Source organism: Thalassophryne amazonica, chromosome 16, assembly GCF_902500255.1.
Source record: "Thalassophryne amazonica chromosome 16, fThaAma1.1, whole genome shotgun sequence".
Classification (NCBI taxonomy): Eukaryota; Metazoa; Chordata; class Actinopteri; order Batrachoidiformes; family Batrachoididae; genus Thalassophryne; species Thalassophryne amazonica.
Genome location: NC_047118.1, coordinates 31096376 through 31168464, shown reverse-complemented (window position 1 = coordinate 31168464; position 72089 = coordinate 31096376). Strand labels below are relative to the sequence as shown.

The window sequence follows — 72089 nt, the reverse complement described above, 5'->3', positions numbered from 1 at the left end:
ACGCAACTCCAGTGTTACCTGGAGAAACACACACAGCCACTGGTGTTCCAAAGAGGTCTCCAATCCAAGTACTAACCAGGTCCCGCACTGCTTATCTTATGAGATCTGCCGGGATCAGGCTTACATATTACTATACACATTATTTAACTCTTCATTATCTGTTCTGATAAGAACAAAATACAACCACTGTTATTTTTTTACCCCCCCCTCTCTCTCACACACACACACACACTCACTCAAGAAAGTATCATGGGAAAGAAAAAAAAAAACATTCAAAGTTGCTATACCTTAAGATGGTTTTCCACAAGAAATGTGTTTATCTCATTGTTTTTTTAAATGTTTTTTTTTCTGGTACTGAGATGTACAATCTTGTGTTGTTGTTAATAACGAAATTTCAATTGAATAAAAATTAAAGTGTATGTACATATAAAAAAAGGTTTTTGCATGTTGACATTTTGGTAAGTTGATAACCTACACAATTTTGTTACAAAATTGTTCAAAGTTTAAAAAACAGTCAGTGGTTTTAAAATAAAGAAATTCATCATAAACTGGAAATGCTACATGTAATTTGTTCTGACTTAAGTCAAATAAGTTGATAATACTCATAAAAGTAAGATGAAAAGTTGTAATGAAAATGTTAGAATCACTTAAATAATTTTATTACTTTGTACTATTAAAACGTTTTTATGAAGTTGTTTCAACTTAACCCTGTAGAGGACAGAGCACATCATGTGAACTCACTCACACACACACACACATCTTCAACCACTTATTCCAGTCAAGGGTCGCGGTGATCATGTGAAGTAAACTACTTAAATAAATGTCTTATGATGAAAAATCCCGTGACATTTCTCAGTGGCTGATTTGGAATTTCTCAAAAAGATACATGTAAATTGTTACCTTAACTTTTTAAGCTGAGCCACTGTATTCTTTTTTAGAATACTCCCCCCCCCCCCCCCCCCCCCCCCCCCCCCCCCCCCCCCCCCCCCCACACACACACACACTGTGTACCTACTCCCTTGCTTTCTTTTTTTGTCACAGCTATGCTGACTTGTGTGGATTTCAGAGGACATTGTTTGACACATCTATGTGATATTACATAGGAAAAGTGAAGGTTATTTATTTTTATGGAGCTGATTTACCAAAGTTCACCTCATTATGCGTCCTTTTAATCAGGTGAGTCACAAGATGATTTTGCGTTATCATGTTAGGAAATGGGACGGGGCTGCATTTTAGAGGATGCTGCTGTCTCAACAAGAAAAATTGATGTAACAATTTGCATCAATTTTTTAAAGTTATTTCAACTCAGTTATTTCAACTTTCAGCTGAGTTAATGCCACAAGACGTCTGTAGTTAAGTTGAAATAACTTTAAAAAAAAAATCTATTCAAATTGTTACATCGATTTTTCCCGATGTGACAGCGGTTCATTTCTTAGAGGGTACCTGCCTCCAATGCCTGGTCATTATATTCTTAATAATGTCAAGATTGGGATTTGAGTATTTAAAAATCATATATAGTGATTATGTTGTGTTAAACAGAATAAAGAAAGTGAGGCACATTTTTAACTCGAGTTGGTTTGGGTATTCCCTCGTGTGTTAAATAGTGCATGTGTGTGTGCGTCCACCTGCCTGGTTTGTTCTCAGTCGAGGTGCCCCACTAACGCTCACAGCTGATGTACAAACACATGGGTGCACCTGCTCAGGCGGTAAAAATAAGTGGCCTAGTTAGTCATACAAAGATCAATTACTGTAACCAGCAGAGAAACTGCACTGATCAGCTGGCACAAGAATAATTCTTTCTCCAGTGATACACTTCAGCTCCACTCACAGTAAAAAAAAAAAAAAACACCACATATGTGATGATGTTTGTTATCATATGTGACACCTGTGCACATGCTTTCATTCAACAAAGAATTCTGTAGGGAAATGGTAACCATGATTTGTGAAATTCACAAATCAGTTATGCAGCAAAAATAATGTCATGCTTATAAATGTTAAAGAATGAAAAAAGTTTGATTTGCCACCTGATTTGGAAGAAATGCTGCACTGAGGAAATTGCAATAGCTGAAAGAGCAATAATTTCCCATTTTGGCAAAGCTTCAGCGTGCCTCTTTATTTTCATTTTCACACAATTCACAGACAATTTATAACAACTCTTCCGTGCCTGTTAGCCTCACAGGAGTTCTGACAGGAAAAAAACACCACAGGGGCTCAAGACAGCTTCTCATATGCACAGCAGGAATACACATTGCCAATTACCTACGCAAGGGCCAAGACAGGAAATATCAATATGCGTACTTTGGCGTGTTAACACCTGCAGAACGGAGGACTCCGGTGGTGACACTGTGGTATGTGCTTTGCATATCTGGGTGTGTTACCATATATCAAACAGCAAGCACACTCTGTATGGTGAATTATGTCCATTACGTGTTGAACGTTTGCTACAGCACACACTTAGGTGGATTCCATAATTGCCTTGACAAAGACATCTAGATTTCAATCATTTGGGTTAAGGTCAAGGTCACTGGGGTCAAATGTCACACTACCCTTGCCCTAACTCTCACCTTACAGAAAAAAACATTATTATACTCAAAAAAGGGAAAACTAAATGAATTGTCCAGTTGGTTACACTCCAATTAATTAATTTTGTCTAAATTAACAAGTTGCAATGAATATTACTTATTAAGTTAATTTGGTTCAACCTAATTAATTTGAGTGTAACAAATTGAAGCTCTGTTTTAAGTTGTTCCAATAATTTAGTATTTTTTTTTAGTCTACTGCTGAGACATTTATGGAACTGTTTCATCTATTTAGAAAAGTGATGAAATATAGTAAACAATGCAGAATACAGCTGAACACATTTGTTGATACTTCACCCACGTTGACTGAACATCAGTAATATTAAAAGGGTAGCTGGAGTTTCATTCCCAGTGATCTCTGATCACCACCAGCAATACTAAGTCAAAACCAAATCTTGAACTGCAACTAAATTGGGTATAAGCTGCCCACACTGTCTTGTCAGTCAGGTTGTCATTGTATGCCTGTGGGGTGGTTAAGGTGGTGGGCTTGAGACCAGAGGATCCTTAGTTCAAATCTCCTTCAGACCAGAAATATCATTAACAACTATCTAACAACAATATCATTGGACAATCCGCTAAATTGTCCAATATCGCACCCTTCCAACAAGTTTCTTGAAAGTCAGATTTGTCATTTTTGGGGAATCTTGCAAACAGACAGACAAACAGCACTGAAAACATTGCCTCCATGGAGGTTGTGAAAACACTCAAAACAGCTTTTGTAAATTATGCAAAGCACAAGTTATTTTAATTGTCTTTTTTTCCCCCCAGAATGATGACTCACTTTGTGGCTCTTCATTAGAACAAGGAGTGGCTTTGCAGCAGTCCAAAAGATGAACCATGAGCTATGTTTTGAGTTGGAGGCACTAAAGAGCAGACTAGATGAAGCCAGAGAGGCTGAACTACGCTGGAGGCTTGATCTCTTAGCTCAGCAGGCACAGTTGCTGGTCACTGGTGACGCCAATGCACTTGCACAAGCCCGCCTAGAGCAAAACCAGAGGTATTTTCAGGAGCAGCAGGTGGAGTGGGAGCGCTGTGTGGCCTCCTTGAAGTCTCAGCTGAGCATCAGTGAGGAACAAAGGAAGGAGGCTGAGTCCCGTTTATCACAGCAACAGGAAATGCAGGACTACAAATGCCTCCAGCAGGAGGCTGATAGCTTGCGGAAAAAGCTCCAAGAGGTGACAAGTAAACTTTGTGCCAACGAGGAAGCGCAAGCACAGAAAGAGGCTCATCTGCAGAAACACCTGGTCCTTCTTCAAGCAAGTCAAGACAGAGAACGGAGGAGTATGGCGACTAGCCTAGCTCAGGCAGAACAACGCACACAGGAGCTTCAGGAAAGACTGGATAGGGCTGAACAGCAGGTGGAGAACCGAAATAAGAGTCAGTCATGGGCCCAAGGAATTAAGGAGGCTCAGCAGCAGCATCATGAGGAGCTTGTCCGTACCGTATCTGCTTTACAGAAGCTCCAGGAAGAGAGAGAGCAGCTGAACTGTCGCTGCCAGGAGTTGCAGAACCAGCTGTCTGAGGCAGATGTGCAAGTGAGCAGGATGCAGAACCGATTGGAAGCAGAGGAGACAAGCTACTACAATCTTGGGCACTCGTATGAGAGGGTGTGCGAGGAACTGCAAGTGGCCTTGGAGAAGGTGCAGCAAAGAGAGTCAGAAACACAGGATGTACGTGAAGACTATGAGAGACTTCTTGACATGAAGGAACAAGAACTAAGAGAGGTTTTGTTGAAGATGGAGATCTTGGGTAATAGTCTTGAGGAGACTGAATGTAAACTGCAGGAAGTGATGAAAGTTCAAGTGGAGTATGGGTCTTCAGGCTCTGAGCCTATAAATGACAATACCCCAAAAGCAGCTCTTGGTGACCAGTCGCCTAACAGCACAAATGTCATAGATGTTCGTGAAAATGAGAACCATGCAGAGCACAGAAGAGCCCAGGTGCAACCAAGTGATCCATCACACCAGCATGTTGGGACAGCGAATGATGACCCACAACATTTTCTGTCCGTAATCCAGTCACTTGAATCCAAACTGTACATGACAGAGGAGAAGCTAAGGGACATCTCACAGAAACTGGAGGAACAAAAGTGTCACTTCAGCTGTCAGGACCCACACATTTGCTCCCAGCTCACGAAGAGTCACGCTACCGCTCAGCGCTTGGGTCTGCTGCTTCACAATCAGGCGAAGCAGAGCCGGTGCTTCGCACAGGACACGGAGCGTTGCTGCAGGGAGCTGGCTGGTAGGTTTCAGGTTGCACTGAAAATTGTACAAGCCTGCAGGGAAACGCTTCAAGCCAGAGAATACAGTACCCCGAGTGACTGGACGGAGTTTGAGAAGCAACTCGCCACCGTTGCCACCTGCCTTCAGCAAGGAGAGAAAGACGCGAAGACCCAACAGGACGAGTCACAAAATGTCAGCAAAGGAGAGGATAGGATTCTCAAAGACGAGATGCTGGCTGGAGCTGAGAGCAATATCTGTGCCCAAGGTGGATTAAAAGATACAATACACTCAGAGGATGATGCAGATGCTGACAGAACATTAGTGAGAGAACTTTTAGTTGTTGAAAAAATGATATCTGTCCTTCAGAGTCGACACTGCGCTAATTGGCTACACTCAACGCCAACACAGGATGTGGAACAAACCTACAAAAAAATAATGTCCAGAAGAATTTCCTCAAAAATTGTGAAAGAAACATGTTTGGCAAGTGCAGAAAGTTACCGTGAGCAATCCTTAGAAAGCATCATCACTGGAGCCTGTGCTGATGCAGATCTCATTTATGCTGCTCTAAAAGTACAGGAGCAGTACGATGGCATCAGCAGTGATGAAGAGAAGAATCTCTGGGAAAGTTATGCTCAAAGGAAGATTCTGGCAGATATCAGTCCATCAGAGCTGCCTACTTATGAGGAGCAAGTAGAGGTAGAAAGTCCAAGTACAGAGGAGGTCTCAAAACCTCTTGACACAGGCTGGTCGAATGCCACAAAGGTAGAGAAAGAACCAAAGTGGCTCGAGAGATTCATATCCCGGCTGAAAAAAAGGGCTAAATTCTTACACCATCTCTGCCAGCAGATATCTGACAGCAGCAGGAAGGTCAGTGAGTGGGGGGGTGATTCTGCAGTCGACGTGAGTAGGATGCAGGAGCATGTGAAATTAATTTATTTGTCAGAACGGCTGCGGTCAGATTTTGAGCAGGAATTGCAACAAAAAGAGATGTTGCTCAATAAACTGCAAGTCAAGTGCAAAGAGCAGGATGCCACGTTAATACATGAGCAGGAAACATTTCATCATGCCTTAATTCAGCTCAGAGGACAACAGTGCCCTCAGAGAAGAACTAGAACATGCCGAGCAGAAGATAATGTCAGTTGAAAATGGAAACCAGCGACTACTGGACGAAATACAGGAAATGCAAGATTATCATGAGGAAAGGATGCAAAAACTGGAGACAGAGTTCCAGGAGAAGATAAAGGAACTGCAGCTGATCCATAAAGATGATGAAAGACATGCGTAGTTATTATACCCAGACTGCTTGCAATTCTGAAGAGAAAAACATAAAAACACCAAATTTTAGAGAAAGAACCCCCTACCCACCAGAGCAGAGCCTAAATCCTCCAGAAAGTGGAATTATAACAGAGAGAACAAACAGCCAAGTTACACCATCCTCCTCAGACTCAGACAAGAGGCAGTCCAAGGAGCTGGAGATGGAAACTGAAGAGGAACTTGGGAAACAAATGGTTGGAGAAGATCCAATGGATTACAAGAAAGCTCACGTAGAACTCAAGGTATCACAGACTTGATGTGATCAAGTGATCAAATTTGTCTTGTTTAATTATTCCACTAACGACCATGAAAAGAGAGAATTCAGATCTAAATCTTTCAGTAAAGTTGAAGATACAAAGAAAGAGGTAGTTTGTTAGAAATTTGATCATGTCTGGGAGCATGCACTGGTGCTGCGTGTTGCACCATCCAACACACAGTGGAATTGTCTTGGATCCTGGATGCCAACCACTCCATCCCCAACTCTCAAAAATATGTAATTATCTATCTGCTGCAGCCAGGTGAAGTATGAGTGTACCCTTGGGCTTCTCCAGTCACTGAGGTCCTCAGGCACCTGTGTGCTGGATCACGCACAGAGAAATTCACCACATGGCCAAAATGCCACAATGCAAGTGATACTCATCTTAGTCTACATACGTAATGGCTCATTTGACAGAAAGTCATTCCGGTGGTACCCAAGGATCCTCTGACGAGACCTACGTAGTACCAAAGACATCCACTCATTGTCTCAGGTGTCCAAGTCTCACAACCAGTACAACAGAGGTGGGACAAAGTCACCATCAAGTCACTCTCAAGTCATGAATCAGCAAGTCCCAAGTCAAGTCTCAAGTCATAATGACCACCAATTGTTTGCAAGCTGACTTGAGACTTGACTTGGGACTTGCAGATTGATGACTTGAGAATGACTTGACAGTGACTTCGTCCCACCTCTGCAATAAAATAATACAGGGAGTACCAGGACCCTAAAGTCCTGGACCTTTGTTCTCTTGCAAAAGTATCAGTATCACCAAAACCTCTGTCCAGCAACCTCACGACTCCATAAAGTCTTCTTGGGAGTCTCTTGATTTCAAAGGCCGAGGACTCAGATACATGAATGTCACTGGCGAGATGAATGTCACTACAAGCTTCACACTTTCACCACATACAGATTCCCGTCTGATGGCTGAGATCAGGAAGTCATTAAAAGCCTGGATCTTATTAGTCTTGAGCCAAGACAACTGTAAATCCAGACACTTAGATTCCCCACTTAGTTTCTCAGGTGCTGCAATCAAGGTATCCATTGATTCCACAAAGATCACAGCATCATCCGCGTATCACAGTCAGTAAACCTTTGCTTATGGGCAAAGACAGTGGAGTCACTGGTTTCCAGACTTCCACGATGATTTCCCTTTGAAACTTGATTTACAGTAAAACTCTTATCTCTTCATTGGCAATTGTACAGTAACTTAATTTAAATGTACTTCATTCACTTTTAATTGCTGGATCCTAATAAAATGTGGAAAATAGTTTGGCTGTAAAGAAAACAGGGAAGTTCTTTAAATATTTAACTGTAGTGCAGGAACATCTTTCAATATATTATTCATCTTTAGTCATCATTCATCCATATAGCTACTTATATGAGTAATTAATTTATACACTGTCTATGTACTACAATCCAGGATTTCTGTGAGAGGAGTGCCACTGCTGTAGAGGAAATGCACATGAAGATGATCAGTGATCTGCATCAACAGCAGCATCAGCAGGAGATGGCAGCACTTCTGGAGGACAATGATCAGCTGCTGCAGGATGAAACATCTGCCACAGTGGCAGGTAAACATCCTTCTGCATGTAGAGCTGACAAAAAAAATCTATTGTCAACCAGTTAAGAAAAGTTTGGCTTTTTTACAGTATGATATCTCCTACTTCGTGATGGGCACATTTTTACAGATTCTGTTGTACAGTGGAAACAGCCTTAAAATCAAATACTCATGTTACAGCATATATTAACAGCAATACTGATGCTCATTTATGGTGTAATAATCATCGCATATTATCATTAAAAAAGGCTTTCAAAAAAGTCCAAAATCAGACTTGGCAGATATTGTCTCTGGTGACAATATATGCCATAACACATGCATTTACAGTAAAAAATTGATACACTCGTTTATTTAAAAAAAAGATGAGATGATATACATATTAATAATCAAATCAAATCAATTTTATTTATATAGCGCCAAATCACAACAACAGTTGCCCCAAGACGCTTTATATTGTAAGGCAAAAGCCATACAATAATTACAGAAAAACTCCAACGGTCAAAATGACCCCCTATGAGCAAGCACTTGGCGACAGTGGGAAGGAAAAACTCCCTTTAACAGGAAGAAACCTCCAGCAGAACCAGGCTCAGGGAGGGGCAGTCTTCTGCTGGGACTGGTTGGGGCTGAGGGGAGAATCAGGAAAAAGACATGCTGTGGAAGAGAGCAGAGATCAATCACCAATGATTAAAAGCAGAGTGGTGCATACAGAGCAAAAAGAGGTGAATAAAAAGAAACACTGGGTGCATCATGGGAAACCCCCCCCAGCAGTCTAAGTCTATAGCAGCATAACTAAGGGATGGTTCAGGGTCACCTGATCCAGCCCTAACTATAAGCTTTTTCAAAAAGCTTATAATAATAAATGTGATTAGATAGATTCATGACTTTAAACTAAAAATGATCTGACAGATTTACACATTCATAATAAAAAATGACAGATTCACAGATTTACTGTATAATAAAAATGATCTGACAGATTCACACATTTGTGATAATTATGATCAGATAGATACCTTTATATTGAAAAAACATCAGATAGATATACACATTTATAATACAAAATACAATTGTAAAAGTAGAGTGCACACTTGCATGGATTTTAACAAATTTGTGAACAAACTTTTAGAGTAATAAACCTTTTGTGTGCAAAGTAGAAATCTTTTATTGTGTGTGTGTGTGTGTGTGTGTGTGTGTGTGTGTGTGTGTGTGTGTGTGTGTGTGTGTGTGTGTGTGTGTGCATCATTGCATGAAAAATGGTATTTCTGTCAAGCATATTTTATTAATGCTGATAAAAACAAATGGTTATATTGCATTGATTGTTATAATTCAAACTACACAAGTATCACATCAAAGACAAGGTTTTCTATTAGATTGTGAGGATTGGTTATGTTGTCCTATCTTGGGCTGTTTCAGCTCTTGCTGCAATGAGGAGAAGCCATGAAGAGAAGCTGGAGAAGAATAAACAGTCTCAGCACATCAGGGGGTGTGCAAACTTCACACAGCTGCACGTCGAATATGAGTGAGAGGACTACTCTTATTGCACAAATATTTAAGATAATAATGACACTTCCTGCAAATTCCGCAATCCGCTGTTGGTGTTGTGAGTGCTTCTGTTGTGGTGTTACTGCCTTCATTGTGTTGTGAAGCTTTGCAAAGCTTTTGTATTTTTGCTTTTGCTGGTGTTGTACTAGAGATATTAGAGATATGTTCAGATCATCATCATTGTGTTGTAAGATACTTCAGGTCAGGATTACTTACAAAAAATAGCAATTCAAAAATAAATAAATCAACAGTAACATATTTCATAGACTGGACAAATGCATGGTCATCCTGTTATCCACCTGGTCTTCTTCTGTAGGAAGGAGATCCAGTTATTGCACAAAGAGCTGGAGGTTCTGTCCCTTCAGCACACAAGAAGTGCCTGGAAAACTCTCAGCTGAGCCAAGATCTGCAGGATGAGAGAAAAGCATTGCTGCAGTACCAAAGAGAAACCAGGAGCTCAAAAAGCAGCAGGTACTTGACAGACGTTTCCAACATTCCTGTTGATGTGTATCTTGGCTAATCTGTATTTCTATTAAATACAGACTGTGCGTTCCATGAAATTTTTATCTGTGGTCTTAATTAACAAACACGGGACTGCTAATAACACAAACCAAAGTTGTTGCTAAAGTGATTTAGGATTCATTTCTAGAATTTCTGGGTGGTTAAGGCCTACAAGTTAAACCTTCAGGCACAAGAATAAATCAAACTGATTCAGTGTCTTACTCTTCATTTATATATGTATGGGTTGCCATCAATATTTGTGACAATGATATAGTTGTAATTGTAAATATGATGATTTAAGAAAGAAAGAAAGTGCTATGTTTATGATATTTGTAATATACATCAATCATTAAGAAGTATAATCAGTATGGTACTCTTCATTCAATCTGTTTAGTAGGCAGTTGTACAAACTGGTACACATTTAATCTATAGAGATATTGTACAAAATGTCAGGGCAGTCTTTGGGTATAGTCCAGTCTTGACTGCAAAAGGGTACCTTGGTCTTGATCCTGCCATCGGAAGAGGGCAGGGGTTGGAGCTTACTCCTGCGTCACATAGGGACCAAAAGTGGTAGTGGGGTGGTGGAGGTCGCGTTTCTGGCCCACAGCTGTAAATGACAGAAAGATGATTTTGAGCTGACATTTTTAAATAACGTGTACGTATCGTATTGGTTGCGTTGTTGATTAAAATGTGGACCAGCTGCTTCCTGTGAGAGATAAAGCTGTTACTGATTAGGTAAATCTGAATGAAAGCTTGAAAACTGAGCCTTCTTGGTAGAACTTATGCTATGCTACATTTTTCTAAAATTTAGTGGCCGTGCAAGAAAGAGATTAGTGCGGGAAGCCACAAACACAACCTTGACAGTTATGAATGAGTTATAAGCTTCTGTGGCTGTGATTGGAGAGAAGGATTTTCATGCACGAAAGGTGTACTCGTATTGTAGGCTGAAGGCTCTCATGTGCATTCTGGCAAACTGTAGGTGAAATTTCTTTTTAACAAAATCCTTCTCCGTGCCCCTCCACCATGAAGCTTCATAACTGGTGATTCAACAACAAGAAGTTGTATACACGGTGCAAGTCATATATCTTTGGAACATCTTCAATCAGTGTCACTGTGTAAGTGTACAGTATGTATTTGTTGCATTCATATTTATTTGTATTTTCTCCCAATGTCCTGCCGTCATTGAAGGAGATGAATGAAACGTCTCAGATAGGATCATCACTGAGCGAGAGACAACCTCGTGTGTCCTCTCAGACATATGAGCACAATGACGTCACAGTAAACGTCTGGAGAACACTGAAGGTGAGAAAATAATGACATTCCATAGGTGCACGATATGTTTGCTCTCATAGTGTTTCCTGATTTACTTTAACCATAGGCTGTATGTAGACACTGCATAGAATATAAAATATAATATAAAATATAACAGCTTCTCAGAAGTCGCACGGTCGCAGAAAACACAACAATATCCTCTTAAAATAAATTAAAAACATGATAGAGTCTGTAGCTCTCACCATCAAAGGCAAGAAGTGACGTTGACTGAAAAAAAGAATTAAAATTTTTCTTGTCATAATGCATATAATTCTGAAAAAGAAAAACAATGAGCGTAATTGTAATATAAATGTCATTAAAATTCAAGTTGGAGTAAAGCACAAAATATAGCAAATAATTGAAATATGTGCTTTTTGATGTGTGTGTTGGGGGGGGGGGGGACAACAGATGCAACAAAATTGTCTGCCACTTACAAGAGTTACTTGTTAATAAACTATGTATTATTACACTATATCATTGTCCTGATACTGTATTGGTCAAGTTTTCACTTTTACAGGACAAACTGTGTACACAGAATAAGTTCAAAGCTGATTCTATAAACACATGCGACAAACGCCAACATGGAGTTACCAACCGCTACGAGGACTTTGATTTCGCCAACTGTTCCTGCAACAGGGAAAATTCAGCACAAGAGCACAGTGAGACACTTTTACTATATTTATTGAAGTTATAAAATGTAATAAATGTATAATCATGTTCATCATCCGTGCAGGATTTCATTAATGAGTGAATATTGTTTCGTGGTGTCTTTGTGTTCATTGTTGCAACCCGATTGATTACTTTTATTTATTTATTTATTTATTTCAGAGGCCACAACAACAAACAGAAATGATTCTGGTTTTCTGAAAAAAACATCCCTCACCCGTCAGGTCAGAGGTGTGCGATCAAAGGTAAAATGAGATGTAAATCAAAAAAATCTTTTCTTTTTTTTTTAATGTAATAGTATATTCGGTCATGAAGAGTGGAAAGGCAGTTGGTCCAGATGACATTCCAATTGATGTATGGAAATGTCTAGGAAAAATGGCAGTGGAGTTTCTAACCAGATTGTTTAATAAAATCTTGGAAGTGAGAGGATGGCTAGGAGTGGAGCCGAGGTGTGCTAGCTCCTATTTTTAAGAACAGGGGTAATGTGCAGAGCTGCAGTAACTACAGAGGCATAAAGGTGAACAGCCACAGCATGAAGTTATGGGAAAGAGTAGTATAAGCTAGGCTTAGAAAACAGGTGCAGATCTGTGAGCAGAAATATAGTTTCATGCCAAGAAAGAGCACTACAGATGCAATGTTTTCTCTGAGAATACTGATGGGAGAAGTACAGGGATGGCCAGAAGACATTATATTGAGTGTTTGTGGATTTAGAGAGTTTATGACAGGATGCCAAGAGAAGAGTCGTAGTATTGTATGAGGACGTCTGGAGTGGCAAAGAAGTATGTGAGGGTAGTGCAGGACATGTACAAGGATAGTGTGACAGAAGTGAGATACACAGTAGGAATGACTGGTGGTATACAAATTAAATAAATTTAATTAAATTGAAAAGTAGATTAGTTTAAATACTTGGGTCAACTGTCCAAAGTAATGGAGAGTGTGGTAGAGAGGTGAAGAAGAGAGTGTACGTAGAGTGGAGTGGGTGGAGAAAGGTGGCTGGAGTGATTTGTGACTGAAGAATATCTGCAAGAGTGAAGGGGAAAGTCTACAAGACAGTAGTGAGACCAGCTATGTTGTACGGCTTAGAGACAGTGGCACTAACAAAAAGACAGGAGGCAGATCTGGTGGTAGCAGAGCTGAAGATTTTGCGATTGTCTTTGGGAGTGATGAGAATGGACAGGATTAGGAATGAACATATCAGATGGACAGCTCAGGTGGGACGGTTTGGAGACAATGTCAGAGAGGTAAGATTGAGATGATTTGGACATGTGCAGAGGAGGGACCCAGGAATTCAATTAAGTTTAGTTATTTTCAATTTATTTTATTTGTATAGTGCCAAATCACAACAAAGCTGCCTCAAGGCACTTCACATCAGTTAGGTCTAATCTTACCAACACCCCTGAGCAAGCACACAGGCAACAGTGGTAAGGAAAAACTCCCTCTGGTGATTATCAAGAAGAAACCTCAAGCAGAGAGGAGTGGCTCACTGCTTAGGCCATTCTAACAGTTACAAGGTTTTTACAGATTGTACAAATGTTTGTTTAGAGCAACAAAAACAGAGTCCTTAATTGAAAATACAGTGGTGTCCATCTTGGGTCTCTAATATATAGACGCCCATGTTCAGCAACCGTAGGCTGCAGGCCAGGACCTCAATTCAGTGGAGGAGCAGGCATGGCATCCCGAAGGCGGGCCAGCGCCTTGGTGGTGCTGGGCCAGGATCATTCATTGGTGTTGTCAGTGCCTTGAACAGAGAGAAAAAGAGCAGAATCAGTCGACCGGAAAACTGCACCTAAGGTATGAATTCACCAGCAATAATCGACAGGGAAGCAGAGAGAATGCTAAGTTGATCGCCGGCAGTTATTCCTGAGCTTCACTAACAGACCCAGAATTTAGATGAAGAGTAGATATAGGGAGAAGGATGCTGAGGATGGAGCCACCAGGGAGGAGGAGAAGAGGGAGGCCAAAGAGGAGGCTTACGGATGTGATGAGGGAGGACATGCAGGTGGTTGGTGTGACAGAGGAAGATACAGAGGACAGGGTGAGATGAAAATGCCTGATCTGCTGTAGCAACTCCTAACGGAAGCAGCCGAAAGAAGAAGAGGATATTACGATGATTGTTATCATCTCATATTTTCATGTTTTTGGTTTCTAGAGTTTGAAGGAAGGCCTTTCTGCCCAAGAAAGGATGAAGTTTGAGTCATTGTGATTAAAAGAAGACAAGACAGTGGAATCATAATGTTCTTATCTTTATACATACTCTTTACAATTATTGTATATACAATATATATAATATTTTACTGTATGCTCTATTGCTGTAGTTGAACAATGTGTAAATGTATCAGCTCCATAGTCTATATATACAATGCTTGATCAGGTTATAGCAGAAACAAAGGGAGATAGCCACTAGGGGGAGCAAAACACAAGGCTTTCCCATATTTTCCCACATACATGTTAATGTAACAGCTGTTTTCTACCTTATATACACCCACAATGTTTTTGTGTTTAAAAAAATATGTTTTAAAAACATATTCTTCCACTTGGTGCAGGAAAACGAATTATTCCCCCAGAAAAAATGTAATCTGGTACAGAGGCTATGAAATCATATCTGTTTCTATGTTTTAAAATAACTTCAGCAGTTATTATATGGCCACACATATTTTGATTTTTTAAATAACAGCCAAGTTTAACTGTTCGATTAAGGTTACTAATTTTCAATGTAAAAAAAAATCTGAGTATGTCATGTTTGTAGTAAATGAAGATTTTTTTCTTGTATCATCGTTTTATTTGCTGTTATAATAAGCTACTGTACATTGAATTGTAAATATAGTCAATAAAGTGTTTGTATAAAACGAGATGGCTGATGATTTCTACTCATAAATATTCATTATCATGTTGATTTGATGACAACAACAAATAATGTTACAGTTTTTAAAAATATACATCGCCACAAAACTCACTATCACCATTTATAAATGGATGCTTCCAAAACATATGCAAGACACTACAAAAAGATATAATTTTTTTTTAACTAAATTTAAAGACTTTGAATCTCAGAATCACAATTTTTTTTTTCTTAAATTCAGGAATGCAAACTTGCTGCTGGGTGAATGAAGTGGTATGATGCACGAGAATATTTGGTCAATGTCATAAAGCACTCAAAAAGGTGCATCATTCTTTTAGTTCTTTGTTTGATTTAATATTGTTAATGTAGTATTTATGAACTGCATCTGCATCAACTTGATATCACTCATTCACTGAAAAAATGATACTTTGGATCAACTTAAAAAATTGATGCAATTTGTTACAGCTATTTTAATTTTTTTTTTTTTTTTTTTTTTTTTTTGTTTTCACAATGTAATTTCTGATTTGGTAACGGATTCCAGTAGATTAAACTGGAAACCACAATTTTCCATTAGACCAATGTAAATAAGTACTTTGAATGAAGTGCACTGATGATGTTTCACTTTTTTCAGTGTTATTTGTAGCAGAAGGACACAAAAGCTGGTTCCTTATATGTTGTGTGTGTGTGTGTGTGTGGTGTGTGTTGTGTGGTGTGTGTGTGTGTTGTGTGTGTGTGTGTGTGTGTGTGTGTTGTGTGTGTGTGTGGTGTGGTGTGTGTGTGTGTGTGTGTGTGTGTGTGTGTGTGTGTGGAATTCAGAAAGTGTACTGAAAGTGTTGGAGCTCAGGATAAAGACGATCCCAGCAGCAGTGGATTTGTAGCAGATTACATGCAGTCAGCTGTATGGAACCTGTTACATTTAAGAAACATGCTCATCATAGCTCAGACATGTGTTGCAGCTCACCTTAGATAACCCCATTATGTAAAACTTAATATGTACAAAGCCAGTAGTGCTGAATGTGTCAAAAGGCTTTTTTTGTGTTTCCTGATGTTCCAGATGTTCTCCAGAAACAGACCCATAGCGATATAACGTCTCTTCACATATCTCAGACATGAATTCCGTCTTAATATCAAATCTCAGGCCTCGGCGTCCTTGCAGAGGACATGTTTTGCCGTGTGGGTCTCTTCCTTTGGGAGTCATATTCCGTTTAGGGGGAACATCACACCTCATTAATACTCATTTCTCATGTTTCCTGCCCTGTGGCTCCTGCACACAAACTCATGGGAGCCCACTTCTGGAAGAACAACGTTAATACTCAGCGTCATCCACCATGGGTAATTATACACCTGTGAGCTTTTGTGGCCACTGTGATGATGAAGCATGCAGCCAAAGAACTGTAGTGCTACACTAACACTTTATTTTCAGTAAGTTACAGAAATCTACACTGGGAAGGTGAGTGACATTAAAAATCCTGGTTTAAATGTCTTTTTTTTTCATTCTTATTACAATAGAACATCAAATTTGAGATTTCCAATTACAATTTGCCAAAAAAATGAAAGAAAACCACACAAATGTAAAAGAGAATTTCTTTTATTTCAAGGTAGTTTGTGAAAGACAATAATATCCCTTTTTAAATGAATAAAAATGAACACGTTTGTCAGTCAACATGATGTTCCAAAGATACAAAAACAGCAGATTATTTTTAGCAAATAATTCATTAACACTCTACAATAATGGTACATTAATAAATGCAATAATAAGTACTAACTAAAAGTGTCCATTTGCGTTTTATGTCTGAAACAAAGTGTTTTTTTAAAGTGTTGCCTCATAATATCCTACACACACCCCGATATCACAGTGCTGATTATTATATGATACATTATTTAATAATTTATAAACATATTGACCATTCTTAATAAATGATTATAAAGCACAATTACCACTTTAGTCATTGTTATTTAATTCGTATTGCATTAATTAACATGAACACCATTAATAAAGTATTACTATGCACATTAGTTAACACTCAATTAACACTTAATTATCTGTTAGTAATGATGATTACTGCATCAACTAGCATGAACATCATTAATAAGGTAGCACTAAACACATTTGTTAACACTGAATTAACAATTAATTATCTGTTAGTTAATGATGATTACTGCATTAACATTAACATCATTAATAAAGTATTTCTAAACACATTCGTTAGCACTTAATTAACTGTTAGTAATGATGATTACTGCATTAACTAGCAGAAACGTCATTAATAAAGTATTACTATACACATTAGATAACACTCAATTAACAATTATATGTTAGTTAATGATGATTACAACATTAACTAACATGTTGTTGTCCATTTGGCTGCTCCCATTTTTGTGTTTGGGGTCGCCACAGCGGATACAACCAGGTCCGCATTGATATTTGGCACAGGTTTTACCCCGGATGCCCTTCCTGACGCAACTCCAGTGTTACCTGGAGAAACACACACAGCCACTGGTGTTCCAAAGAGGTCTCCAATCCAAGTACTAACCAGGTCCCGCACTGCTTATCTTATGAGATCTGCCGGGATCAGGCTTACATATTACTATACACATTATTTAACTCTTCATTATCTGTTCTGATAAGAACAAAATACAACCACTGTATTATTTTTTTACCCCCCCCTCTCTCTCACACACACACACACACACTCACTCAAGAAAGTATCATGGGAAAGAAAAAAAAAAACATTCAAAGTTGCTATACCTTAAGATGGTTTTCCACAAGAAATGTGTTTATCTCATTGTTTTTTTAAATGTTTTTTTTTTCTGGTACTGAGATGTACAATCTTGTGTTGTTGTTAATAACGAAATTTCAATTGAATAAAAATTAAAGTGTATGTACATATAAAAAAAGGTTTTTGCATGTTGACATTTTGGTAAGTTGATAACCTACACAATTTTGTTACAAAATTGTTCAAAGTTTAAAAAACAGTCAGTGGTTTTAAAATAAAGAAATTCATCATAAACTGGAAATGCTACATGTAATTTGTTCTGACTTAAGTCAAATAAGTTGATAATACTCATAAAAGTAAGATGAAAAGTTGCAATGAAAATGTTAGAATCACTTAAATAATTTTATTACTTTGTACTATTAAAACGTTTTTATGAAGTTGTTTCAACTTAACCCTGTAGAGGACAGAGCACATCATGTGAACTCACTCACACACACACACACACATCTTCAACCACTTATTCCAGTCAAGGGTCGCGGTGATCATGTGAAGTAAACTACTTAAATAAATGTCTTATGATGAAAAATCCCGTGACATTTCTCAGTGGCTGATTTGGAATTTCTCAAAAAGATACATGTAAATTGTTACCTTAACTTTTTAAGCTGAGCCACTGTATTCTTTTTTAGAATACTCCCCCCCCCCCCCCCCCCACACACACACACACACTGTGTACCTACTCCCTTGCTTTCTTTTTTTGTCACAGCTATGCTGACTTGTGTGGATTTCAGAGGACATTGTTTGACACATCTATGTGATATTACATAGGAAAAGTGAAGGTTATTTATTTTTATGGAGCTGATTTACCAAAGTTCACCTCATTATGCGTCCTTTTAATCAGGTGAGTCACAAGATGATTTTGCGTTATCATGTTAGGAAATGGGACGGGGCTGCATTTTAGAGGATGCTGCTGTCTCAACAAGAAAAATTGATGTAACAATTTGCATCAATTTTTTAAAGTTATTTCAACTCAGTTATTTCAACTTTCAGCTGAGTTAATGCCACAAGACGTCTGTAGTTAAGTTGAAATAACTTTAAAAAAAAAAATCTATTCAAATTGTTACATCGATTTTTCCCGATGTGACAGCGGTTCATTTCTTAGAGGGTACCTGCCTCCAATGCCTGGTCATTATATTCTTAATAATGTCAAGATTGGGATTTGAGTATTTAAAAATCATATATAGTGATTATGTTGTGTTAAACAGAATAAAGAAAGTGAGGCACATTTTTAACTCGAGTTGGTTTGGGTATTCCCTCGTGTGTTAAATAGTGCATGTGTGTGTGCGTCCACCTGCCTGGTTTGTTCTCAGTCGAGGTGCCCCACTAACGCTCACAGCTGATGTACAAACACATGGGTGCACCTGCTCAGGCGGTAAAAATAAGTGGCCTAGTTAGTCATACAAAGATCAATTACTGTAACCAGCAGAGAAACTGCACTGATCAGCTGGCACAAGAATAATTCTTTCTCCAGTGATACACTTCAGCTCCACTCACAGTAAAAAAAAAAAAAAAAACACCACATATGTGATGATGTTTGTTATCATATGTGACACCTGTGCACATGCTTTCATTCAACAAAGAATTCTGTAGGGAAATGTTAACCATGATTTGTGAAATTCACAAATCAGTTATGCAGCAAAAATAATGTCATGCTTATAAATGTTAAAGAATGAAAAAAGTTTGATTTGCCACCTGATTTGGAAGAAATGCTGCACTGAGGAAATTGCAATAGCTGAAAGAGCAATAATTTCCCATTTTGGCAAAGCTTCAGCGTGCCTCTTTATTTTCATTTTCACACAATTCACAGACAATTTATAACAACTCTTCCGTGCCTGTTAGCCTCACAGGAGTTCTGACAGGAAAAAAACACCACAGGGGCTCAAGACAGCTTCTCATATTCACAGCAGGAATACACATTGCCAATTACCTACGCAAGGGCCAAGACAGGAAATATCAATATGCGTACTTTGGCGTGTTAACACCTGCAGAACGGAGGACTCTGGTGGTGACACTGTGGTATGTGCTTTGCATATCTGGGTGTGTTACCATATATCAAACAGCAAGCACACTCTGTATGGTGAATTATGTCCATTACGTGTTGAACGTTTGCTACAGCACACACTTAGGTGGATTCCATAATTGCCTTGACAAAGACATCTAGATTTCAATCATTTGGGTTAAGGTCAAGGTCACTGGGGTCAAATGTCACACTACCCTTGCCCTAACTCTCACCTTACAGAAAAAAAACATTATTATACTCAAAAAAGGGAAAACTAAATGAATTGTCCAGTTGGTTACACTCCAATTAATTAATTTTGTCTAAATTAACAAGTTGCAATGAATATTACTTATTAAGTTAATTTGGTTCAACCTAATTAATTTGAGTGTAACAAATTGAAGCTCTGTTTTAAGTTGTTCCAATAATTTAGTATTTTTTTTTTAGTCTACTGCTGAGACATTTATGGAACTGTTTCATCTATTTAGAAAAGTGATGAAATATAGTAAACAATGCAGAATACAGCTGAACACATTTGTTGATACTTCACCCACGTTGACTGAACATCAGTAATATTAAAAGGGTAGCTGGAGTTTCATTCCCAGTGATCTCTGATCACCACCAGCAAATACTAAGTCAAAACCAAATCCTTGAACTGCAACATAAATTGGGCAGCTTTATTGCTATTGTAAAGAAAAAGTATATGGGCGAGTATGAAGAGAAATAATGGCATGACTGATCCTAAACGTCTTGTCGACGTCCATCGAAGTAGGCAATTATTCACACATAACACAAGAAAATGAACAGCAACTCATTCATTTTTGTCTTTTCTGATAATGTGAAAGATGAAAAGTGATTAAATTCTGCTTCTTGCACCAGGGGGGATTGGGCCTGGCCCACTTAGTCCTGATGCAGTGAGGCATCCTTTAAATAACTCGCTGGCTATGAGGTATCGGCTCGGCTCTGGGCTCTTGCTGCTCTGATGGCACATTTCACGTCCCCATCTCGTCTGTCATCGCCAGTGTGATCCCAAAACCCATTTACAAGCCTGACATCATGAAATCAGCTCATAGTGGTAAACATACCACTGTCCCAGCTTTTTTAAAATGTGTTTCAGGCATCCATTTCAAAATGAGCAAATATTTGCAAAAAACAATAAAGTTTATCAGTTTGAACATTAAATATCTTGTCTTTGTGGTGTATTCAATTGAATATAGATTGAAGAGGATTTGCAAATAATTGTATTCTGTTCTTATTTACATTTTACACAACGTCCCAACTTCATTGGAATTGGGGTTGTATGTAAAGACGTGAACTTAGGATATCATCTGAATATGAAAGCTGCTGACGGTGTTGGGCTCGTAGTCAGACCTGTTCATTTTCTTCACATCCGTGAAGAACTTGCTTAAAAGATGGTCAGGTTAGCTAGTAAGCTTTCAATCTGTGTGTTTGTCCCAATGCTGTTTAGATATTTATGGAGTGTGTTCATGTCCAGCTTGGTTTTTCTAATCTTGTTTTTAGCTTTCTGGTTTGTAACAAATCTGATACGCAATCTGGGCTGATTGTCATGGTAACAGTCTGATATGGGAAAAATATCAGACTGGAAATCAGCCAATCAGAGCGCAAAGAGATAAATACAGTAAATATAAAATACATTAAAAACAACGTACTGATAATGAAATATAATGCAATGCTAAAATATCTTTGGCCATATGAGCATAAAAATAGGAAATAGAATGTGACCTTTTGACCTCTTAAAATAGATCAAGATTAGCCTACTTTGAACTTGTCAAAGGTCTGTGTCCCAAGAATGTTCCCTGTGAATTTGAAGACTCTGGCAGTAATAAGACTGGACTTATGCTGAACACAGACAGACAGATGGACACAAAGTCTTCGCAATACGGCCATCGGGTAAAAATGATAAAATAAATAAATAAATAATAAATTAAAACTGTTATTTCTGTAATCCCTCTCCTCTACTCTGCATCTCCTCTACTCCCAAGTGGACCTTCTGCTGATTCCGGCTCCCTTTTCCATATTTTTATTGCAGCACCTTTTGTGTACACTTCATGTACATATCAGTCAAATTACTACACCCATTTATCATGGTAAAAATATCCAACAGTTACAGGGTGTGTGTAACTGAGCTATGTGTGTGATAGCGGGGCTAAGATCTCAAAGCCAAAAATTCAGCCCCCCTCCCCCCGTTTGAAAATTCCTGGCTACGGCCCTGCAGAACTCATGGTTTTTAGGGGTCTACAGATCAGTGGATGTAAAATAATAAGTTTTTTCTTTTTCACCCGAGTGCCAATAATTCTGACCATGAGTGCACAGCTGGTGGAACACTTTGTCGGTCTCTCCAAATGGCAACTGTCTACAGTGACACCGTGGAAGGGAGGGGGAGGACGAGCGCTGGGTGGTGAGCACTGGTTAACTGGATGTGGGATAGAGAGTGGGATCTGCAGCAGAACAACATCAGATCGCAGATATACTGAGAAAGTGTGAAGCGCAGGAAGAGCTGACTGTTTTATTGTTATTATTTCATTATTACTGGACTGAAACATATAAAACAAGTGAGGCCTTGTTCTAAAGTATAGTTAACTTTGGGTTATTCGTGGAACTCGTGTATTTTGGGGTTCAAATTGTGGCTTCTGTGCTTTTCTGAAATAATTTTGCTTTTTGAAATTTTTTTGGTCACTGGATATTAATTGAGCCGAAACTTTAGACAGTGAGATCTGACTGTACTGGTGGAATGACTGAGAACTCAGAGGGATAAACATGAAGGTGCTCGATGGCCACTTACCATCCTTCCTCACGCTACCCTTAAAGAAGGGTGAAAACACTTCTGGAGATAAAATGCCACAGTTTGGCTGAAACAAACTTGGGAATCGACACTTTTTACAGGAGCACTTGCATTTGAGGTAAGGTGTCTGTGTTATGGCTTGACTACTTTAAATTCTTAATCAGATGATTGTTTTGTGGTAAACTCATCTGTGTTTGGGTGTTAAGATCTATTCCTGAGGAGTCACACAGAATATATATTAATATCACATATCCTGCCTCCTAGCAACAAGAAACAGCTAAAACTGCATAACACACACATACACAAATAATCAATCATAGGCAAACAAAATCTCATCACCTGGCTTGTGATGGCACAATCATCGTAATTCTTGCAATTAAAGCAAAGTCATTTGTGTCAATCTGAAGTGGATCTGTACAAGCTTTATATTTATCAGGTTTTTCTTTGCTGTTGATTTTATCAATGCAGCAAGTGTTTTAAAGAGAAACTCTCATTTCTTTCGTAGGCATACATATTCAAAGATTCACATTATTTTCTATTTTGCTTTTTTATTTGTTTGGAAGACACAAAACTTTAGGATTGCAGCCAAGATTTATCACCTGTGCTTTGACCTGATTGCAACAATCTCCAGCGGGCAAATGACACTGATCCCCCGTGGATCTACACTGAATAAAAATAAAAACGCAACTCTTTCGTTTTTGCTCCCATTTTTCATGAGCTGAACTCAAAGATCTAAAACAATTTCTATATACGTACACAAAAGACCTATTTCTCTCCAATATTGTTCACAAATCTGTCTAAATCTGTTACTGAGCTCTTCTCCTTTGCCAAGATGATCCATCCCACCTCACAGGTGTGTCATATCAAGATGCTGATTAGACAGCATGATTATTGCACAGGTGTGCCTTAGGCTGGCCACAATAAAAGGCCACTCTGAAATGCTCAGTTTTATCACACAGCACAATGCCAGAAATGTTGCAAGTTTTGAGGGAGCGTGCAATTGGCATGCTGACAGCAGGAATGTCCACAGAGCTGTTACCTATGGGGGGGGGGGGGGGGGGGTTGTCAGAAAATCAGTCAGCATCTGGTGTGACCACCATTTGCATGCAGTGCAACACATCTCCTTCACATAGAGTTGATCAGCAGCCAGACGCTATAGAATGTGAGCATTTGCTCATTCAAGTCAGTTACGACGATGAATTGCAGTCAGGTTGAGACCCCGATGAGGACGACGAGCATGCAGATGAGCTTCCCTGAGATGATTTCTGACAGTTTGTGCAGAAATTCTTTGGCTCTGCAAACCGACTGTTGCAGCAGCTGTCCAGGTGGCTGGTCTCAGACCATCTTGGAGGTGAACATGCTGGATGTGGAGGTCCTGGGCTAGTGTGGCTACATGTGGTCTGTGGTTGTGAGGCCGGTTGGATGTACTGCCAAATTCTCTGAAACCTTCAATTCATGGGCAACAGCTCTGGTGGATATTCCTGCAGTTAGCATGCCAGTTGCACGCTCCCTCAAAACTTGCGACATCTATGGCATTATGCTGTGTGATAAAACTGAACATTTCAGAGTGGCCTTTTATTGTGGCCAGCCTAAGGCACACCTGTGCAATAATCATGCTGTCTAATCAGCATCTTGATATGCCACACCTGTGAGGTGGGATGGATTATTTTAGCAAAGTGCTCACAAACACAGATTTAGACAGATTTGTGAACAATATTTGAGAGAAATAGGTCTTTTTGTTGTATATAGAAAATGTTTTAGATCTTTGAGTTCAGCTCATGAAAAATGGGAGCAAAAACCAAAGTGTTGTGTTTATATTTTTGTTCAGTGTATGTTGAAGTTTGACACTGAATCAATGTAGAAAATATGTTAAATCTGAAAAATGGTTCAACGTACATATTCACTGTAGTTTTCTGTATACTAAAGGCGAAGTGGCATGTGTGTACATGTGTGCGTGCGTGCACCTTCAATAACAGAGAGACTGGGGAGAGCTGACATTTGTCATTTGGTATCCTTATGTATTTTGGGATGAACGCGGCAAAAACGGAAAGTTTCTAGGACTAATATTTTTGGAGAAATTAGGGATATTAGCTAACAAGAGTGAACAATGGACGTGCATATATCATAATTAATCAGTACCTGGTAATCACACAAGCTCTGAACAAAGGACATATCTCAACCTTGGCCATTGTAAAACATGACATTAACTAAATGTGTCAAATAATAAATACAATTAGCCTATTCACAAGTTTTTCTCATTTTAAATTCCTGCACATTCAGTTAAATTCATTATAGAAACTTTGCATAATTTATTACCACCCTTGAAAAAATATCAGCTTCTTATTTTATAAACACAGCCCAAACTACAACCCATGGATCCCCACGGGCAAAGCGCTAGTTAATATAATATTCAACTTATTATAATAATGTTTTAAATCTATAAGTAACAAAGATCCAAATACAGTCCAGGAACCACATTTTGACATTGTATCAGTGTCATATTCTGATATTGTTACATCATCGGGACATTGCCGCTGAAGGGATGTCAACATCATGTTGACTGAAATTGCAATATAAGACAACCAATAAACAATGCTGACCAAGCATTACTCAAGCTGCTTCTTTCTTCTTCGTCTTTTTTTGGTTTGGTTGTTTAAAGTTCATTGTAAAATACAAACAATATTGTTAAATCCAAACAGCTATCTATATATACTAACTGCAATTAATCCGTTGTTGCTTCTGACCATCCATTTGGACTTTGAAGCATTTTTATTATAAATGTTAAACAGCACACACTGCATTTTTTAAAATACATTCTAAAGATGAAATGCTCTATGTACTTAATCAAATTACACCAACCGGTCTCACAAAGCGTGTTTAAATGGGAAACATGCAGTTAATTGCACCAGTTTGTTCCAATTTGTTTTTAAATTAAACAACTAGGTTTTGTAGGTCCAGTTCACGTAACAAGATGAAGTAAATACAGCATCGGATTCCATTTCTTTGAGTGTACTCCAAAGATGTCAGTTCAGGTCGTGCAGAATGTTTTTCAGATTTTTATTCAATGTTTCTCCCCCTAATGTGTGTGAAGCAATTCAGCTGATTTCTACTGCTGAAGTAAAAGCGAGCTTGTCGGGCCTCTGATGTGCGACTATCTGCTCAAGTCAAATTATTTTCTCATGGAGCCTCGAGGGGAATCACAGGCAGCCTCATCTCAGGACTCACTGCTGTGCCAGCTGGATGGATATAAAAATATATCACAGAAAATGGCAGGGCATTGGATTAACTGGCTATTTCTGTACCTTATGATCAGAGAAAAGTGTATTTTATCGACCGGAGGATTTCCAGTCGAGCAGAACAGGGCAAGAGTGAAGAGGGGCAAAAATACAAGTAAAAATAAAAAATCTGATGCAGAGTAGGTATTTCAAAAATTAAATATAATCTTTTACAGCCTGACATTCACTCTAAAAAGTAATTCAGTGGCTTTGTATATATCACAGTAAGAAACAGCTATACTGAATTAAGTAAAATCTCTGAAACAATCAATTGATTGTTTGAGTTGGATATACCAAATGAAATGCCTAAAGAATTAACAGTTAATTTTATCTTAACTTTACATTTACTATTTGAGTTTATTTCATTGAAATAAATTATATTTTTTGAAATATACTTAATTTATTTGGTAAAATTCATTCAGAGTATTTGGAAAGGACTAATATACTTAATATTTTGATTTAGATTTACCACGATTATCAAGTATATTGAAATGATTTCACAGCTTTTTAATTTACTCAACAATTTTAAGTGCAAAATGTTTCACCAAAAAATTGAGTAAAATACAGCAACAGTTTTTAGAGTGTTCTTGGAAAGCAGCTTTCAGTGACAAATGGTATTTTAAAAGTGCAAATCAGGACATTATTTGTATGTTGTGCAGTATACTTCCATATATAATTTTTTTAAATCAAGTGAAGGTTGATGAAGGAACCTCTCCTCACAAATGTCACTTCACCTTTGATTTTGCACACCATCCAGTTTAACAAATGATGAACCCTCAAGCGACCAAGTGGGGTCATTTATTACCCCGGGTATATATTTTTGTGCACCATTTTAACCCGAGGCCATCAACTATGGCCATCGGGTATTGCGAAGGCTTTGCGTTTGTCCGACCGTCCGTCCGTCTGTCTGCGCTCAGCATAAGTCCAGTCCTATTACTGCCAGAGTCTTCAAATTCACAGGGAATTCCAGACCTTGGACAAGTTCAAAGATGGCTAACCTTGACCTATTTTAAGAGGTTAAAAAGTCACATTCTGTTTCAATCTGCTTGAGTGGTGGGGGTGACAGCCAGTCAGAGTAGAGCTTCATCGTGACATCAGTGGCTAAACTCTCCAAAACTTCTTTGTTGTGTGTTTATATACATGTGTCTCATATATTATGTAAAAGCTAGTGATAAATAAACACTTCTAAAACCGAAAATGCCATTTTTGGAACCTAATAACACCTCTGAATTTATTTACAAGACATTTCACAGATGTTAGCATGGTGACCACAAAGGCTGGTAGCTAGCTGCAAAACTGTTTCATTTGTGTGTAACTATATCCTCTTTGTCATATATTATGGAAAAACTAGCAAGAAATAAACACTTCTAAAACTGAAAATGCTGTTTTTGTAACCTGATAATACCTCTGGAGTCATTTACAAGACATTTTGCGACATTAGCACGCACGCTAACTTCCGCTAACGCAAAGCTAACTTCCTATGGAGATAAATTTGTCTCATTAATACCAGCAAATGCACAGAGGGTGATCTACAAATATTCCTTGATTTGCACAACTTATGCTTCTGTCAAAAGCTCATGTACAGGCACATGCAAGGCCTACTGCAGATGCCGTTAAATATTGTTTTTGATTGATAGACGGGCTTTAATGAACATGTATAAATAAGACAATAGGATTTTAATAATTAATTAAACAACTGCAAATTATAAAGAACACAATGCTCATATGGATGAGGTTATTTCAGCATTGTGTTATATTTCTAATTTTGATGGAAAAAAAAGTTTCGGAACATGAATTTGTCAATTTGTCCTGCATTTGTTCATAGAATTTTTCAAGGATCGGCCAATCCGTGTGACAAGTATAATCCAAATTTATGACCCCCTAGCAAGATCTATGAGATTTTCCACATTATAGCTTCAGATGGTTTTGTAATTTGCCAACTCTAATCATTGTATTTTACTGTTTTGAAGGGAAGCATGGCCAACAGACCTAGAATAGCAAGATTTACAGCTGCACAAGCAGTGAGACTGATTCTTGATGCCCAGAGTGATGATGAACAGGATGATGGGCAAATATATTAGAGAGTGAAATAAATACGAAGAATTCTAGAACAATCATTTATATATTAGTATTCCAATATAAAGTCAACGGGGTCATAAATAACCCCACTTGGTCATATATGTTGCTAAAATAGCTTAGTCGCTTGAAGGTTAAAAACAAAAGCCTGCTGAAATATATCACAGCATTTTAATATCAAATCAATATCTCACTTGGAGGATAGTGCTCAGTCTGTAAAGTACAGTGTGTGGGGTTTAGGGTGTTTATTAGCATAAATTCAATATAGCATCTGTTCATCGAGGTTTTTAATTACCTGCAGCAAGCGTTTTCATAAAGTCATGAGCTCATCATACCTACATGGTAGTGGGATTCCAAGAGGGGGGTGAAGGCATAATGTGGTGTATTGTGTGTGAATTATCATGTCTGTCGTAAATCTCACCTGCAATGAATATCCAATTTTCCTAAAATGACAGTGTGGATGATAATGTGCATTAATATTTGGCTTCTTCTGTGATTTGTACAGGAAACTACTAGACTGTAGCACTTCTGCTGCCACCGAGGGTGCACAGGACACCACTGTGGTCTACAGCCTGGTCTGTTGTACATGAACGGAGCCCGAACCTGAGGCACGGACGGTGTGGCTGTGCCCCACTGAGGCATGAGTGTGGGAAGGGCCGACCACCGATACAGCTTTGTGTCCCGTGAAGAAGAAGGCCTGAGACTCAGTAAAATGCCTGCTGTTGGTAGTTTCGGCAATGGCAAGATTCATACAAGACGCAAATACCGCAGCCGGTTTGTCAACAAGACCGGGCAGTGCAACGTCCAGTTCACAAACATGGACAAGAAATCACAGAGGTACATATCAGACATTTTCACAACTTGTGTGGACATCCGCTGGCGATACATGTTCCTGCTGTTCAGCCTGGCCTTCGTGGCATCGTGGCTAATGTTTGGCTTTATCTTCTGGGTTATCGGCCAACTACATGGTGACATGGACAACCCTGGTGGGGACGAGAGCTTTGTTCCTTGTGTCACGCAGGTCAACACCTTCGTCGCAGCTTTCTTGTTCTCCATCGAGACTCAAACGACTATTGGGTACGGTGCTCGTTGCGTGACAGAAGAATGCCCCGCTGCTGTTTTCATGGTGGTCTTTCAGTCCATTGTGGGGTGCATCATTGATGCCTTCATGATTGGTGCCATCATGGCAAAAATGGCGAGGCCCAAGAAGCGTGCAGAGACTCTGCTGTTCAGCCACAATGCAGTCATTGCCATGCATGATGGGAAGCTCTGCCTTATGTTTAGAGTTGCTAATCTCAGGAAGAGCCACATCGTGGAGGCTCATGTCCGAGCGCAGCTCGTCAAGCCCCGCTACACTGAAGAGGGCGAGTACATCCCCCTGGATCAGATCGACATGAATGTTGGCTACGACAAAGGCACAGACCGCCTCTTTCTGGTTGCGCCTCTCACTATCATCCATGAGATCAATGAGGAGAGTCCCCTGTTTGGCATCAGTAAACAGGATCTGGAAACATCTGACTTTGAGATTGTTATCATCCTGGAAGGTCTGGTGGAAGCCACAGCTATGACCACGCAGGCACGCAGTTCTTACCTGTCCTCCGAGATCCTGTGGGGTCATCGCTTTGAGCCTCTCATCTTTGAGGAGAAGAACCAGTACAGGATAGATTACACGTACTTTCACAAAACATTCGAAGTACCATCTACCCCAAGATGCAGCGCCAAGGACATGGAAGACATCAAATTCCAGACATCAGGTGCAAACTCTTTCTGCTATGAGAACGAGTTGGCCTTCATCAGCAGGGATGAGGAAGAGAACCGAAATGTGGAAAAAGCGCCGGACCGTGAAGGGTTATCACAGCTGATGAATGAGGCGCCCAGTACCAGACAGGATCAGACATCATCTCGAAGGGAATCTGAGATTTGACCTGTGCCTCCTCAAACGTCTTTGTTTTGCGTTTGTGATTTTGTGTGGTGAGAACCTGGAGCCCAATGGCCGTCATTCTGCTGACATGAGGACGCCGCCAACGGCTGTGTTGCCTCCGGCGGCGTGGGAATCAGCAGTCGAGGGTGAAGTGCGACACATTTCTCAGTCTCTTATGTGGAAATAAACTCACATTTCAATTTAAGATGACTGTAGTTGCTTTAAAAGAAAAAAATGCATGAAAATAGTTTAGTTTTATATGACTATTTAGGGAAATGTTTCATAATATTGGTGGAACTGCAGCTGATGCTGATCATAGCTTTCAAATATACCGTTTAGACATGAATCCGATGTAAAATGAATAATAACAACAAAGTAAAAATGGAACTTTGCAGAAGTTTAGAAACACAAGTCTTCGGAATATTGTTTCATACCCATCTGGCAAAATACAGATGAGTCTCTCTCTCTCTCTAGTTTATACTTATGTGAACAATAAAACTCAAAAATAAGTCATGCAAGGCCATGTTCACATTACTAGTTGAAGTGACTTGAATTAAAGTTTTTTCATCCAAAATCAGGACGGTTTGGATTAGTCTCTGTGACATTCATATTAACTGTTTGCTATGAATTGTTTTATTATTATTATTATTATTATTATTATTATTTTATATTGCTTTTTTATTCTTCAACTTCAGCATTTAGATTTTGCATTAGACATGTTCTTTTGCACACCACTCAGCCATTTTTCCAACACGAGGTCAACACCAACATGACTGAGCAGCCTGTCAGAAGATAAATTAGCAGACTGCTATTCTCTCTAGCAATTCTTTCTCTCTAACAATGTTGTTGTTTGTTTTTTCTGACTGGGCTGCCAGGTGATGACACAGAATAATGATGCTGGTATTGGATGCTTATATACATACATAAACTAGTTTATACCTCTGAGAATCTTCTGGATTCTGGATCCAAAAAATGTTCTGTATCAAATTCAAAAGAAAAACCCCCATTTTTTGGGACATCTGCCACATTTTATCAACATCTCACAACATTAAGAGTTAAACGTTGCTATGTACATTCTGGATCTCGGTTCCAAAATATATTCCAGGTCACCTCCAAAACTGAATCACCCATTTCCTGGAATAGAATATTATTTATCTGCTCACCAACTTTCATTGAAATCTGTTCATTACATTTTGAGTTATTCTGCCAACAGTCAAACAAACTGACAAATGCCAATGTAAACATTACCTCTGAGGAGGAGGTAATTTGATACAGATTTGCATTTGCAAGTTGCCCAATTCCGATACAAAATAAACAATTAAACCAAATCTGTCATGTTCACACTACTTAATAAAATCAGTTTGGGGTCACACACAGCCAAAAAGGAAAAACCAAAGGGAAAAAAAAAGAGATTCAGGTTTCTTCAGCCAGTTATGTGAATGCAGCCTTGGAATCATAAGAGCTTTGGGTTCAAAAATGAAAAATATGCATCATTTGTCATTTATGCAAACAAACATTACACACATTTCACCCACAGAAAAAAAAAACACTTGGTCTGAACGGACTTTAGGAATTATGATTTCTTTCTAAGCAGTGTATATTTCCCAACATAAATATGCTACTGAAGAGCAAAAACTATCCTGCTTAACTCAAACACAATGGCACTGGTTCTATTCTGGGTCATGCATTGACATCAGATGATTAGTTTTTGCGTAATCCTGAAAATAATCCAAAGAACAGATATAAATGAAAATGTCAAACTTTTGGACATTACAAAGATAAATAGCAGGAACCTGAATGTTCAACTCTTCTGTCACTTCAAGATGTAAAATAAAGAATGACAATCTGTCCACATTTGGTTCAACAAGTCTTAATGTGCAATTCTGACTCGCACAGATGAGATGAGTGTCACAGCTTGTGACCTGTGGAAAAGAGAGTTGTATCTGTATAAATGTATCATGTTACACTATGACACATTTGTAATTTGTGTTGCATTAAAAGGCCAAATCCATAAAATACATATTGACTAAAACCAGATGTTTTTGTGTGCAGGTTCTTCTGTGTGTACTGATGAAGTCTATGTGTGAGTTTTGGATGGTCAGGAAATGTTTTAAATTACTGTCTGTGACATGTTTGTGTGGCAGCGTGAACATTAAGGCACTGTGGTGTTCATCAGGTTTGTCCTGTTAGATATGATATCCCTGAATGATAAATCTCGGAAGTTGATTTAAAATGTAGTCTCTGTCTAGAAAATACATGGAAATTGATTCTAAAAAGGGAATATTTGAAGAAATAAGAAAATTGGGAACTTTAGAGTTTATACCACTGCCAAGTCCAAAGGTTCCACCCTGTTGTTTGAATCTTTGAAAATCTGATTTCTAGACCTTGACCTTTGCCAAAAACATACCCTAAGAGCAATTCCTGGGTCAACTTTCATCCACATAAGTGTGTCAGAAATCAGAGAAAGGATTTAGCAGGAGTTGGTCAACAAACACAAACAAACACGAGCTTGACCATGACCCCGGCCTGGACAATTCTAGAACCTACTAACATTGTATAGAGCCTAGGTTTGATGCAAATTGGAGTGAATTAAATTATAATTTTGACTACTTATTTTTTTTTACCCCCAATTATTAACATTTGTCAAATTTGCTCTTGTCTGGGCAAATGGGGACTCTACCAACATTTGTAGACCAGGTTTGATGGAAATCAGAGTGAAAATATTTTGATGTTTGTCCCCAGTGACTGACTTTTGCCAAAATGAACCCTTTAAGAGCAACTGGAAGTTTGACCTTCATTCACCTTATTGAGGTTTCAAATCCTGCAAAATCTCACAAAACTTCGAAGAGTACGCTGTTCTACAAGATGTCAGTAACATTGAAAAATGCATTGAGATGCTCTGATCAGGCTGCACTTTAACTGCTGCACATTAACATCATAACATAAAATTTGTTGTCATGTGGTTTCTCTATGTTGTTTAGACTGCAGTGACTCTCTGGTGTGCAAGGGATTATGGGTTACCTCAATTGGGGGAATATGTCAGGCTGAGCGGGAGCCTGGCGCCCGGAGAGGATGGACCCACAATACAAACTCCCAGACCAGACTTTGGAGTAAAAGTAGTTGTCGTGTTTATTCCAGGCTGAGGCTGGGTACACACAGGTTGTCAGGCAGCGGAGCAGAGGTACAGACAGGGTAAGGAAAAAACGCAGTCATATCCAGACAGGGGTCTCAGGCAGGAGCAAACACTGACATACGGGCTGAGGCAAAAGGCACGGTCAAGAAACACAGAGCAAGATTCAGGTACACGGCAGACAAATCAGGACTGAATACAAAAAGGCTGGAATGTGTGCTAGAAGCAACGACAAACTGGCAAATGTGTGGTGGCCAGGGTTGGGTAGGATTACTTTGAAATGTAATCCAAAAGTAATCAGATTTCAAGTAATCCAAATGTATGTATGTATGTACGTACATACATGTAATCCACATGTATTCTTTAAGAGTAATCCTACCCAACCTTGGTGGTGGCTAGGAGGAGATTAAATAAGCAGGTGTTAACAAGGTGCACATGAGGAGAAGGATCTAGAAAGGGGTGTGACTAGTGGACAAAGAATAGGGATGGGGCAAGATAGTGAGGAAGGGAGTGCACAAAATGGAGTGATGTAATAGACAGACACGTGAGCTGTTGCAAGAGCGGGAGTAAATGAAAACACAAAGCAGACTGGGACAAAATGTGAGAGGAGGGCACAGAGCTGGTGAAGTGGCATGATGTGACAACACAACCAGAGATGCGAGAGGGATGAAGACATAATGGCAGGTGCAGGGCATGGAGTGAAACAGGGAACTATGAACCAGGATAAACATAACACAGAATAAAATATAACACTGAACCGGGCAAGAACATGAGAACTGATCAGGGAAAAATAAGAACGTAAACATAAAGACAAAACTAAACTGGAACTGACAAATGACTGAAGAATACAGTAAAGATAACTGGATGACAAAATCAACAACCAAAGACTACATAATAAACCAAAAGCAAAATCTGATACAACAGAAAACAGAAATGAGAGCAGCAAAAATTAACAGATGACGGAACTAAACCATAGCAGAAGTATGAAAAGTAACAAAGGAAACAAAGTAACAAAGCAAAACAGAACAGAGAGAAAACACATGATGAAAAGAAACAACTAATAAAGCACAGGAGGAGCAGATGGTGGGTAGAAGAAAGGAAGAAAAAACAAAACCATTACCCCGCTCAGGGCCAAAACCTGACAGAATACCAGGTTTGGCAGAAATTGGATAAAGGACTTGGGAGGAGTAGGTCAATAAACACAAATAAAAACATGATCTTGACCTTGATCCCAGTGATTGCCCTTTTGCAAATTTGACCTTGCCTGGGGAATTTGGGAATCTACCTACATATGTAGGCCAGGTTTTGTGGAAAGTGGAGTGAAACTCGATCTTTGACTCAATAACCTCGACTTTTGCCAAAATGAACACTAATGAGTACAACTCCATGGTCAACCTTCATTTGCATACCATAACAAATTTGGCAGATATTGGACAAAGGACCTGGAGGAGCAGGTCAACAAACATAATGAAAAACATGACCTGGACCTTGACCCCAGTGATTGGCCTTTGGTAATATTGACCTTGCTTGGGAAATTCTAGAACCCATCTGACTTTTGACTCCAATGTCCTTGACTTGTGCCAAAGCAAACCTTGTAAGGGCATTTCTGGGGTCAACATTCATCCACATACCATGTTTCTTGGAAATTGGCCAATGAACCATATCTCCTTCCTTCCTTCCTTCCTTCCTTGATCTCAGGTCTGAGCTTGCACCACTGTTTTACTTATACCAAGTGAAAGAAGTTAGTTTTTCCAACATTTCTCAGACCAGATGCTCCATGCAGTTTAACTTATATAGCTGACTGAAGTTTCAGCAAAGTTGAACCCATTTCTATTTATTTCTTGCTGACTTCTGCCTTTTATATATGTATATATATCAGCATGGGCTCATTCCAGAACACAAACAGCGGTTGTGGTGCCATTTCCACAAACAGTGAAACCCAGATCCTTCTGTATGCGTAATAAGAGACCTACATTTATTGTATATATAAATATTTATCCAAAAATCCCTTCAAGCTGAGTAACTACTGTGCATTAATACATTGGTGATGAAAAATATTAAAAAATTTTCTAGATGCGCTGACTTCTACAATGTCAACCTCTACTCGCTGGCCATCTAGATTTTGAGAAACGCCTTGTTTTGACCTCTTATACAGAAAACCAATTTGTCAATTTCAGCTGCTGCAATGAAAACACATGCGTCAAAGCCAACACTTTTGTTTCCATCTTAGTATTATAAGCAGTGGAATAATTTGACACTCGGTGAAAGGCATGGCAGTACTGTGAATGGGCCGTTTGATCAACACATGGGAACGGACTGTCACTTATGCCTGTGATTTGGTGGGACAGCATCTCATTGGGGTCAGAGGTTTCTTCTTTCAGTGTTACGTCACCTGTCAGACAGACCAATGTTGGCAGTGCTTCTTGGTTTCACGTCCATGTGACTTTGAACTTTGGAGAGGACACAAGCACAAGTGTGCAAAACATGATTAAACTGCATGTTACTCTATTTATAAGTGGGGGAAAAAACTGTTCTGATTTGTTTTTAGGCTGTAATCCAGGTTTGTACAGATACGTCCTGCCTCAATTGACATATCCAGGAGTTGAATCTACACCGTATCTGTGGTAGCCAGTGTGTACTAAAGACAACAGTAATTTCAGATAGAGTTTTTGCTAGTACAACAGTTCACTTGGATTAACCGGGAACTTCCCACTAGGCTTAGGGTCCAGTATTCCTAGGGTCCACTAGTCCCAGGGTACACTAGTCCTGATTAGGGTTAGGGTTATGGCTTAGGGTTACGGTGAACTTTAAAATCAGTTTGGAGTTGTAATATACACCACCAAATAATATAAAGACGTTAGGACCAGTCGGCCCTAGGGCCAGCGGGCCCTAGGACCAGTGGACCCTAGGACTAGTGGACCATCCCCAGATTAACATTAGCTGACATGGCTGATTTAGCTAACAATGCTAATAATGGCTAGCTAATTTATCTTGGAAAACATAGTTAAAACCCACAAAATTATGGAGAATACATGTGTAAAACTGTTTTTTTTTTTAAAATCTCATAAAAAATAACTTCATAACCGTAAAATCACAAAATCTCTCCTTTTACCAACCTAGACCTGCAGGCTGTGGTGAGTAGTCAAGCTAACACATAGCTTAAAAAATAACTATTTCCAGTTGCCACATAGAGCTAATACTATGATCACATTAGCTACAAATGATGGCGACGTGGCGTGTCCGCTACATCTCCATAAGATGTGTTGTAAATCACTTCAGAGGTGTTATATGGTTACAAAAACAGCATTTTTAGAATTAGAAATGTTTATTTCTTGCTAACTTTTCTAAGATATATGAGAAACATTTTATATTTATAGAGAAATACTGCTGTTTTGGAGTAGGTTCTGCCATGTTGACATCATGCTGTCTATTCACTCTGATTGGCAGTCACAGTGTCGTGTTGCTCAGTATTTGAATGAAATAGACTTTAGGTCTATTTTGGCCCTGTCTAATTAGAGGCAGCGTGACCGCTGTCTCTTACTGCTGCAAACCGCCCACTCTGATTTGTTAGGTTCTTTTATGTGGTGAGTGATCTCAAAAAGAATTGGACAGGAAACGGACGTCACAGTTTAGATGTCATTGAAAGGTGCCTACACTGATTACAGAGTCATCTAGCAGTGCTGGAGTCTTCGAACAGACCACATGCAATGTCTGAACAAAGACAAGGACATTTTGGATATGCTTCGGCCATTTTGTGGTATGCATCATGGAACACTCTGACAGATTGAAAATGAATGGCAAGTCACAGCTTGTAGCTAACGTGACCACGCCTTTAAAACCATCACTACATAATATTCATAATAATGAAGCTGTGATTAACATCACCGTGACTTATGGGGATGGATCTTGTCTTTAAACCAGGTCAGCTCAGGTCTGGGAGCATCATAGGCGTCAAGCTGACTCCATAAGGGCCAAGAGGGTGCAGGTTTTAACCACCAACTCCACCAGGTGATTTCACTGATTAGCAGCAGACGGGAAGTGCTCATCGCCTCCCACCCCCCCCACCAATTAATTATTAGCTCTGCCCCTGGCGACGTTAAGAACCTCTCAGCACCAGGTAAACGAACATTTACCAAATTAAAAGTGCTGTTTGACGTCAGTATGTGCACTGATGGATGATGTGGCAGCGTGGTGTAAACTCTGAGATGTGCTGTTTCATGAGAAGAAGACTAAGAATAAAATCATACACTTCGCACCCACTCCACAGTGTTGGAGGCTGACAGGCCACCGAGGGGTCAGGCTTCCAATGTACACAGTGGGCTGTTGAAAGACAAATTCAAGATTAATTGCATCAGCTCTATTTTTTGCTGGCTTCCCTCTGCATAAGGAGGCTGAGGGTGGAAACAGTAACATGATGCAGCACCAACAGATGCTCTTTCTTTCTTGAAACCATAACTTTGACACATTTCACACATGGATAACTTTTTGTGCGTGCGTGTGTGTTTCTGCTGACAAAATGATTATTTATACCTCTAGAGTTAAAGTTCTGGCCAGAATTATTGGCCCCCCTCATTCCAGTGTCTCTATATAAAACATGTTGCACCACATATGTGTGCATGTATGTGAATAAAAACTCACTCTACATACTCAGAGGTGAACTGACCACTGGGTTTTGTTGTATGCTGACTGCCTGTTCAGGTTAAAGGTCACCAAAAACTAAATGTTTATTAGGACCTACTTTCGCACTAAGAAATATCAGAGTAGATCAGTGGGCATGTTGTGGTTGATCTTTCACCTTGCAGGACCACTTAAATGGAGTGAAAGCACATTTTATTTTTGTTATGGTCAGGTAAATTTCCATTGGTACTTGCACCCTTGGAGATCTGTGATTGACCCTTGACCCTTGGATCAGCTCACATTTGGTTTTCAGCTGTGTACCGTGTAGGATCTCACCGGGACCTGGCTTCGTGCTGTGACATTGCAGGTGAGTCTTGAAAGGTCAGCTGACCAGTGGTCAAGCACTGACTGAGTCAAATGTCAAAGGTCCACTGAAGGCACGTATTCACTGGGGCCTACCTGCACCCTCGGAGACGTTCAGGTGTGTCGTATTTTATGGTTGACCCATGAGTTTGAATGACGCCTTTGACTGCAGTCAAAGGTCAAATTCAGTTTGATGCTGCATAAGACGTGGTAGGACAGGTACCTAGGTATCTAGAAAGGCAGATTGACCTGTGACCTCTTCCTGTCCCAAACAGACAATATGAGACGTATGTCTGATTGGGATGGTACAACTTAGACATCTCTGAGCTCGCATCATTTCCCCTGAATCTCCTGATGCTCTTAATATTATAATTTATATTATCAGGTTGTCCTAAAAGTTCCCTGAAAAGCCTTCAGTTAATTCAAAATGCTGCAGCTAGAGTACTGACGGAGACTAGAAGGAGAGAGCATATCTCACCCATATTGGCTTCTCTTCATTGGCTTCCTGTTAATTCTAGAATAGAATTTAAAATTCTTCTTCTTACTTATAAGGTTTTGAATAATCAGGTCCCATCTTATCTCATCACCCCAATAGAGCGCTTCACTCTCAGACTGCAGGCTTACTTGTAGTTCCTAGGGTTTTTAAGAGTAGAATGGGAGACAGAGCCTTCAGCTTTCAGGCTCCTCTCCTGTGGAACCAGCTCCCAATTCAGATCAGGGAGACAGACACCCTCTCTACTTTTAAGATTAGGCTTAAAACTTTCCTTTTTGCTAAAGCTTATAGTTAGGGCTGGATCAGGTGACCCTGAACCATCCCTTAGTTATGCTGCTATAAACTTAGACTGCTGGGGGGTTCCCATGATGCACTGAGTGTTTCTTTCTCTTTTTGCTCTGTATGCACCACTCTGCATTTAATCATTAGTGATTGATCTCTGCTGTCTTCCACAGCATGTCTTTTTTCTGATTCTCTCCCCTCAGCCCCAACCAGTCCCAGCAGAAGACTGCCCCTCCCTGAGCCTGGTTCTGCTGGAGGTTTCTTCCTGTTAAAAGGGAGTTTTTCCTTCCCACTGTCGCCAAGTGCTTGCTCATAGGGGGTCATTTTGACCGTTGGGGTTTTTCTATAATTATTGTATGGCTTTTGCCTTGCAGTATAAAGTGCCTTGGGGCAACTGTTTTTTGTGATTTGGCGCTATATACACTCAACAAAAATATAAACGCAACACTTTTGGTTTTGCTCCCATTTTGTATGAGATGAACTCAAAGATCTAAAACTTTTTCCACATACATAATATCACCATTTCCCTCAAAGTGAGCACTTCTCCTTTGCTGAGATAATCCATCCCACCTCACAGGTGTGCCATATCAAGATGCTGATTAGACGCCATGATTATTGCACAGGTGTGCCTTAGACTGTCCACAATAAAAGGCCACTCTGAAAGGTGCAGTTTTGTTTTATTGGGGGGGATACCAGTCAGTATCTGGTGTGACCACCATTTGCCTGATGCAGTGCAACACATCTCCTTTGCATAGAGTTGATCAGGTTGTCAATTGTGGCCTGTGGAATGTTGGTCCACTCCTCTTCAATGGCTGTGCGAAGTTGCTGGATATTGGCAGGAACTGGTACACGCTGTCGTATACGCCGGTCCAGAGCATCCCAAACATGCTCAATGGCTGACATGTCCGGTGAGTATGTCGGCCATGCAAGAACTGGGACATTTTCAGCTTCCAAGAATTGTGTACAGATCCTTGCAACATGGGGCCGTGCATTATCCTGCTGCAACATGAGGTGATGTTCTTGGATGTATGGCACAACAATGGGCCTCAGGATCTCGTCACGGTATCTCTGTGCATTCAAAATGCCATCAATAAACTGCACCTGTGTTCTTCGTCCATAACAGACGCCTGCCCATACCATAACCCCACCGCCACCATGGGCCACTCGATCCACAACATTGACATCAGAAAACCGCTCACCCACACGACGCCACACATGCTGTCTGCCATCTGCCCTGAACAGTGTGAACCGGGATTCATCCGTGAAGAGAACACCCCTCCAACGTGCCAAACGCCAGCGAATGTGAGCATTTGCCCACTCAATCGGTTACGACGACGAACTGGAGTCAGGTCGAGACCCCAATGAGGACGACGAGCATGCAGATGAGCTTCCCTGAGACGGTTTCTGACAGTTTGTGCAGAAATTCTTTGGTTATGCAAACCGATTGTTTCAGCAGCTGTCCGAGTGGCTGGTCTCAGACGATCTTGGAGGTGAACATGCTGGATGTGGAGGTCCTGGGCTGGTGTGGTTACACGTGGTCTGCGGTTGTGAGGCTGGTTGGATGTACTGCCAAATTCTCTGAAACGCCTTTGGAGACGGCTTATGGTAGAGAAATGAACATTCAATACACGAGCAACAGCTCTGGTTGACATTCCTGCTGTCAGCATGCCAATTGCACGCTCCCTCAAATCTTGCGACATCTGTGGCATTGTGCTGTGTGATAAAACTGCACCTTTCAGAGTGGCCTTTTATTGTGGGCAGTCTAAGGCACACCTGTGCACTAATCATGGTGTCTAATCAGCATCTTGATATGGCACACCTGTGAGGTGGGATGGATTATCTCAGCAAAGGAGAAGTGCTCACTATCACAGATTTAGACTGGTTTGTGTACAATATTTGAGGGAAATGGTGATATTGTGTATGTGGAAAAAGGTTTAGATCTTTGAGTTCATCTCATACAAAATGGGAGCAAAACCAAAAGTGTTGCATTTATATTTTTGTTGAGTGTAAATAAAATTGATTGATTGATTGAATATTTAATGAGGTGTGTGTTGCGTGAGTGCGAGCATTGTTTTTGAGGATGCACAAGTAAGTTCTTTTCTGTGTTTAGAACAAACTTTGAAATTTCAGTTTCGATCAGGACTGCGCACTTTACCCAGATATACATTTACTGACCTGTTTTATATATGCTAAATCCCTATTAAAAAATATTTAAAGATGATTTTAATATGACAAAATGAGATAGATATCACCTGTTTTACATCAATCCAACAAATAGCTTATGGTGCTTTGGGCTGGCTTTAAACGCACTTAAACAATAGAAATCGAAGATTTCTGACATCCGCCAATCTGGATCCAGATCATCTCTAAAATTCAGTGGAGTCTTCCATGGAATAATATCTATATGTGGTGCAAATGTGGTGAGAATCCATGAAGTAGCTTTTTTTATAATCCTTCAAAGCCTATATAAAATGAAATCTTGGCCTAATATCTATCTGTGATGAAAATTTCATCAAAATTTGTGCAGTAGTTTTGACGTAATCCTGCATTCAGACAGACAAATAAATAAATGTCAATAATTTTATTACGTCCTTGACGGATGTAATCAGGCATATGGTCAGAATCAATTTTAAACACACTAAACCACTGGTTCCTAACCTGGGGTCCGAGACCACCCTGAGGTCTCCAAAGATCCCAGTGGGGTTGTGGCTTCTGATTACCCAATATGACGATATAGTTGGGGTTATATCGCCATGTTTTATTGGCATGCACTTTACAATGTGTTTTGTGGTTTTATGTGGACGGATTTTTTTTAAAGATATTTCCGACAAAGATATTTACAAAAATCCCAGTGTATGTGTTTAATAAGCCTTAGAAGTCGGGCGAGGGGGCATTGGTCTAAACCCCTGTTCAAATGGTTTCAGTGGTCTTTAAATTGACTCTACTGGAAATATTGTGTTTTTCTACTTGTTTAAACTGTTTTACATTATGAAAAAAAATGGCCAAAACTACTTTGCAGCTGCTTTTATTATAACCTAAACTGGTTCAAATCAAAAGTGGTTTTAATTTTTCTAAATCTGTTAAAATTTAGTCGTTTTAATCTGTCTGGATAATAGACTATTTAAAAAATGGATTTGAACTAGTCTACACTGTTTAAAGTGCTTTATGCTGCTTTAACTAAGTTTTTGAACTTTATAACAAAACCAAGTTCAATATTTTAGGATTCTGAAATGGTTTTTAGATTAAAAAAACGATGTTTAATTCATTTCTTAAAATTAGGGATTTTAATAACTAGCATTTAAATGAATCACAGGTTTAAAAAACCCAGATTGATCAAAAATGTACAAACCAGTTCATGTGACCGATTGGACTCTTGTTCCATTTACATCATATTCCACTCAATACTTCCACTAAACACTGAAAAAAATCTCAGTAATAAAAAGTGCAAATGAAATGTGCAATAAGAGAAAAAAAAATGTGTGAAACAAACATTGAAGCTAAACTGTACATGAGGTACATGAATTAGTGAGTTTTTTTTGCCATGTTAAATTGTTCATCAGTGTGAAAATATTGGAAAATATCAAATGTCAGTCCCCAATATCAAAACATTTTCTGATTATTGTGATTTCATGTGTGTGTGTGTGTGTGTGCATATTATATTGGAGGCCAATCAGGTCATGAACACTCCTCTGTGCAGGAACTGAACATGTTTTGGGAAGCATTTTAAAAGTTACTGGGATGAGGGAAACCAGTCAGAACATCTTTCTTTCCCCACGTTACTCCTTAATATCATATTGCAGTTCCCACTCCATCGACAGGAACACACTATATCTAAGGGAGTGTCAGATTATTCAGTTGATGGGTGCGGACATCTTAAAGGTCAGACGAGTGAAATTGTGATCAGAAGACGACTGGCTGAAATGACTCGTCCTGACTGGGAAAATCTGGACGTGGGAACCGGTTTGAGAAGCTCGACTGGACTGTAATTTAATCTGCTGTCAGACTGCTGCAGACGTCCATGTGAATTTCCATTTGTACACCCGACAGTACGCTGATTAAGCTGCAGAGCTGTGACTTTAAGTGCAAATAAAACTGCAAGTATATCCATGTAACACATAATACTGCATGCATGAATGAATACTTGCAGGTGCCACTCAAAGTCTGGGTCCTTGTGTAGAAAGTAGAGCATTTTCTTTAATATCATACAGCAGTTTCAGCCATGTGAATAGTTTGAATCAATGACCTCAGGTGACCTCTGGCGTTTCCTGTCTGGTCGCCTTTCAGATATTTTCCTAATGGACAGGTTCGTGGTCCAGCTGAGCACACCACTCACAGTTACAAGTGCACGACCGGCTCCGGCAGACATTCAGTATTTGATTACAGCAACAGGCCGATTCAGTTACAGAAGGTTTAATTGAGCATGCACAGCAACTGGAGCGCCGCCCGCCGGGCACCACGTGCACAGACATCGACGACGACATTCACGCCGATCGAGCTCCACAGTCAGCTTGGCTTTGCTCTGTAAAATAATTTGGACATGAAAAAGCCTTCGTCTCAGATGCTATTTGTGCGTTTCCTCGCTTATTTTTACACTAGAGCGCCGCATTCGTAGAGCACAAACCTCTGCCAACTTGCTTCCAATTCCACAAATTTTTACCTTGGAAATAATTTTCAAGGTCATAGTCCTGTTAGAAGTGGCTTTTCATAAGATAAAATATAATACAAAATATAGATCAAAAGGGCTTTTAAATGTTAAAATCAAATAGCTGAAAATCCACAACATAGATCAGGTGTGGATCAAACTTAAGTCTATTCACTGAGAGTGACAGTTTGCACCTCACTGTCACAAATGAGCGTGATTGAGGAACTTTTGATTGAGATATAATGCAAAATGTACAACAAACGGGCTTTTCAATCTTAAATTCTAATGTCCACAAAATCCACAATCCAAAGGAGATCTGGATCAAACTTTGTCAGGTGATAGTGAGTGCAAGTCTGCACCTCACTTTCACTGACACTATCGCCTGACAAAGTTTGATGTGTATCTGATCCAAATTACAGATTTCGTGGTCATTTAAATTTAACATTGAAAACCCCATTTAATGTATAGTTTACATCATATCTTAATCAAACGTACCCCAGTCAAAAACGGGCCGAGCGGCCCAGTATTTTTCAAATCTCATGAAATTTAACCCAATTTATTTTTACCCCTAAAGGAACCAAAAAATGAAGCAACTTGAAAAATTTGGAATTTTGTTTTTTGGGACCACCCTACAGTACATGCGATTTTTTTTAAATAAATTTACAATAATTTCTAAAAAACTATATATAATAAAAAAAAAAAACACACACACACACACACACATTAATTCTCTCTCCATAAAGGTTCTGGTGTGTATCGTTTCTTCCCAAATTTCAATGTCTATCAGCTATTAAAAAAAGGTCTATTTTTATTATTAAATACATTTTATTACATGAATGACATATGACAGTCTGGCCTCCAAAACAAACATGACAGCTCATTAATTCTTTTGGTTCCAACTTCACAACCTTGCCCTTAATTGCTATCCTGTTGTGTGTTCACAGGGTCGCATATTTTATTTTAATGACCACATACAGAAGCCCAACCCTTGACATATCCCGTGTCCCACCCACTCAGCCCAGTCCTCTGAGGAACTCCTCATCCCCAGTTGTGTTGATCTTCCTCAGTCACAGTCAGGAGGTCTGTGACCAGGCCGGTGCCGACTGTTTTGTTTCCCTCTCTCAGAGTGAACCTCTGGCCTTTCTCCAGGACCATTGGCTGCCGAAGTGTCAGAATCAAGGAGGTGTCCTCGCCAGGCATAACCATTTCCTGGAAATCAAACCGATAACACATTACAGCTCACATAACGTTTTATTTTTTTTGCAATTTCCCCTCTGTCCACTACTTCAATTGATTTGAACCAAGGCAATTAAACAGTACATGTTGTGCAGACTTCCAGCTTTAATTGAAAGCATTTAACAAAAATACCACATTAACGGTAAGAAGTACAGCCATTTTTCATACAATCCCTTCATTTTTAATGTCCAAAAGTAATTGGGCAAACTAACAATTAAAATTACAAGGATTATTGTTACTATCTGGATGAAAATCATTTGTACTGAAGCTTTCGACTGCCTGAAGTCTGGAACCCATGATCACCACCAAATACACTTTTCTCCCTTGAAATGCTGCAGTCTCCTTAGTGGCAACAAAAATGGTGCCAAAGGTGAATTTCAGGTTACACAGGGGTCAAAAATTAAAGATGCTCCAATTTTGGTAAAGCATGATGCAAACTATTAGTTGAGTAATGGGGTCTTTAATAGGAAGAGTTTGCACCATCTGTCATGTTCAGTTATCACATTATGGGCCAACATGTTTGATATGACACAGAATCCATTGGACGCTGACCTTGTTTGACCTTTACTCTGGAGACAAAACATTCAACACAGTCAAAATTATTCCATCTAATAATCTTATTAGTTTAACCAATAATTTGCACCACATTTTATCAACATTGAACCAACTTTATCTTTCGATCCGTCAAGACTTGAAATCAACTCTACAATGATTATTTGCTTAATTTGCTGTGGAATAATGGGGGGAACAGGCCACACCCTTGATTTTCATACAACTACCAAATTACTTTTGGCCTTGGAAAATGAAGGGACTGTGTAAAAAAAAAAAAGGCTACAACTCCTAAATGAGTAATGCAATACTTTTGTAATACCCCTTGAAATAAAACTGAAATTCTACACACACTAGACTACAATCACATCTTGACTGCTTCATTATGAATCAGTTGTGGCGTACAGAAGTCAAATTACATACACTGTCACTGTGACCTCAGTGCAAACCTGTTGTTGTGATTGGAATCCTAATACATTTGCATGAAAAACCCATACTGTACCTTTCCTGAGGGCAGAGTCACCCTGCAGGCCATGTCCCAGGTCAGAGAGAACATGACAGGTCCATAGTTGCTGACAAATGGCTTGTGTCGACCTCCTTCTTCTTTACTCAAAATGTACACCTGTTAGAGAGAGACAGGTTACTGCAAGTACAAATCTCAATTATACCTCATGGAACAACTACAACAACCTACATGCTCTAAAACAACATCCAAGCAGGGGCTGTGTAATTTTTGGTTTACCTTAGCACAATTCTTAAACATTTTACAACTGCCGACTTTATCATGTACATTATGTTCTAGCTTTACTTTTCTGTTAACTAAATGACTTCATTGATTTTTATTGTTTTGAAATATGCAGTCTCCTCTGAACTATTAAATAATGATCTCTTTGGCTACTTATGAACATTTCTGTCAGTAACTCAAGAATGCACAGATCTGGTGCAAACTATCCAATGACAAAGTTCTACTTTCAAAAAAGTTTTCTTCAGCATCCATACTGTCCTGCAAACAGTTTAGAGCAGGATGAAAATGACAACACGTTGCACTGCAGCTCAGATGTCACATTATTGTCATGATGAACAGGAACAAAGTCTTTGGGTTCCCAAGAATCCCATTTGTCTGGAATAAAATGACTCAAAATTGGGTTTGTAAACCAGACCAGCGACTGTTCCTTCGTGCTCAAAAATCACTATGAGGGTTTTTAAATGCAATTTGGTTAAAATCCAGATTGAGATCCCAATATTGTGGACGAAAATACATTTTGTTTTGGACACTGGGTAAAGTATGCTCAAAATGTTTTAATATTTAGAGAAAGAATGCTGACACTTGATTGACGCACGTCAAGTGCTGCTTTAAGGACTCCCCTCCAATTTGCGAACACAGTAAGTCCCATCATCTTGCACCTCACCAAATTAAGCGTGTACAACAATCAAACCTTCACAACCAGTGACTGGCATCACTGGTAACGCGTTACTTACTAAGTAACGCGTTACTCTAATCTGACAACTTTTTTTTTTAGTAACGAGTAATCTAACGCGTTAATCTTTCCAAATCAGTAATCAGATTAAAGTTACTTCTCCAAGTCACTGTGCGTTACTATTATTTTTTCATTGTGGGTCGACAGCAGCATTAAACTTGGTCCGTGGGCAGGAGGTCGGGGTTCGACTGAACTGCCCACTTTAAGCGAGCTGTGAGCTTTTCATCCGCGTTTTTTTGCAGCAGCTACGACTCGTGCTTTTTTTCTCTCCTTTATTTAGAATTCTGAGATGAGCCGCTCCGTATCTGCTGCTAAAAACAGCTGATCCTCCGCAACGCGTCAACAACGGACACTATTTTCCACTCAAATGGACCTAAACTCTCTTTCTGAGGACCACATGATGTGAAAACACAATAAAACTTTCTTACCTGTAAATCTGGTCATGTTTTCTGCATAAATAAATGTTATCCATTCTTTGTGCTCAAACGCCAAAGCAGGGGCGAATCCAGATGGAATGGGGGCGTGGTGCAAGGATGTGCCCCCCCCCACAACACCCCTAGATTAAAGGTCCAGTTTTGAAACCGTTTTTTTTTAAACTACTAATACTACTTAAAATAAGAATTGACAAGTAAAATGTTTAGAGATAATTTAAATGTTAGAATGAATTTTATAGTTACATTTATAAACAATGTAGGTTAGAAACTGCAAGTTTTACTGTTGCAGTGCTGTCAATAGTTAAATATGAGGTCAAGAAAGAGGTCTTTATTTTACTTTTTATAAAATAAAGATTTATTTTCATTGAAGTCAAGAAAGGGTGACTATAAAGTGAGTTTTGGCAAAAGAGGTATCATTGTCATTTTGAGGTGGCAGAGGGTTGTTGTCGGCAACTGGGGAAAGTAACTAAAAAAGTAACTAGTAATCTAACTTAGTTACTTTTCCAACTGAGTAATCAGTAAAGTAACTAAGTTACTTTTTCAAGGAGTAATCAGTAATCGGATTACTTTTTCAAAGTAACTGTGGCAACACTGTTCACAACTAGTACACTTTGATGAACCAGATTAATGGGGAAAAATACCCATTTACAAGCGTAATATCCTGTAGACGAGTCTACTGGACGGTTAGTGGATGCTAGAATAATGATGGATTAGGAGCAGGTGTGGTCATCAGTGAGACAGACACAAAGACCATTTCTGTACAGAAACATACTACATCAAAGATGCAATCTGTTACTTTGTTTTTCAGTGGCTACATTCAAAACCTCAGTCATCTTCCAGACAACCCTGCAGAAGGATTTTGTGTGAATTTTTCCATGAGAGAGAGTATGGGGACCATGAGAGAGTGAGACCATTTCTGCACAGAAATTAATTAATCAGAAAATTGTTATTTTCAGATTGTTTTGCAGTGTTTACATTCTAAAACTCAAATAAAGCTAAACAACCCAAAGCAAAGGTTTTTGTATGAATGTAGCCAAAGCAGAAACATCTTTCTCTCTCCATACCTCTTAAGTAGCACGTAGCTTGAAATGAGCTTGTCAGTTTCTTTCATGCATAGGTTTGGTGTCCACCAGGGTCACCGCTGCTCCTTAGTTATCCAACATTAGAAATTATTCAATAAATGTACCAGTCTCAATGAGAACTAAGAGAAACACTGTGCTCTCAGACCTGAGCTTGGACTTTCTGGTGAGGCATGACGGATCCTGGTTTGCACATCACCATGCCTCTCCTCAAGTCCTCCCTCTTCAGGCCTCGCACCAGGGCACCCATGTTATCACCTGCCTCCGCTCGATCCAGAGACTTGTAGAACATCTCAATACCTGAGTCACACAGGAAAGAACATAAAGAGAGTGCCTGTTTACAATAAGATTACAGACTCACAAAATTCACAGTGCAAGTACACAGTACAAACTTTTGATCTCACAACATTTTTGGACCAAAAAATAACTTAAATTTACACATAAGATCCTTCCGAATGTAGTAAAGTAAATGTGCAAGTCCAGATCTGCCATTCAACTGAGAAATCTTCATTTAAAAATGACAAATTTACAGCTAAAATTTAGTCCTCCACAAAACTGTCAGCACATCCGGGATGTTGCCGAGACGTCTAAGAGAAGACCCTATCCCAGCATGCATTGCGCGCACCAACTGTAATTTGTGGATTTACGCCAGTTTGCATATCTTACAAAAGCACCTTTTTATTGTCTTATACGGAAGGATTGACTTTTTTTTAAACTTCATATTGTCTTGTGGTAACGTTTGGTGAGTACACATTTCTTTTATTTTTGCCTGAAAATTATTTTTGGGGACTTTTTCCCCATACGCCCATTTGATTGAGTGGTGTCGCATTGAAAATCTACTGTCTTTAGCCTCCGGTGTTACCGTCGCGGGGTACGGATGCGGGACCTGCAAAGAATCCGTCATTAAAAAGATACAAACCTCTCTCAGCGGCCACAGAGCTCTGTGGCTGCGATTACCGAGACCGTGTGGCACTGCAGATTTTTCCGTAAGAAGTCTGTCTTTGCAGGCGGCCGGCCGCTCTGCATCAAAACAGCGAGCGTAGTTTCTGGACTTGTTGCCAAGTTGGCCGCACCTCCATTCAGTAGACAGGGAGGTGGTGCTGGCTGCACAGCAGACACGGGGGCAGTGCGAGTGGCCCGCTGTGGCGTTTACCAAGCCCGCAGACTTGGTAAACGCATCGGAGGCAGTGAGAGCAAGGCGTCGGGGAAGAACGTCGCCCGCTGTCGATGTCGCCACTGATCTGAATCTCGCATTCATTGCAGCTTACTTTTGGATGTTGAAACCAGGATGTGTATAACAGTAACATTACTAACAAAATCAATTTCAATGCGGGATCGGACTGAAGGCGCTAGCACTCCGTCTTCTGCCGCATGTCACTGCAATATCCTAGATGTACAAACAGTTTTCGCGGAGGGCCAAATTTTAGTTGCAAATTTGTCATTTTTAAATGAAGATTTCTCCGCTGAATTACAAATTTGGGCTTGCAGATTTACTTCACTGCATTCATAAGGGTCTTATAAATACATATCAGTTATTTCTTTCTGAGATCTGACCACATTTATTTCAATGCAGGACTACTTTAATGCTTTTTTAGGACTTTTTTGGCAGTGTTCTTGATTACAATTGATGCAAATTTGAATTTCAATAAAAAATAAATAAAAATAAAAACCCAGCAGCAGTATTTGATCTGTATTGGCTGTCCATTATTAAATCAGCACTTACACTGTCTAATATATATTTCTCATGTTTTGACCCACAGCCACTGTAAATAATACAAGAACCATTTCAGTGTTCCTTCTTCTTTTCACTCACCTGTAACCACAGACTTCATGTTCCGATTGTGCCCAACAAATTCACACTCGTCTCCTTTCTTGATGACACCCCTTTCCAATGTGCCCGTCACTACCGTACCCCTGCCTGAAAGACACATTAATTCACAAATTCAAAACATTCTCCTATGTCCCTGTCAAATATCTCAATTTATTACAACTTTGAATCCAATGTCTGTAGCACTGAAATGTTGCATTTTACAGCCACAAGTCACAGCAATAATTTTACAGACAAAATCCTCTTAATATCTGTAAATAATATTTACAGATACATGCAATACCATGTTTAAAAGGTGCCTTTTCCATTAATTATTAATTATACAAGAAATACAGTGTTTTCTTCTGGAAACGTAACGATATCTGCCAAGATTTAATTCTGAAAGCACTTTATTAGTTTTACACTCGAGTACATTAAAAACTTCCAGCAGGTACATCAACAACAAAGTAAACATACCACACATGCCATCTGGTGGCAGTACCACAGTAATGCACACATACAGATGAGACCAGTAGTGATAATTCTGTTTTTAGTTGTTTTTATTTAAACATTTATTAGTGAATCATGCCATGGAATTTGATAAAAAAAAATACAAATGTGAATCTAAGATGTGATATTTCCTGTTGAAGTAAATGCAGTTTCAGAGTCAATGTTACTTTTGGTTAAACTAATACAGCAAGTAATCAACAAATGTAAAAATGTTAATAAATAAATAATAAATATCTCAGTAGTTCACCCGCATAAGTATATTCAGACCGTTTCCTTGCTTAGTTCAGCCTGTGAAAATTATATGAACAATAAGTAGGGCTGTCACGATTAGGAATTTCTGGAGACGATTAATTGTCAGACAAATAATTGCGATTGACGAATATATTGTCTATTTTTTTCCCTTCTTTATATTCTACTATTGCAGTATAATTACACAACTCTGGAAGAATATTTGGCTTCTGTGAGTGGAGAAACTTGGAATAGTGCAACATTTTTATTTTTATCTTCATTTTACATGCAGTCCCAACTTTTTCTTATTTGTGGTTGTTTCTGTTGCATTTCTGAAATTGTTTCTCCTCATCAGTCACGTTTTGTGCTTAAACACTACATTAAGCTCAAGACTGAACAAATAAATACCTTTGGAAAATAACAGCTGTTAAAGTTCAGAGTTCTTACCTGCTTTTTGTGATCCGAGCGTCTGAACATCGCCACAGCTTCTCCATGCCAGGTTTTTTTTTTTTTTTTTTTTTTTAACTCGTGTATGCGTATTTTTTTCTCAGTTCATTCATATATTCTCATTTTTTAAATAAGTTTTTAAAGATATTTGACTGTTTATTTCATCTCATGATCTCATAAATTCAGTATACAACGCGCACATGGTTTGAACAGGATGGAAATGGCAGAATCACACCGTGAGAAGTAAAATAAATAAATAGATAAATAAAAATAGTAAAATATATATAAAGTAAAATAAATAAATAAATAAAGCACAAATAGTACATAAGTTCACCTAAAAGCGTAGGTTTTTTAAATCGCATAACAGCTTTTGTATCAGAAATTTTTCCAGCAATGGCATTGTTAATTTTGGGTGAACTTGTACTGTGCAGTCTGGACCACGCCCAAGCACATTACATCCTAAAAGTCCGGTTTGGTCGACTGGTGTGAACACTAGGGCTGCAGCTATCAAATACTTTTGGAATAGAGTACTTTATAGATTAATTGGATGAAAAGTACTTTTGCATTTTTAAACAATATCAATAATGGCAGGGCTCTCCCTATGCAATGGCACAATGTCGCTGTGCCATCATGCAGATATTTAAGTTTAGGGTGTTCTCTCTCTCTTATTCCTTATTTTTTCACACTGTTAAGAGTTCTGGAGCTTTGCCGAATCATAAGCCCAGGTGGTCTGTGAAATATTCAGTCTGCAGACAGGATATTGTTTTTTTTTTTTTATTGCACATTTCATTTGCACTTTTTATTACTGTGATTTATTCAGTGTTTAGTGTATATTTATACATGCTGTACAGAGTGCAGCTCAAAGCGTGGTCAAATTCCTTGTTTTCTGTGGATACTTGGCAAATAACACAGCCTTTGAAAAACGGCTGTGGAACGCAGCATTTCCACAAAAGCTGCACTGATAAATCAACTGTACAGCCTGTTGATAAAAACTTTTATCAAATGTGAATAAAGGCATTTTTTTAATAGTTAAACATGAATCTCTTATAGTGCACATCCTTTCGCTCCACCATCGGAGGTGGAGAGCAGCCAGCGGACCAAACCGTGTTTTAAAAAAAAATATACAAACACAATGCTTCACTTTAAATGTGCAACAAGTCCATTTCAGACGATCAGTGAGGACCCTTTCTCTTAAAAGGCTTTATTTTACTCAGTGCGCGGCTTTGTAAACTTGTAGTGTCGACTGCTACATTGATTAGCTCTTACATTAGTTATGTGCACGCTCTATCTTCTTTTTCTCTGTTTTTTTGTGGGAGCATTACAGCACCACATACAGGCCTGGTATATATACTACAACATTAAACAAAGCCTCGAGGCAAAGAATTTGCTTTGAACATTTTTGGCAATGAAATTATTGGAGTTATTTGATTAATCATTTTAGCCCTAGTGAACACTCTGGTTTATGACCTGACTTGCAGAGGTGTTCTGCAGACTAAGAGTGGAAAACAAGCTTTCCCACTTTGTTGCCTTAACCTTGAACTATCTTCTTCAATATGAGTGCATCACATAAGCATATCACAGTATTAACAATGAAAAGACACACTGTACAGCCCGAGTATGAACATTACCTACCTGGGATTGAAAACACCAATTCAATGGGCAGAAGGAATGGTTTATCCAAATCTCTTGTTGGCAGAGGAATATAGGAATCCACAACCTCCAGCAGTTTCAACACTGATTTTGCACCCAGTTCAGGATCTCTGTTCTAAAGACAAAGCATACAGCCAGTCAATCAAATGCATGTTCCTCCAGACAGGGAACTCTTAGAACACAGCTAATTAATCCCCAAACACATTGACTGATGAGCAGTAACCTGCTAGTAAATTCAATGATTAAACAGTATTAGAACAATATAAACCACTTAAATGTTTGGATTGGTATTTACCTCCAGGGCACAGAGTGCAGAGCCAACTACCACAGGCACATTCTCGCCATCATACCCAAATTCTGTCAGCAGCTCGCGGATCTCAAGTTCCACCAGATCTACCATTTCCTTGTCATCTACAGCGTCAGCCTTGTTGATGTAAATTACGATGTGCTCAACACCAATCTGTCTGGCCAGCAGGAGATGCTCGCGTGTTTGAGGCATCTGGCCGTCTGTGGCCGCTACCACCAGGATGCAACCATCCATCTGTGAAGTGCCTGTAATCATGTTCTGGGAAACAGAGCAATGAAGATAATTGATGTTTTTAGACTTACTAATGTTATTAAACACTTGAAATCCTTCAGCAAACAAATACTCTTGCTCTATACCAGGGTGTGAACAACTTCTGATTTTTAAAAGTCAAGATTCATATCTTGAAAGTTGACTACCTGCGGATGACAATTATTAACTGATAAAATGACAGAAGATAATTCTTTACAATCTGAACACAGCCCATGAGTAATAGTTTTCCTGACATTACCGCTCTCCAGAGGTGTCAAATCCAGCATCAGAAAGTAAAAACCCTCCCATGTGTTGCTTCTACTTGAGCACCTAAAACAGGTGATCTCAATAATTAGCTCATCCACCTGCCCGAAGAGCTGAACTAATTACAATCAGCTGGTTTATTGGGAAGATGGAACAAATATGTGGCTGGACTTTTACTTTCTGAAGCTGGATTTGACACCTCTGCCGCTCTCGCTGTGGACACGAGTGTCCCAATCCCATGATTAGCAACGAATCAACAATAAGCTTAAAGTGCCACTAGGTACCAGAAAAGTAAATTACTCTGTGCAACCCCTAATCTGCACTTGCTGTGGCTGTTACCTTGACATAGTCAGCGTGACCAGGGCAGTCTGTGTGAGCATAGTGCCTGTTGGCTGTGGCGTATTCTACGTGAGATGCATTAATGGTGATTCCTCTGGCCTTCTCTTCAGGGGCATTGTCAATTTCCTCATACTTTTTATAGGCAGCACCACCAGCATCAGCGAGTACTGAGAACACAGACAAATCATGTCAAATGCACATATTTAAAAACCAGATCCCAGACTTTTTTCAGAGATTTATCTAACTGTCTTCTTGGCAGGTAGGAGAAGAAAAGTGATGGCATCGGTAACCTTTTGTGATGGCTGCAGTCAGAGTGGTCTTGCCATGATCAACATGGCCAATTGTTCCAATATTCACATGAGGCTTGTCTCTGCTGTAAGTTTTTTTCGCCTCTGCAGCAAATGTCCGTCGACTGAGACGCACAGCACACTTAAATCCAAACACACACACACACACACACACACACACACACACAAGAATAATACATTTATGAAAGCCATAACAAGCACACGAATGGCAGCGGTTCGAATTTTCCATGAATCCTCACCAGTTGGAAGGTACTGTGCAGGAAGGATGGCGAAGAAACCTTAAGGGCTGAACAAATAAAAATAGATTAAAATTCATGTTTCATCTATCATTAATATGACTGCAAATGGCTGATGTCCATTTTCTGTCAACAGATTTAATTATTTATTTCGCAATGCATTATTAATGTATTAGTCATTTGAAATCTAGATATTTGAATCATTTTAAATTAAAAAGGAAAATAAAGATATTCTGTTATTGCTTATTGTTAACACATCGGTCATGAAATGAGTTCCATTTAAAATATCATTACATCAGGAGTTTCCCTGACAGTCCACTTCTCAGAGTCTAGTCTTCAGGTCTGGGATCATCCAGATTGAAAAAGATGCTGTTTCATCAGTCACATGACCCCACCTAGCAACCTGGTGTCAGCCTTTTTACAAAGTGAAAAGAAGTAAATAAATAAAATAAATAAATAAAAAGGTCTAGTCTTTACACGGTGAGGACAGAGTTCAAATCCCTGCCAGACCGGAAAATAATAGTTGCTCCCAATGTGCAGTTGAGTGCCTTGCATGGCAACATGCTGCCATTGGTGTGTGAGTGTGTGTGAGAATGGGTGAATAAGAGGCACCATTGAAAACCACTTTGAGCTTCTGATTCAGATGGAAAAGCACGATATAAATGCAATCTGTATCAGGTGATAATGTCAGCCAACAGATGTATCGGTCAGGCTTAAAAACAGAATTGTAACGCTTACATTATAGGCAACTGCTATTATAGACTCAAATGTCAAGATATGGTGATTAACATTTTGGCAACATGTTCAATAGTGCAATTTGATGTACCAATGCATAATCATTTATGAGACAAATTTTGACAACAAACCCATTTTGTATGCCATCACTGCAAAGAAAATTGATATTACTTTGTCAGATAACATTGACATCCTGTCTCGCAGGTCTACAGACAATTCCTTTGACTTCATGCTTGGTTTGTGGTCTGACATGCACTGTCAACTAGAGCCCGACTGATATGGATTTTTTGAGGCCGATGCCGATAACGATATCTGGATGAAAAAAATGCAGAGAATCAATAAATCGGCTGATTTGCCGATAGCCGATAAATCAGCCAATATTATTATTATTATTTTTTTATGAATAAAATGGTTTTTTGGACCCTTAACAAAAAGGGTATGAACTAAAAGCTGAACCTTTGTCCTCATATTGATTAACTTTATAACAGAAGAATTTTCAAGTTCAAAAAATGCAAAAATGCAATTGGAGCAGTTAGGGGGCTATTCAAACGGGCCAACTAGTAAGATATTACTCCTGAAATGCCCTGGTTCACACCTAAACTCCAGCAGCTCCGTCGGCAGAAAGAGGTGGCTTTCAGAGAAAGAGACAGAGACAGCTGTAGAGGTGCAAAGTACATATTTAGCAAGGAGGTGGCAAAGGCTAAATCCATGTACAGTTCACGTCTGTAGCAAAGGTTCTCTGCCAATGACTCGGCCTCTGTGTGGAGGGGGTTGAAAGAGATTACCAACTACAAGCCCAAAGCACCTCGTTCTATTGACGACCTGAAACTGGCCAACTACCTGAACGTCTTCTATTCACGTTTTGAAGTCATGGACTCACACCTCCCCACCCCCCACACAACTGGATATTCAAACACTCTGAAATCTTTGGTGGAAGTTGAACAAAATGGTCCATGACAAGGCTCCAACCTGCAAAGCTGATCTGGCAAAAGCAATCAGAGAAAGTTGGAGCCAGATTGATGAAGAGTACTGTTTGTCACTCATTAAGTCCATGCCTCAGAGACTGCAAGCTGTTATAAAAGCCAGAGGTGATGCAACAAAATACTAGTGATGTGTTGGAGCTTTCTTTTGTTTTTCATGATTCCATAATTTTTTCCTCAGAATTGAGTGATTCCATATTTTTTTCCCTCTGCTTGGTCTAAAAAAGTAACCGTTACTGACTGCCCCAATTTTTTTTCCTGATTTCTTATAGTGTTTCTTAAAGCCAGAAAGTTGCCATTTGAAATGACTTTAGTTTTGTGTCATGTCTGTGACCTGCTTTTTTTTTTTTTTTTACAAAATTAAACAACTGAATGAACATCCTCCGAGGCCGGTGATTCCATAATTTTTGCCAGGGGTTGTATTAGTCCAAAATATGTCATGGCAGTGTTGGGTGATAGTGTTTTGTATAATTTGAATACATTTTAAGACAATGTTGAATGTAATATGCATAAAATAATAAGCTATAAATACCCTTTCCAATTCTACCACACGAGAGATTTTATGCTGAAATGTGTCAAATAATTATCATAGTAAATCAAATTACATAAGCTATTAAATGCATCGCTGGAACCACGCTGATACAGTACTATACAGTCCACTGCTAACCCGCAGCCTAACACCTTCTATAAAATGTGAGGAGCAAACATAATGATATTCAGATTTGGGCTGCCACAATTTAGTACTAGCTGGAGTCTCAGCTGTCCCACACTTGGTCAAATAAAATGAGACATCTTCCCTTTTAGTGCCATTGTTGGTTAAATCAATGACAACACTTTTAAATATACATAGCAGAAACACCTACTTTTGGCAACATAATAAACAACACTGTTGGCACATTCCATTTCTACTCTGACATTGGAATTTCCCCAGTTATACCCCGTTAAGTCAGAATCCCAACTCCTCAACTTTTCAGAACACCTCATAGTCTTATTTCACCTTATATATATTTTTTATATTTCACCTTATAGTTTCTGTGTAGGCTCTCAGTTGTCCAGGTGGTTTCCATAGTAGAGAAGCTTGAATCTTCGACTGGACTGGGTTGCTTGACGCGAGGACGTTTCGCTTCAAATCGCAGAAGCTTCCTCAGCTAAAATTCTTGCTCTGGTGGTCTGACTTCTGTCTTGACTCTTGTCGAGAAGAAATTTCTTCGACAAGAGTCAAGACAGAACTTTCTGTCACCTTCTGTCTTGACTCTTGTCGAGAAGAAATTTCTTCGACAAGAGTCAAGACAGAACTTTCTGTCACCTTCTGTCTTGACTCTTGTCGAGAAGAAATTTCTTCTCGACAAGAGTCAAGACAGAAGTCAGACCACCAGAGCAAGAATTTTGGCTGAGGAAGCTTCTGCGATTTGAAGCGAAACGTCCTCGCGTCAAGCAACCCAGTCCAGTCGAAGATTCAAGCTTCTCTACTTCACCTTATAGTCTTATTTCATAGTCTTAACACCTCATTGTCTCACCTTATAGTCCAACATGGCTGCACATAGCAGTAACAGTAGTGAAAGCTGTCGTTGTTAGGGTTTTTTTTCCCCCTGTCTTTTTGGTTCCAATGTAATAAATCATGTACACAGTACTGTTCTACTGCAATCCGTGGACATGATGCTGCAGTAATTTTATGTGCAAAATACTGTGTAATGCACAGTACTGTTTAAAAACGGTGCAGCTAATATTAGGTAACCCAGTAGTTGTTCCCAACAACAACTGGCTACACCGCTACAAACGGAGCAGTAAATTAAAACAATGTAACTTCTGCACCACCTGTTCTCTCCCATAAGGTCTCCTTGGGTGGGAAAAATAATTTTCTGTGGAACTCTATTTTCCAAAATCTTGGCGCAATCTGGTTTATTTTTGGACATGGACAATGTCACATCATTTCCATTTACAATTTATGAGGGAAACTGAAACATTTGTTTTACCCATAGACTGTATATAGTTTTACCCTTTGTGCAGGTTGCTATGGCGCCCAGTGCACTGTGGGAGGCGAGTCAAACTTCCTGTCAGGCCATTGCTAAAATAAAGCTAACGGGGTATTTTTTACGAACTTAATTCACAAAGCCATGCATTAAACGTAAGTACAGCAGCAACTGACATGAGCTACACGGAGCGCTCTTACTGTTTTCAAACCGAAGCTAATTCTTGTCAGATATTTTTTTTTTTAATCCTCATTAATCACATCGCTAGCTGCCGCGCTCCGGTAACGTGACCTTGTTGCACTGTTGAAGAGACTGCATCGTTTCCTTTAGTGGCCTCTTCCTCTACACCGACAAACAATATATTTAAACAGCCTACTCACATGGCAACACAAAACGAAATAAAGTGACAGGATGGTACAAATAGTTACATACGACAAAAGTATATACAATTTACCAGAGAAACATGCACGCAGCTTTATAAGCGACGCCATCTTGGATGGTTGGATGAATCAAAGACTATCAGTTAGTTAAGAGAGTAATTAGTCGGTCAACGTCGGTTCGTTTCAGTGTCAAACAAACTTGCCGCATCATCGCACTACTACTACTACTAACAACAACAATAATATTAATAATAATACCTTGATTTATTTCAAAGTGCTTTACAATAGCAATAATAACCAACTCAGTAAAAACCATTTCTTTGTCATTTTGCAGAAAACAAGCTTGCATATGTTTTATTGTCAGAAATGTTTATTTACGATAAAAAAAATAGTCTTAATACATTATATACACAAAATGCATATTTTGTTCATTTAGTGACAGCGGATCGATTCAACTAGTTTTTTTTCCAGATCATAGAACCCTAAGCAACAACCAAAGTTGAAAGCCGTTCAAATTGCTTTTCCTTTGATGTATGCTTTTGTTTCTTCTTTATCTATTTTACTTTGTCTTCAGTGTTCTCGTGTTTCATTAAATATATTTTTGCCATATTCGAAACTGCTTAAATCTTGTTTATGTCACTTCTACTGGTACTCTTTGGATAATATTAAAAACCTGACGCACTTGCTTTACCTTAACAGTGCTAATATAGTGGAGTCCATTCGCGTTCCTCATAAATACTTAGAAAATGTTTGGAAAAAAGTACTTTTTAAAGAATACCATTCACATGAACACAGTGAAGACTGAAAATAATTTGAAGTCAGGGGTGACTGCGGCTAAACAGATACCTTATAAAGTGCGTTTGTCCCATTTATATAAGCATTATGGTAAAGCATGGCATCTTCGTTTTCACTCGTGAATTACAGTTAGCTAGAATGTTCTAGCAGCAGCGCGTTCGTGTTTCTCTGTGTATAAGGGGCGTTAAAAGAAGACGTGCGTGGGTTTAATCAACATAGGTTCGTAGATCTTTTGGAAAGGTAAGATGGGATTACAACACTTTGCCGTGAAGGCTGACTCAGCTAGCTGAGGAAAATGGTCATCGCTAAATGGTTAATGATAGAATCCTTTGATTGTTCGGTGAATTTGTGAATTGAGACATTCATAATTTCTGTACATAGGATTGATGTTATCAGTCTCTTTTTAGCATTGTTCGTCATGGCAGAAAACAGACAGAACAGAAGATACCCTCCGAACCTACAGGGGGTGCTACACCTGGCAGTAGAAGCTGGTTCTGCCCCAGAGGGTCCTGCTCCTGTTGACCCCATGTCAGAGGAGGTGTGTTTCTGCAGCAATTTGGATACCAGATAATCCCATGCACTCTGTAGGTCCAGATGTCATCTTCATTAATTCCAGTCAGCAGTCATGGAGGTGCTGGTGCCTGTCTTAACAATCATAGGCTGTGAGGGGTACACCCTGGACAGTCAGAAAGTAAACAAAAGGCTCAGAATGCCCGGGATTACTTGTTGTGTCCCTGAATGCTTCAATAACAATCTCAGGGATAAACATGTGAACTTCTATGTTTTTCCTAAGAATGCAGCACTTAGAAACAAGTGGATTCACAATGTTGGAAGGACTGGAAATAAGTGAGAGTTTTGTAAGTTCAAGCCGATGTCAACCCATCGAGTCTACAGCAGCCAGAAAACTGTTTACAACTTGTGGCAAATTCACAGCCACCCAGAGCAGTTTTCTCCTGCCATGCTTTAGTGCAGAAACAACACTCTCTCTCTCTTTCTTTTCCCAGAGGTGATGATCAAACTTGCTGCTGCAGCTTTATACTTTACTATGGCCTGAAACACATAGCAAGCATCACACTTGAGTTAAGCTGAATTGCATGTTGCTTTTCATTGAGGCATTCATGTTTTCAGAATAACCACCATGGAGGACGTGTCCCAGACACGGTCCAGACATGTTGCATCGCATATACTGCCCTCCAATGGAGAATAGACCCAGCGCCTCTCTGTTTATTTATTTATTTTGTTCATGCATGCTGTGTATGGCATGCAGCTAAAATAGGCTGAAGAGTGATTTGTATATAGTCGTCATACAGCAACATTAAATAATTAACACATTTTACTGGGCTCTCCATAACAGATAAAAGGTGAGAATCATGGAAAATCAAAATACAGTTTTTAAAAATCATTTCAGTGATTGAAAAAAAGTCACGTGACTGCTGTCTGGTTACAAAAAGTCACTTTCTGGTCTTTCCAACTACACCCACACTGAGCTCATTGACTTACAAGATCTGGATTATAAAAATAATCTAAAAGGACAAAGGTGATCTTAGTTTACATGTACTTATATACCTATTTCTGTTTTTCAAGTTTATTAAATTAATTGGGAAAAAAAAAACTGGTTTACAGGCAGTACAACCTGAAATCTTCTCCCCTCTTTATTTGTCCCAGAGGAAAGCTTGGCTGGCAGAAGCTCTTTCAGAGGTTTGTAAAGGGCAGATGGATGAGGTGGAGCAGGTGAAGCAGTGTTTGGCTGTCCTACGCAAAGAGAGTATGGAGGAACAGGAGAGTGAAGGCGAGGAGGACAGGGATGAAGAGGATGAAGATCAGCAAGAGTCGGCCTTTGAGATTCTGTCGGAGTTGTGTGAAAACTTAGATAATGCTCGAGGTTTGTATTTGGGACATGATGCTTATTTGTAAGCCTTTCTCGTTTGAGTTTTAAAGTCAGTAATATACTGAGTTACTATGGTAAATGTCACATGGTATAGGCTGTAGGTTTGATGTTCTGAAAGTATTCTGTTGATGTCTCTTGTTTGAGGTGTTGTAATCTTTCATTTTTTGCTGTGTTTTGCAGATTTGATGGTTCTTGGTGGACTGGAATTGTGTGTTTCCCAGTATCTCTGTCACGTACAGAGTGGGCTGAGGTGGCGTGCTGCCGATCTTATCGCCTGCTGTGCCCAGAATATGCCACAGGTGCAGGTGCACTTGCTAAGCCTCGGAGCACTGCCTAAACTACTGCAGTTAACAGACTCAGATCCCCACCCCACTGTCAGAGTAAAAGCCCTTTACGCTGTCTCGTGTGAGTATGTACTGCTAAAATCCTTGAACCGGGAACTGTCAGCTTGACCATAAACTCAGTAGCAGCATAACTGGATGCTTTGGCTCATTTGGGCTGATCTGTAGTAACATTGATCAAAGATACAGTGACAGTAAAATGCCATACAATTTGTGCCATCTTGGATTTGTTAAAAATGGTGACTTATATTTGGAATTTTTCCCCAATATCTTGACTTCTAGATGACATGGGATCTTCCAGTGGCTAAATACATGTTCAGGGCCACGGAATTCAGTGGCGTTAATTATAAAAATATTTATATGGGCAAAGTTAAATTTATGGGTCGCCATGTTGGATTTGTATATATGATTTTGCCCACATGTACATTTTTGTGATTGGTACCAGTGTATTCCTTGGCCCTGAAAATGTGTATCTGGCTACTGGACAAAAGCCAAGCTATTGGAAAAAAACTCCCATTTTAAGCTGCCATTTTTCACGAATTCAAGATGGCTGCCATGGTGACTTGTGAGAAAATGGAATAATCAATTTTGTGGTTGGCTAATGCATACACTTTTCAAAAATAGTATTTTTACTAATCCACAAAGTTCTAAGGAAAGTTAGTACCTGAACACAGGGAACCTCATAAAGAGTGCATTTTTTTTTCCTGTGAGAACAGAGTTGTAACTGGATCCTGATGTGATTGTAGGTCTGGTTCGTGAGCAGGAGGCGGGCCTCCAAGCTTTCCTTTCACATGATGGCTTTTCCGTGTTGATGAAGGGTATGCAGTCAGACAACGAGAAGCTCAGAATGAAGTCTGCTTTTCTTTTGCTGAACCTGCTGACGGCACATCCTGAGCAAAAGGGTATGAATAACAAACAGTTACAATCACAGTCTTTTTTTTGTTTTTATTTTATGTCTCACTGGGCTTTAGGAATTACTATATATTATGTTAGACACATAGTATGAATAATCAAATGTGGAAGTAGGAGAAGTACTAGTAACGAGGGGATCAACTCCAGATGCCCTTTGGACAAGGTCAAAGTGTCATTAGAAAAGACAATCAGTCCACATTCTGATGAGGACAACTCTTAGTGACCTGGACAGATCTAGTTCTTAAGAGACAGCACAGTGGATAGTGGACAGTTATATGAGAGAAAAGAGAGGTAGTGCATATGTTGTTTGCTCTTTGAGTATAATATTAATATTTTGGGGTACCACTTACTCAAAAAACAAATGAACAAACAAAAAGCTAAAATTCATCAGTTAATATTCCTGATTTTTTTTTATTTTTTTATTGGCAGTATACTTTGGTACATGGATAAAATAACTTGGTGTCCAATATGGATACAAGTCTGAATGAAAATAAGATGCCAGCTTTAAAGGGTTAGTTACCCCAAGTACAAATCATTCCTCATAGTCTGCAGGTCACAGAGCTTTCTCTTGTCATGCCCCTGTTCTGTGGAATGATCTCCCTGCGTTAATAAAACAGTCAGATTCTGTGCAGACTTTCAAGTCCAGGCTTAAGACGCACCTATTTTCTCTTTTGTAATGCTAGCATACTGGTATACTACGGTTTTTACTCTTTTAATTCATTTTATTAGGAAATAAATTCTGTTTTGTTTTGTTTTTTTTTTGTTTTTTTTTTAGTGAAGCTTAGGGCTAGTGGCTGGCGATCACCTTAGTATTTCCTGTTTTTCTTGTTGTTTAATGCTGTTAAATTATACTGTATTTCTTGTCTTTCTGATGTCTGATTCTGTTTTTTTTCTCTCTGTTTAAGTTGCAGCTCCATCCAGAGATGGGTGTGGTATTTGTGCTGGAGACCCTCCTGTCCTGTGCACCAACAGCATTTCCTGTATATTCGTTTTGTGAATTGTTCTGTAATTTATGTCTGTAGCATGGCCCAAGCAGAGGGTCACCCCTTTGAGTCTGGTCTACTTGAGGTTTCTTCCTCAGAGGGTGTTTTTCCCTTACCACTGCTGCTCTGGGGGTTAGTAAGGTTAGACTTTACTTGTGTGAAGCGCCTTGAGGCAACTCTTGTGATTTGGCGCTATATAAATGAAAATAAATTGAAATTTCTCACACACACTTTACACCTATGTAGTCTGTCTAGCTATACTCCATCACTCTCTCTATTTTTTTTAATTACATTTTTAGAATTTAAAGGAGTTATATTTATCTGGAATGAAAAATTTCACCAGGCTTAAATGTTTACTTACAACATTTGTAACAGTCATAGAATTGTAGGACTTTCAAATTTTTAACATGAACATTCAATAATGTTTAAATGTAAAATGTAGATTTCAAAACTCTTTTGCACAATCTGACCCCTTTAATTATTTTTTAGAATTAGTATGGCTATAACTCTGTCATATTCCCAATTTGTCCCCTTCCTTTCCTGCAGAAACTGTTGTCTCCATGGGTATGGTCCAGCAGCTGGTATCGGTCCTTCGAACACCTCACTCATCTTTCCACGAACATGTGCTTGGCTGCCTCTGCCTGTATGTAACTGTCTCTGACTTTAACACAGACAAGTTGTTGTTTTTGCTTTTGTTAATCCATCCTTGTTGCCACTGTGTGTCTAGTTTGGTTGAAGACTGTCCAAATGGCCTGAGAGACTGCCGGAATGCCTCTCTGGGTCTGGAGGAACTACTCAAACAGAGAGCCAGAGAACTCGGTGGAAAGGAAGAATGTCAGGTAATTATGCAACTTTCTTTTTGTAGGACCCACAGTGTTAGTGAAAATGGGTTCTGGTTTGGTGAGCACACATTAAGCACTGTGACTGTACTTTAGTGGTGGTGGTGGTGTTGTGGTAGAGTGTGTCTTTTGAGACAAAAGAAGTTTGTTGGGATAAACACCTGTTTGGATGTGCAAACTTTATTCCCTATGCTTGTAACAGCATAGGTGTTGCACAGCAAAAATGTAGGTGGATGGTTTAGTCTGTTCCCATCAGCTTCTATAAGCCAAAACCCCAAAAGAACAAATTATATCATCATATAACTCAAAGTTAAATGGCAGATAGTGAGAATGAAGTCATAAGATGGCAGTTAAGTTTGATGCAGCACATCAATCAAGAACAGAGTGCTGGTTTGTCTTTCTTATAAAAAGTACTTCTGTTGAACACTAGCACCTGCTGGATGGTTTAGGAATGTGCAACAATATAACATCAGGAATTTCATGTTTAGATGTGTTCAGAATAATAGTAGTGCTATGTGACTAAAAAGATTAATCCAGGTTTTGAGTATATTTCTTATTGTTACATGGGAAACAAGGTACCAGTAGATTCAGTAGGGCAGTGATTTTCAACCTTTTTTGAGCCGCGGCACCCTTTTTATATTTACAAAATCCTGCGGCATACCACTGTCATGTGTCACGTGTCATGCACCACTAACTTGACTGTCTACACGGTGCGTTAGCATGTTAGCAACACGTGCGGTACAGATATGACGTAACATAGTATACTATAGTCATGGAGCTGTATATAAGAACTAGAGAGCGCAGTCCCAATGCTGCACACTAAACGAAAAGGTCCCTTCATGGACAGCGACATGACGTCTCCTAACCGGGCAAAATATTGACGAAATACCCGGATGTTAATGCATTTTCAATGGAAATTCGCGACTGAACACACTCAGAAAAATGCTCGCAAAATACGTGTTAAAAAAAATGCCATTTTGACCTGGATATTGAGCCAGTAAAATTTAATTACATTAAATTATGTCAGGAAAGTAATAAACTTACTCTGACACACACACATTCTCAAATATTAGTGTTGAAAGTTACACGGATCTGTGCTGTTAAGCTACGTTGCTCGGCTGAGCTGCTGCTGCTGCTGTGTTCAACGCAGCGCGGCTCCTAAAACCATTACAATACTTTTATATATATATTATATTTTTACACAATTATCCTTTATTGACCGAGTTTCATTCATGAAGTCAGTGGTGTGTGTGTGCACATCTCTGTGTCTGTGGCAGCACAGCGTGGGTCATTAATCTCATTATTTTAAGGTGCAAAAAAAAAAAAAAACTCCCCAGTCTTGTCCAACAATTTTTAGTCACTAACGACAAGAATTTTAACTAGACATTGGTCTAGCAGTGGAAAATATCAACTAGACATAAGTGAAAATAATGATCCGTGTCATCGGGCGACACAGGTACGGCAGGAGACATACAGCTGTTTATCATCCAAATATCACGGACAAAGTGACAACAATAACCAAAACCACTTACTTATGGAAGGAAATATTGTCTCCCTTGTTCTTCCGTTTGTGACTTTGCCAACATGCACAGCTTTCCGGCATATTCCACCTGTTTCTTGACGAGACTAAGTGAACTTCTATGCACACAAATCACTAAATTGCCCGGAATTAAAATGGCGATCACGCCTCCTTGTCGGCACACGGCTCAGCGCTACTGCACGCTCTGCTGCCATCTACTGGAATAAAAGAGCATTACACCATCTGCCACACTATTACAGCACATACACCCGATAATGGTGATATTTGATAATTGCCCACGGCACCCCTGACAATCGATCACGGCACCGTAGGGTGCCGCGGCACCCCGGTTGAGAATCACTGCAGTAGGGTCTCACAAATCCAACAAGACCAAGCATTCATGATATGCACACTCTTAAGGTTATGAAATTGGGCTATTAGTAAAAAAAAAAGTAGAAAAGGGGGTGTTCACAATAATAGTAGTGTGGCATTCAGTCAGTGAGTTTGTCAATTTTGTGGAACAAACAGGTGTGAATCAGGTGTCCCCTATTTAAGGATGAAGCCAGCACCTGTGCTGAACAAGTTGATTGGCGAGGGGAAAACTTAATACGCAGGTGCAAAAAATTATAGGCTGTTCATCTACAATGATCTCCAATGCTTTAAAATGGACAAAAAAAAAAAACAGACGCATGGAAGAAAATGGAAAACAACCATCAAAATGGATAGAAGAATAACCAGAATGGCAAAGGCTCACCCATTGATCAGCTCCAGGATGATCAAAGACAGTCTGGAGTTACCTGGGCATGTTTCTCCTACTATGGTGTTGGGCCTATATATCGCATACCAGGTATCATGCATCAGTTTGGATATGTCAAAATACTTGAAGAGGTCATGTTGCCTTATGCGGAAGAGGACATGCCCTTGAAATGGGTGTTTCAACAAGACAATGACCCCAAGCACACTAGTAAACGAGCAAAATCTTGGTTCCAAACCAACAAAATTAATGCCTCGCAGATGTGAAGAAATCATGAAAAAATGTGGTTATACAACTAAACACTAGTTTAGTGATTCACAGGATTGCTAAAAAAGCAGTTTGAACATAATAGTTTTGAGTTTGTAGCATCAACAGCAGATGCTACTATTATTGTGAACACCCCCTTTTCTACTTTTTTTTTTACTAATAGCCCAATTTCATAGCCTTAAGAGTGTGCATATCATGAATGCTTGGTCTTGTTGGATTTGTGAGAATCTACTGGTACCTTGTTTCCCATGTAACAATAAGAAATATACTCAAAACCTGGATTAATCTTTTTAGTCACATAGCACTACTATTATTCTGAACACTACTGTATATTTTGTTTGTATTAAATCATCCGACCCAAAATACTGTTTATGCCGGAACGTAGGCAGATTACGCAGACTGAGCCTCGACTTAACTTTTGATCACATTTTGCAATATCTTTGAGAATGAGGTTCCAAAAGTACTGTGGACATAAAGAATTTGAAATTGTAAATTAGTGCTGCAAAATGTAAATGGCATTTTAAAAAGTGTAATTTCGTATCAGCCCTAATGTAAGACAAAAATGGATTAAAAGACCAATTTAAACCCCATTTTTAGGTAATTTCATGTCTAGTAGAAATCTATATTTTAATAAGAGTTGAATACAGAGGTTTAGCGTTATTGCCATCATAGGAAGATGATAATGATGTGTGACAATTAAATGTCTCAAATAGACATGTAGCAAACTAAATACATGGCAGAAGCCTTTTCCTGAAGTCACATTTGTCTTTCCAACAGGAAGAACTGGACTTCTGTGAGCGTTTAAGAGTTTTGTGTTTTAGCGGGCAGCAAGTGGACAACGCTGGAATGGATCGCTGACCTACAGACTGCTGCACGTTTCGGTCATTTATGTTCAACAACCACAGATGGTTCTCGTTGGTCTTTATTTTTCATGTTGCTCAAAAATAGAATTTTATTTTGTAAATAACTATGTTGTTCAAAATACATCTTGAGGCACTTCTTATGCTAGTAAAGAGTTTTCACTTTGTCAAAGATTTAATTTCACACAGAACAGTTACAGTTCATCAAGCGGCTCTGACCTGAACAATGAGGGAAGCTGTATTTGTTAATAAGAAAACTGTAAAAATGTCAGATTATTAGTTTTCTCAAATAAAATAAATAGGTGATAGTGTATGTGTTTTAAATGCCTTTTTTCTTGCTCTTTTTAAATCAAATACAGTGCTTAAGTGCCCTTTACATATTTCTGTGGTAAACATCTGGTGCTACAACTTTATAAATAGCGTTTCTGCTTGAATTTTCTGAAAAAAATTGTCTGTTGTACCTCAAGTCGCAGATTTGAAGATTTGTATAAACCATAGTCTTAAAGGTAGAGAAATAACACACTGTTTAAAACTAGGTAAACTGTTTTGTTTTACAAATATTCTTCTACTGGTTACTCCTGTTAAGGGTCCCAACAGGAGATAAACAGTAAACTTCTCATTGTCCTCATAAAAGTCTAACACAAACTGTTTGTTGGCCTCTCCTGTGGAACCAGCTCCCAATTCAGATCAGGGAGACAGATACCCTCTCTACTTTTAAGATTAGGCTTAAAACTTTCCTCTTCGCTAAGGCTTATAGTTAGGGCTGGATCGGGTGACCCTGGACCATCCCTTGGTTATGTTGCTTTAGACGTAGACTGTGGGGGGGTTCCCATGATGCACTGTTTCTTTCTCTTTTTGCTCTGTATGCACCACTCTGCATTTAATCATTAGTGATCGATCTCTGCCCCCCTTCTCGGCATGTCTTTTTCCTGGTTCTTTCCCTCAGCCCCAACCAGTCTCAGCAGAAGACTGCCCCTCCCTGAGCCTGGTTCTGCTGGAGGTTTCTTCCTGTTAAAAGGGAGTTTTTCCTTCCCACTGTGGCCAAGTGCTTGCTCATAGGGGGTCGTTTTGACCGTTGGGGTTTTTCATAATTATTGTATGGCCTTGCCTTACAATATGGAGCGCCTTGGGGCAACTGTTTGTTGTGATTTGGCGCTATATAAGAAAAAAGTTGATTGATTGATTGATAACCTTTAAACTTTGATGATGAAAAATCAAACTGAAGGTCATGTCTGCAAGCAAAATATTAGAAATTACATGCTACAAAAGCCTGTTCAGACAAATTAAATACTTTCTCATTCCATTCTCTTTAATACCATATATATATATATATATATATATATATACGAGGGCTGTCAATAAAGTATAGGTCCTTTCAGCATTTTATCTAGATATTTCACTGTTAAAGGAGATTTTTTTTAATGAAAGACGAGCGGACGGGTCCGCGCGTCGGGACGCAGCCGGCGCGGTGCAGCGGCACAGGAAAAACACCTCCGTGTTGATAACCATTTGTAAAATCCAGGCGGCTTTTGATGGCTTTCAGTGGAGTGAGTATATGAGAAATTGTTTAACAGCAGGACATGTTCCAACTTGTCCTTAAGGCTTCCAACAGAGGTGTTTTTCCTGTGGCGGAGTGTCACGGCGGCTGCGAGCCAACGCTGCAATCCGTCCGCACGTCTTTCATTAAAAAAAATCTCCTTTAACAGTGGAATATCCGGATAAAATGCTGAAACCGACTTCTTCTGAAACTTCTCTGTTCTCTCAGGACGTCCTGGATCAATAGAGCCTGAAATGTGGAGGTTTTCAGCTTGAAACAGGCTGACGACGGCGCCTGAGAGCGCTGCGCGACGTCTCGCTCCGTGGGAAGTCCTTAAAGCGACAGTATCACCTCAAAATCTCTCATCAGCTGTTAAAATTTTCACTGAAAACCAGCTTAATTTTTCGAACCGTGTCCACTTCGATGTGTCTCACAGGTTTAGAAAAAATTTTGATCAAACAAAGCGCCAGTCTCTCAGCAACTTCTCAGACAAAGGAATTCCGACGAGGGGCTGGACGACTCCTCCCACAAGGAGTGATCACAGGTGAATGACGTCACTGACAGGCGTGGAAAAACTCACGCATGCGCACGAGGGTTCAAGCATGTCTGATGTAAAAACATGAATGAAATCCATATAGTTTTTGAAAAAAAAAAGGACCTATACTTTATTGACAGATCTCGTATATATATAATTTTTGTATTAAACAACTGGAGTAGAAGAAAAACTCAAAATTAGATGGTTTGTGATTTTTCAGTCATCAGTTTACAGCTGAAATAATAAGAGGATTACTTTAATTAACTGGTTTAAATTATATGATTAGGAAGTAAACCGTTTGTGGCCCAGACGCGCCAATAGAATCCAACAGGTGTAATTCAAACAAGGATTATTTTAAAAGTGTTTTGATTTTTTTAATTACATTGCTTTATAATGAAAAATGGAAAAAAAATCCATTATGTATCTTGACTGACAATAGTTAGTATTTGTGTCACATCATTCCCCAGTAAACAAGTTTTCTTTTTATTTCCAACTTTCTGTCTCGGCTTGCTTCACTCTTCACATCAGTCCACACAAGTTCCCTGATAGTTTTCAGAAATCTAGCTTTGAGCTTACTGAACAAGAATATTAATTTCACCACTGGTAAAAGTTGCACATTAGCTGCGGTTACATGGACCAAAACAACCAGATTGAACAATCAGATCAAAATCACGCCATGTAAACAGCTCCATCTAATTAGAATAGCCCAATCCGATCGAAATTACGATCGGGTTAGAGGAGGTGGTGTAACCGTTTTTAACCCGATTGCGTTCCATGTAAACGGCACGTCGGATTGTCCGCCTACTGCGCATGTCAACGAGCAGAAGCGGCGCAGCTCCAACCATCTTATTATGATTATTATGAATGAATGGAGTAATAATCGGAGGACGACCCTCTCCAAGGAGCACACTGGAGTAGAAATCGGTTTTCCACCGGAGGAAAGTTCACCCGAGACACCGGAAAGTCTGGAGGTAAGTCCTGATAAAATCACGCTAACTCAACATTCCTTTTTTTTTTTTTTTTTTTTTTACGAGGCGTACTTTGAGCCAAATGTGTGGATTTAGTTCAAGTTAATGTTGAGGATTCATGTTAAGTTATCCCATAAGTTTATTCTCTGAGTAAAGTGCATGAACACAGTCTGATCATAGAGTTAACCGACACTCTATCCTCGTTCACTTTAGTACATCGCGTTAATTTCTGCTCTCATATATGCAGATGATGATGCTGATGATGTAAAGAGCACGTCGGAGGAGATTGATGACAGCAGCTTAACACAACCTGAAGACCACTGAGGAGGCTCCAGACAAAAAAGTGAGTTTTTTTTAAAGAGTAATATGCTGCAAAATAAAACTACAGTGAGTTATTGAAATTTCCTGTAGAGCTTGTTGAAAAAAATAACGTTCAAAATCATTGCATATTTATTTATTTATTTGGAGTGCTTTATTTTTTTTTTAGAAATGGTGATATTACAGAGTTCCAGCAGAATATGACAGTTAATATCCTTTAGACAGTTGAGACACAAACATATTTTCATTTCAATTTTGTTTTCCTGTTTTGAGCTTTGTGAAGTCAAAAGCCGTGTGGACGAGTTACAACATATTTGAATATAGAAGCAGGATGATTCTTTGGTATAATACATGACTCAGAGATCCACAAAGAGAAAAACAAACTTTTTTTTTTCTTTGCTAACTGAAATTATACATTCTTTCTAGGTCGAAAGCCATCATCTGTGGATGCCAAGCTTCTGGGTGATTGGTCAGACCAGCAGAGATCTTTCCTGGACAACATGCAACAGCAGCATGAGCGGAATCTGGAAAGAGAAGAGATGCTTCTTTCCAGGTTTATGGAAGAACGTACCCGCTCAACTGAAAGCATTATAGGGCAACGGTTTGATGGTGTTTGGGCTCTCCTTTCTCAGTCCTACTCATCAGCTCCACATTTACATGAACAAAGTTAGTCTTGGACCTCGCTGAGACAAGCATGTAACAGCCTGAAAACTACCACTCGTTCCGAGTGTTACTTCAAATACAGCTGAATTTTCTAAACTGCAGCAGCTATAGAATTTCCAAGGTACTCAATATGCTCAGAATGACCAGTACATGTTTAGAAGGGACACAGAAGAGTGTAAAATTTCAAATTTTTATATTTTAAGGAAAAAAAAAATTAGATCAAACAACCTACAGTCTGGAATCACCACATATTTAGTATCTTAAACTTTCTGTTGTGGATGTTTCCTGATAATCTTTAAAATATTTAAGAGCTCTAGATACTGCTGTTTGCTAAAGATACAAGGTTTGTTTTGTATTTTCCACTTTAAATGCATATTCTTTTGATAACAGTAGGACTGAAAATAAAAATGTAATATTTGGAAAATGTTCCTTTTTCTTTCGATGTGTGGTAATATGTTGACCCACTTATTTTAACCATTTTCTCTTAAAATGTAAAAATAGAAATGACACTTTTTTTTTGACCCTCCCAAAGATGTACTGGTCATTTTCAACATGTTCAACACCTTG

General features: G+C 39.1%; 3 protein-coding genes across 6 annotated transcripts; 2 read left to right on the top strand and 1 right to left on the bottom strand.

Annotated features, from left to right (window-relative positions):
* Nucleotides 1-22204: 22204 nt before the first annotated feature.
* kcnj12b (potassium inwardly rectifying channel subfamily J member 12b) lies at nt 22205-31879 on the top strand. 2 transcript variants are annotated; one of them, XR_004565767.1, is made up of 3 exons: nt 22205-22476; nt 28215-30103; nt 31869-31879. XR_004565767.1 is itself a non-coding variant. In XM_034191054.1 (2 exons), the coding sequence occupies exon 2, from the start codon at nt 28350-28352 to the stop codon at nt 29631-29633; it is 1284 nt and encodes a 427-aa protein (XP_034046945.1). In that variant the 5' UTR covers nt 22205-22476; nt 28215-28349; the 3' UTR covers nt 29634-30229. The 2 variants fall into 2 exon arrangements, 1 of the variants encoding a protein (XP_034046945.1); XM_034191054.1 differs by lacking the exon at nt 31869-31879 and having other exon boundaries at nt 28215-30229.
* A 12083-nt stretch (nt 31880-43962) lies between these two features.
* tufm (Tu translation elongation factor, mitochondrial) lies at nt 43963-58557 on the bottom strand. The gene is made up of 10 exons (XM_034190119.1): nt 58418-58557; nt 54282-54328; nt 54025-54163; nt 53735-53901; nt 52871-53140; nt 52558-52690; nt 49747-49851; nt 48082-48233; nt 45445-45564; nt 43963-44366 (listed from the first exon to the last, which is right to left on the bottom strand). The coding sequence occupies exons 1-10, from the start codon at nt 58452-58454 to the stop codon at nt 44196-44198; spliced, it is 1341 nt and encodes a 446-aa protein (XP_034046010.1). The 5' UTR covers nt 58455-58557; the 3' UTR covers nt 43963-44195.
* A 549-nt stretch (nt 58558-59106) lies between these two features.
* On the top strand, nt 59107-67814 carry hspbp1 (HSPA (heat shock 70kDa) binding protein, cytoplasmic cochaperone 1). 3 transcript variants are annotated; one of them, XM_034190123.1, is made up of 8 exons: nt 59107-59378; nt 59546-59676; nt 60804-61020; nt 61207-61431; nt 62114-62269; nt 63809-63905; nt 63990-64101; nt 67419-67814. In XM_034190123.1, the coding sequence occupies exons 2-8, from the start codon at nt 59557-59559 to the stop codon at nt 67497-67499; spliced, it is 1008 nt and encodes a 335-aa protein (XP_034046014.1). In that variant the 5' UTR covers nt 59107-59378; nt 59546-59556; the 3' UTR covers nt 67500-67814. The 3 variants fall into 3 exon arrangements, with proteins under 3 accessions (XP_034046014.1, XP_034046013.1, XP_034046011.1); XM_034190122.1 differs by lacking the exon at nt 67419-67814 and having other exon boundaries at nt 59107-59357; nt 63990-64223; XM_034190120.1 differs by lacking the exon at nt 67419-67814 and having other exon boundaries at nt 63990-64223.
* Nucleotides 67815-72089: the final 4275 nt, after the last annotated feature.

Excerpts from the sequence above, each read along its gene's own strand:
- kcnj12b (XM_034191054.1), top strand. The coding sequence starts at position 28,350 with ATGAGTGTGGGAAGGGCCGACCACCGATACAGCTTTGTGTCCCGTGAA.
- tufm (XM_034190119.1), bottom strand. The coding sequence starts at position 58,454 with ATGGCGTCGCTTATAAAGCTGCGTGCATGTTTCTCTG. Across the intron at positions 48,234-49,746 it reads CATGAAGTCTGTGGTTACAG|GTATTGAGATGTTCTACAAG; the intron begins GTGAGTGAAAAG and ends TGTGTGACTCAG. Across the intron at positions 45,565-48,081 it reads ACCAGAAAGTCCAAGCTCAG|GTGTACATTTTGAGTAAAGA; the intron begins GTCTGAGAGCAC and ends TCTCTCTAACAG.
- hspbp1 (XM_034190122.1), top strand. The coding sequence starts at position 59,557 with ATGGCAGAAAACAGACAGAACAGAAGATACCCTCCGAACCTACAGGGG. Across the intron at positions 59,677-60,803 it reads TTGACCCCATGTCAGAGGAG|AGGAAAGCTTGGCTGGCAGA; the intron begins GTGTGTTTCTGC and ends TATTTGTCCCAG. Across the intron at positions 63,906-63,989 it reads GTGCTTGGCTGCCTCTGCCT|TTTGGTTGAAGACTGTCCAA; the intron begins GTATGTAACTGT and ends CTGTGTGTCTAG.